The sequence below is a fragment of the Nicotiana tabacum genome, chromosome 14 (genome assembly GCF_000715075.1).
Source record: "Nicotiana tabacum cultivar K326 chromosome 14, ASM71507v2, whole genome shotgun sequence".
In the NCBI taxonomy this organism is placed as follows: domain Eukaryota; kingdom Viridiplantae; phylum Streptophyta; class Magnoliopsida; order Solanales; family Solanaceae; genus Nicotiana; species Nicotiana tabacum.
In genome coordinates this window covers 82,775,000-82,847,088 of record NC_134093.1, presented here as the reverse complement: position 1 = coordinate 82,847,088, position 72,089 = coordinate 82,775,000, and the positions used below count along the sequence as shown (strand labels likewise).

Here is a 72,089-nt window from a genome sequence, read left to right as displayed (position 1 = left end):
ATTCTCATATTTTCTAAAAATAGGAATAATAATCAATAAATTGCATTAAAGCTAAATAATGTGCAAAAAATGACTTTTTTATATTTTTTGATAAGGAAGCCTGCATAAGTTAATTTTTACTTATGGAGGGTCAAAATTGAGTGTCAACAACTGCTCCTCTTTGACCGAAGATGATGTAAGAGTCTTCGAGCAAAATAATTGACACCATACACAATTTTTACCCGACATGATAAAATGGGTAGTTGAGGATGTTTTGAAGATAGTGACCGAATTCTGGTTTCTGAGTTGCCTGCATATATCGTGTTGCACGAGAATCAAGTCATGTAGTTCAGGAAGATTGAGTACATAAATGTTCAAGGACGAACAGTTTCGTGTGATCTCGACATTGCTTTGAAGGTTGCCCTAGTGTTGGACTGTCTGTGTTGAGTTTTCCTACATATCTCATATGAAATGAGAATCAGGCTGGTTGTAGTTCGAGAAGGGGATGAATGATTTGATTTTGATTTTTGATTTAAAATTGCCCCAACATCAAGTTGTGATGACATTGGGTGTTTTATTTTGATGATGGGGGTCAGAATTTCATACACACCCCGTGTCAATGGGACGTAAGTACGATACTTGGGACATGCCGCTGATTGTTGTTGGAAAGCTTCCCTAGTTTATGTAACGACTCAGCCTGTCATTTTGAGAAAATTAGCCTCAAACCCCTATTTATTGCTCCCTTTACTTCTCTTTATGGTTATATGACATTACGGGAGGATTTGTTTTTGGTTTCGGAGGGAAATGAGACACATAGTCCCTGAAATGAAAGTTTAAATCATATGAATCGATCGAAGTTCGAACTGTGTGAACATGACTCCGGAATGGAGTTTCGATGGTTCGAATAGCTTCGTAGGGTGATTTTTGTCTTAGGAGCATGTTTGGATGTCTAATTGGAGGTCTGTAGGTCATTTTAGTGTCAATTGGCGAAAGATAAAAAATGGGATGATTTTTAAAAAGTTTGACCGGGAGTGGACCTATTGATATCGTTGTCGGACTACAATTTCGGAAGTTGGAATAGGTGTGTAATGTCAATTATGACTTGTGTGCAAAATTTGAGGTCAATTAGACTTGATTTGATAGGTTTTGGCATCGGATGTATATGTAGAAGTTTGAAGTTTTAAAGTTCATTAGGCTTGAATCAATGCACAATTCGTATTTTTAGCATTGTTTGATGTGATTTAGAGGCTCGGCTAAGTCTTTATGATGTTTTAGGACTTGTTGGTAAGTTTGGTTGAAGTCTCGGAGACCTCGGGTAGATTCTGGATGGTTAACATATCAAGTTTGGACTTATGAGAATGGCTGAAAGCACCAGTTCTGGTGTAATCACACCTGCGCAAGATTGACCGCAGGTGCGAGCCCGCAGAAGCGAGAAATTGGGTGCAAATGCGAGGATAGGGGACTTATCCAGTGGTCGCAAATGCGACATGAAGACCACATGAGCGGAGTCGCTTCTGCGGAGGATTGAGCACAGAAGCGGAAAGGCCTTGGAGGCCTGTTGGTCGCAGAAGCGGTCTTTGTCCACAGGAGCGAGTGCGCAGAAGCGCTCCTTGGTCGCAGAAGCAAAAGCGTAGGTGCACGTTTGGGTCCACAAAAGAGGACGTGCCTGGACTAAGTTAGAACCACACCTGCGATGGAAATTCCACAGGTGCGGAGCCGCAAATGCGAATGTGGACTCGCATAAGCAATTTCGCTGGGCAGAAAGGGAAATTCTGAGGATTTATTTCATTCTTCATTTAGGACATTTTGAACTCGGTCTAGGTAAATTTTGAGAGCACTTTGGAGGGATTTCTTGAGGTAAGCCACTTGCGAACATTTTTATTCAACAAACCTTTTTCCCCATTGATTTCCCGCCTAGTTAGTGTGTATTTATGGTGAAAATTGGGAGTTTTAGGCTAGGGATTTGGGGAGTTTGATTTGAGGAATTGAGTTGCGATTTGGTGTTGGATTTTGGTAATTTTGGTATGGGTGAATTCGTTCGAGTGGGCGTTCGTAATTTGTGATGTTTACCCGATTTCGAGTCGTGGGCCTCGGGTCGACCTTTTCGGTCAAATTTTCGATTCTTTGCTAAAGCCGTAGATTTATTATTGAAATTAGTTTCTCGTTGTTTTTATATTCATGATATGTGATTGTTGTTGCCTAGATTTGGGCTATTCGAAGTTGGAAAGTCGAGGGAAAGGCATTCTTATCGATTGATTGAGCGATATTTGAGGTAAGTGTCTTGTCTAACTTTGTATAGGGAAAATCCCCTTAGGATTTGGTATTGTTGTAACAATATATGATACGTGAGCACCGTGTACGCGAGGTGATGAGTGCGTACACGGGTTAATTGTGTAAATTTTGGTTCTTGCTGAGTTGTTTTCTTTTAAACTCATTAACTGGTACCGTTGTGGTGTACGCATACTACACTTCTACACATCATTTTGTGCAGATCCAGATTCTTCCTATCAGATTAGAACCAGTGATTTGGACTGCACTTGGAGACTTCTAGGTATATCTGCCAGCGTTCACAGACCTCGGAGTCCCCCTCTACCCTTACTATGTTGTTTTTCCTTATTTTCTTTAGTTTCTGATGTATAGAGATACTTAGTATTGGCTCTTAGAAGCTTGTGACTTGTTTCCACCAGGTTTTGGATGCTATAAATTATAGATTTGCAGCTTTATATTTATATATCATGTGTTGAGATAGAAGTTCAATTTATTATTCATTTATTCCGCATATTGTTAGGCTTACCTAGTCTTAGAGATTAGGTGCCATCACGACATCCTACGGAGGGAAATTGGGGTAATGACAGTTTATTTGCTAGAAGATAGTTTCACGTTGTGTCGCATCAGTAGAGTTGACAAGGTGTGGACTATGCTTCCGTTTGAGAATGATGGATATGTAATTTTTGAATGATAATCGTGTATGCGATGCAAGAATGATGTGATTTTTGAATGAAATAGGGTCCCACCTTGGAACTCCAATTCGAAAGGGATCTGGGATAGATACCGGTACGAAGTGATCAGAGCACTTTGATTTTTGTAGGAAATCTGGACTGTGTACCGGTATGAAATGATCGAAGCACTTTGATTTTAGAAGAAAATTCGGACTTTGTACCGATACGAAGTAATCGGAGCATTTGAATTATTGAAAAAGGAAATCCAATATGTGTACCGGTCCAAAGTGAATGGCGCACTTGAATAAAAAAAAGGAAATCTAGGCTAAGCACCGATCCAAAGTGATTGTAGCACTTGATATCAGAGCATTTAAATCTAAGATGCCAGTATTAAAAGGTGGGCGCTTATAAAGTTGAACATGAAATAAAATGCCTATTGTTCAGGAGGGTTCCTAGAAAATATGGCTTTGAAATAAAATGCCCATTGTTGAGGAGGGCGCACGGAAAAGCAAGAAGTTATGTATTTATTTTTATTTTTTTATGTTAGAAATTTTAAATAAGGAGTTACGTTATTAATGACTCAAGCAGGCAATAGATGCAAAAAGATAAAATTTGAAGTGATATGGCCTGGTCTGGCTACGACTGCCTACGTATCCAATAGGAATTAGGCCAAAACGTAGTTCGATTACAAAAGATGACGGAATCCAATGTTAGGCTTGACACTTACTCGGTACCGTTGTGGTGTACTAATACTACACTTCTACACATCATTTTGTGCAGATACAGGTTCTTCCCACCAGACCAGATACCAGTGAGTTGGACCGCACATGGAGACATCAAGGTATATCTGCCAGCGTCCGCAGACCTCGGAGTCCCCCTCTATCCTTACTATGTTGTTTTTCCTTATTTTCTTTAGACTATGATGTATAGAAACACTTAGTATTTGCTCTTAGAATCTTGTGACTTGTTTCCACTATGTTTTTGGGAGTTGTAAATAATCGATTTGTAGCTTTATATTTATATATCATGTGTTGAGATTGGAGTTTAATTTATTATTCATTTATTCCGCAAATTATTAGGCTTACCTAGTCTTAGAGACTAGATGCTATCACGACATCTTACAGAGGGAAATTGGGGTCTTGATAAGTTGGTATCAGAGCTCTAGTTTCATAGGTGTTATGAGTCACAAGCAGGTTTAGTAGAGTATCATGGATCGGTACGGAGATGTCTGTACTTATCTTCGGGAGGCTATGGAACTGTTAGGAAAAGCTTCACTTCTTTGATTCTTTATCGTACAAGATTTTGACCTCGGATTCTAAAATTTATGACTTTCTATTATCTCACAGATGGTGAGGACACGTACAGCTGGATCAGAAGACCATACACCCGCGCCCCTTGCAAGAGCCGTGAGAGGCCGGGGTAGATCTCGAGGACGTTCGTGTGGTGCAGCCAGAGCACCTGCACGAGCTGCTATAGAGGAGACACTAGTAGCTCTAGTTGGAGTGAAGGAACTTGAGACGCATGTTACTGCACCATCCATCTAAGAGACTCTAGCCCAGTTTCTGAGCATGTTCAGCACCTTAGCTCAGGCAAGATTGATACCGCTTGCTCCTACCACATCTCAAGCCGTGGAGGAGCACAGACTCTCATCACTGGTACCCCAGAGCAGCGCGTTTATGTTGACCAGGTTCTAGAGATCATACCGATGCAGCCGGTAGCTCCAGTTCAGCCCGAGGTTAGGGCAACAACTTCTGAGGCGGAGCAGCTCGGGCTCGAGAGGTACAAGAAGTACCACCCTCCTACTTTCAGTGTCTTGGCATTAGAGGATGCCTAGGATTTTCTTGAGGAGTACTACTGTATCTCCGTACTATGGGTATTGCGGAGACTAGTGGGGTTTCTTTCACTACGTTCCATCTTAGGGGAGCGACCTATCAGTGGTGGCACGCATACGTGTTGGATAGTCCGGCAGAGGCAATTTCCCTCACTTGGACTCAGTTCTCAGATATGTTCTTGAGGCTGTTTGTTCCCCAGAGTCTTAGAGATGCTTGGCACGCAAAGTTTGAGCATTTGTGCCTAGGTGTTATGACTGTGTCATAGTATGCGGTCCGATTCAGTGATTTCGCAAGGCAGGCACCAGTCTTAGTTGCTATTATACGAGAGCGGGTTCGTTGGTTTATTGAGGGGCTCAACCCCAGTATCATATTGAGCATGGCCCGAGAGTTGGAGATAGATATTGTGTACCAGGAGGTAGTAGGGATTGCTAGGAGATTGGAGGGTATGCTGACTAGGGATAGAGAGGAGAGAGACGCCAAGAGGTCTCAAGAGTATAGCACTTACAATGGTACTCGTGCCCCAGCGGCAGTTTGTCATGGCAAGGGTTATATGGGACGCATTGTTCATTCAGCACTTCCCGCTGCCAGTGGTGCTACGGCCACTACTAGGCCCCATGATCCTTATTATGCATTGCCAGTGTCTAGTGTGCCTCCTGTGCGGGGTGCTTCTAGTGGTCAGTCTAGCCGATAAGGCCCGAGCCAGTCGCAACAACTACATCCTCCGAGAGCTTGTTTTGGGTGTGGCGAGACCCATCATTTGGTGAGGGATTACCCAGATTAAGGAGGGGTGCACCTCCACAGATATTTTAGGCACCGCGTGATCCACCGGGTCCTTAAGCTATGGTTATAGCACCAGCTACCACCGCACCTACACAGCCAGCTAGAGGTGGACGACGGACAGGTAGAGGTCTCCCTATAGAGAAAGGCCAAGCTAGATATTATTCCCTTCCTGTTAGGACAAAGGCAGTCGCATCAGATTCTATTATCACATGTATCGTTCCGGTATGTCATAGATATGCATCAGTCTTATTTGATCCAGGCTCCACTTATTCTTTGAGTTCACCTGTTTATGTATCTACACCCGAGGGTGGTTCAATTATTATAGATCGTGTGTATCGGTCGTGTTTGATTATTCTTAGTGGTTTTATGACCATAGACGATTTATTATGGCTCAGTATGGTGGATTTTGATGTTATATTGGGCGTGGACTGGTTGTCTCCCTATCACGCTATCCTTGATTGTCATTCCAATACAGTGACATTGGCTATGCCAGGTCTACCGCGACTTGAGTGGAGAGGTACGTTGGATCATGTTCCTAGCAGGGTTGTTTCATTTCTTAGAGCTGAGTAAATGGTTGAGAAGGTTTGTGATGCGTATCCGGCCTATGTGAGAGATGTTAGTGTTGTTAATCCTACCCTCAAGTTAGTTCCAATAGTGAGGGATTTTTCAGACGTGTTTCTGGCAGATCTTCCGGGCATACCGCCCGACAAAGATATTGCCTTGACATTGATTTGTTACAGGGCACTCATTCGGTTGAAAGAATTAAAGGAGAAGTTGCAAGAATTGCTCGATAAGGGCTTCATTCGGGCTAGTGTGTCGCCTTGGGGCTGCTCCTGTTTTGTTTGTGAAGAAGAGTGATGGTTTTATGCAAATGTGTATTGATTATTTCCAGTTGAACAAGTTTACAGTGAAGAATAGGTATCCATTGCTACGTATTGATGACATATTTGATCAGCTTCAGGGCGCCAGAGTGTTCTCTAAAATCAACTTGCGTTCAAGCAATCATCAGTAGAAGATTCTGGAGCAGGATATCCCAAAGAATGCTTTCAGGACTCGGTATGGTCATTACGAGTTCCTTGTGATGTCTTTTATGCTGACCAATGCCCCAGCAGGCTTCATGCACTTAATGAACATTGTATTTCAGCCTATCTTGACTATTTCGTTATTGTGTTTATTGACGACATTTTGGTGTACTCTCGGAGTTGGGAGGATAATGAGCGGCACCTAAGGACTGTGTTTTAGACCTTGAGAGAGAAGAAGTTATATGCAAAATTTTTGAAGTGTGAGTTCTGGCTAGACTCAGTGGCATTTTTATGTCATGTAGTATCGAGTGAGGAGATCAAGGTAGACTCGAAGAAGATTGAAGCAGTGCAGAGTTGGCCCAGACCATCCTCGGTTACGGAGATTCGGAGTTTTCTTGTCTTTACGGGGTATTACCGTCGAATTGTAGAGGGTTTCTCATCTATTGCATCACCTATGACCAAACTGACCCAACATGGTGCATTGTTCAGGTGGACAGAGGATTGTGAAGAGAGCTTTCAAGAGCTCAAGACTGCTTTGACTACAACCCTAGTTTAGTGTTGCCTACTAGATCGGGGTCCTATACGGTGTATTGTGATACGTCACGCATTGGTCTCGGCGCGGTCTTATGGAGGATGGTAGGGTTATTTTCTACGTGTCTAGACAACTGAAGGTACATGAAAAGAACTATTATGTCCATGACCTCGAGTTAGCAGCTATTGTTCATGCCTTGAATATCTAGCGGCACTATTTGTGTGTTGTCCCTTGTGAAGTTTTCACCGATCACCGAAATCTACAGCATCTGTTTAAACAGAAGGATCTTAACTTGCGGTAGCATAGATGGTTGAAGTTGCTTAAGGATTATGACATTACCATTCTCTATCATCCCGGGAAGGCTAATGTGGTGGCCGATGCCTTGAGTCGCAAGGCGGCAAGTTTGTGCAACTTAGCATATCTACCATTAGAAGAGAGGCCTTTCGCCTTGGATGTTCAGGCCTTGGCCAACCAGGTTTTCAGATTGGATATTTCAGCGGAGTATAGTTTTGGCTTGTGTGATTTCTCAGTCTTCTCTTTATGATCGTATCAGAGAGCGTAAGTATGATGACCCCTATCTGCTTGTGCTCAAGGACACGGTTCAGCACAGTGATGCCAAAGAAGTCACTATTGGAGATGATAGTGTATTATGGATGTAGGGCAGGCTATGTGTTCCTAATGTAGATGGTTTTGCGTGAGTTGATTCTCCAAGAGGCTCACTGTTTGTTGTATTCTATCCATCTAGGTGTCGCGAAGATGTATCATGATTTGAGGCAGCATTATTGGTGGAGGCGGATGAAGAAAGACATAGTGGAGTATGTCGCTCAGTGCCTAAATTATTAGCAGGTGAAGTATGAGCATCAGTGATCGGGTGGATTGCTTCAGAAGATATAGATTCCAGAGTAGAAATGGGAGCGGATCACTATGGATTTTGTTGTTAGGCTCGCACGGACTCAGAGGAAGTTCGATGTAGTTTGGGTGATTGTGGATAGATTGACCAAGTCAGCTCATTGCATGTGGTTACTACTTACTCTTCGGAGCATCTGGCTCAAGTTTACATCCGCGAGATTGTGAGGCTTCATGGCGTACCAGTATCTATCATCACTGATCGAAGTACGAAATTTACATCACGTTTCTGGAGAGCCGTACAACGTGAGTTGGGTACTCATGTGGAGTTGAGTACAACATTTCACCTTCATATGGATGGACAGTCTGAGAGCACTATTAAGATATTGAAGAATATGCTTCGTGCGTATGTGATTGATTTTGGGGGGTTCTTGGGATCAGTTCTTTCCACTTTTAGAGTTTGCCTACAACAACAGTTATTAGGCAAGCATTCAGATGGCGCCGTATGAGGCTTTGTATGATAGACGGTGCCAGTCTCCAGTGGGTTGGTTTGAGCCGGGCGAGACTAGGCTATTGGGTACATACATAGTTCAGGATGCCTTGGAAAAGGTTAAATTGATTCACGATTGACTTCGTACAGCCTAGTCCAGGCAGAAAATTTATGCGGATCTGAAGGTTCACGACGTCACATTCATGATTGGGGAGCGGGTCTTGCTCCGTGTTTCACCCATGAAGGGTGTTATGAGGTTAGTGAAGAAGGGCAAGTTGAGCCCTAGCTATATTTGGCCTTTTGAGATCCTTGAGAGGGTTGGAGAGATGGTTGACAGACTTGCACTACCACCTAGTCTCTCTGCAGTTCATCCAGTATTCCATGTTTCCATGCTCCGGAAGTATCACGGCAATCCATCTTATGTGTAAGACTTCAACTTAGTCCAGTAGGATAAGGACCTTTCTTACGTTGAGAAGCCAGTGACCATTTTGGACAGGCAGGATTGAAAGTTGAGGTCGAAGAACATTGCTTTAGTGAACGTTCTATTCTCGCACCTCAGGTATGCGCAGCAGTTACCCTCATCTTTTCAGCACCTCAGGTATGTCTCTATTCTCATTCGAGGACGAACATTTGTTGTAATAGGGGGGTGATGTAACGACCCGGACGGTCGTTTTGAGAGAATTAGCCCTGAACCCCTATTTATTGATTCCTCTACTTCTTTTTGTGGTTATATAACTTGCTGGGAGGATTTGTTTTTGGTTTCGTAGTGAAATGAGATACATAGTCCCTGAAATGGAAGTTTAAGGTAGTAGGAATTGATCGTAGTTCGAACTATGTGAAGACTACTCCAGAATGGAGTTTTGACAGTTCCAATAGCTTTGTAGGGTGATTTTGGTTTTAGGAGCGTGTTAAGATGTAGAATTGGAGGTCCGTATGTCATTTTAGCGTTAATTGGCAAAAGTTAGAAAATGTGATTATTTTTGAAAAGATTGACGGGGAGTGGACTTTTTGATATCGGGGTCGGATTCCAATTCCGAAAGTTGAAATAAGTCCATAATGTCAATTATGACTTGTGTGCAAAATTTGAGGTCAATCGGTATTGATTTGATAGGTTTCAGCGTCAGATGTAGAAGTTTGAAAATTTAAAATTCATTAGGCTTGAATCGATATGCAATTCGTATTTTTAGCGTTGTTTGATGTGATTTAGAGGCTCGACTAAGTCTGTATGATGTCTTAGGACTTGTTAGAAAGTTTGGTTGAGGTCCTGGAGGCCTCGTGTGGATTATGTATGGTTAACTGATCAAATTTGGACTTGTGAGAATGGTTGAAGGCACCAGTTTTGGTGTAATCGCACCTGCGCAAGAGTGACCGCAGGTGCGAGCCCGCAGAACCGAGAAATTGGGAGCAGATGCAGGGCAGGGGTACTTGGCCAGTAGTTGTAGATGCGATGTGAAGACCGCAAGAGCGGAGTCTTTTCTTAGTCGCAAAAGCGGACTTGGTCCACAGGAGTGGGTGCCCAACACCGCTCCTTGGCCAGAGAAGTGGAAGTGCAGATGCGCGTTTGGGACAATAGAAACAGACATTCCTGGACTAAGTTAGAACCGCACCCACAATATAAATTCCGCAAGTGCGGAGCTGCAAATGCGGTTGTGCACTCGCAAAAGCGATTTTGCTAGGCAGAAAAGGGGCAATTCCGAGGGTTTTTTTCATTCCTCATTTTGGACATTTTGAACTCGGTCTTGGGCGATTAAGATAAGCCACTTGTGAACATTTTTATTCAATAATCTTTTTTCCTCATTGATTTTTCCACTTAGTTAGTATGCATTTAAGGTGGAAATTAGGAGTTTGAGGGTAGGGATTTGGAGAGTTTGATTTGAGGAATTGAGTGGCGATTTAGTGTCGGAGTTTGGTAATTTCGGTATGGGTGAACTCGGTCGAGTGGGCGTTCGTATTTTTTAACTTTTACCCGATTCCTAGATGTGGGCCCGGTTTGACTTTTTGGGCTGAATTTTTGATTCTTTGCTAAAGTTATAGATTTATTTTTTAAATTAGTTTCTCGTAGTTATATTCATGATATGTGATTGCTTTTGGCTAGATTTGGGCCATTCGGAGTTGGAAAGTGAAGAGAAAGGCATTCTTACCAATTGATTGATCGAGATATGAGGTAAGTGACTTGTCTAACTTTGTGTGGGGGAAATCCCCTTAGGATTTGGTACTGTTATAACAATATATGATACGTGAGCGCCGTGTACACGATGTGACGAATGTGTACACATGCTAATTACGGAAATTTCCGTTTTTGCTGAGTTGTCTTCTTTTAAATTCATTAACTGAGTTGCCTTAGCATATGTAGTGATCATGTTTAGCCTAATATCGCATGTCCACATGACTTTACTCATACTTGAAATTTGTGCAACGTGCTTTGTTGAATTACCTCCTTTCCTTTATTTGGATTAAATCTTCAACTGTGAGATTTCTTGCTATAAATTCGTATTTTCTTCGATTATCTGTTGCATATTTACTTTGGGACTACGAGGCGGTTCCTCGGGAGATTCACCTGTACTGCATATTTACCTTGGGACTACGAGGCGGTTCCTCGGGAGATCCTCATGTACTGCATATTTACTTTGGGACTACTAGGTGGTTCCTCGATAGATCCCCGTGTACTTCATATTTACATTGGGACTACGCGGCGTTTACTCGGGAGATCCCTCTATACTACATATTTATTAGGTCTACGAGGCGGTTACTCGAGAGATTCGTAAGATAAGGAAAGACTGTGATTCACTTTTATAATTTGGGACTACAAGACGGTACCTCGGGAGTGCCCCTGTTGTTTACTTCTATTTACTGTGCTGATATTTTCTGAAACTTCTTATTGTTTAAATTCTCAGTCATTTCAAAATATTATTATATCTTCTAATCTAGTTTTCTTTTAAACCAGTAGGGCCCTGACCTGACCTCATCACTACTCTATCGGGATTAGGCTTGGCACTTACTAGGTACCGTTGTGGCGTACTCATACTAAACTTTTGCACATTTTTTTGTACAGATCCAGGTTCTTCCTACCAGACCAGATACCAGTGAGTTGGACAGCACGTGGAGACTTCAAGGTATATCTGCCCGCGTCCGCAGACCTCGAAGTCCCCCTCTATCCTTACTATGTTTTTTTTCCTTATTTTGGGAGTTGTAAATTATGGATTTGCAGCTTTATATTTATATATCATGTGTTGAGATTAGAGTTTAATTTATTATTCATTTATTCCGCAAATTGTTAGGCTTAGCTAGTCTTAGAGATTAGGTGCCATCAAGACATCCTACAGAGGAAAATTGGTGTCGTGATGGTTTATTTGCTAGAAGATAGTTTCACGTTTTGTCGCATCAGTAGAGTTAACGAGGCATGGACTATGCTTCCGTTTGACAAGGATGGATATGTAATTTTTAAATGATGATCGTGTATGCGATGCGAGAATGATGTGATTTTTGAATGAAATAGGGTCCCGACTTGGAACTCTAATTTGAAAGGGATCTAGGATAGATACCGGTACGAAGTGATCAGAGCACTTTGAATTTTGAAGGAAATCTGGACTGTGCATCAGTCCGAAGTGATCGGAGAACTTTGATTTTAGAAGAAAATTCGGGTTGTGTACCAGTCCGAAGTGATCGGAGCATTTGAATTATTATAAAAAGGAAATCCAAAATGTGTACCGGACTGAAGTGAATGGAGTACTTGAATAAAAAAAAGGAAATCTGGACTGAGTACCGATCCAAAGTAATCAGCGCACTTGAATGTTTGAAGAAAATCTGGGCTGAGTACCGGTCCGAAGTGATATCAGAGCATTTAAATCTAAGATGCCCATATTAGAAGGTATGAGCAAGTAAAATTGAACTTGAAATAAAATGCCCATTGTTCAGGAGTGTGCCTGGAAAATATGGCTTTGAAATTAAATGACCATTTCTAAGGAGGGCGCGTGGAAAAGCAAGAAGCTATGTATTTTTTTTTATTTTTTTATGTTAGAAAATTGATGAAAGGAGTTCCGTTATTAATGACTCAGGCAGGCAATAGATGCAAAAAGATAAAATTTGAAATGATATGACCGAGTCTGACTAAGACTGTCTACGTATCCCAATGGAATCAGGCCAAAATATAGTTCGATTACGATTACAAAAGATGACTAAATCCGATGTGGATTGCCTGCGTATTCCTACCAAAGGAAATCAAGTCGCGGTGTAGTTTCGAATGTATAGAAATATTTTTTTGATGATTTTTATTACAAGAGTGAGACCGAACCCTACGTGGGTTGCCTACGCATCCTCCCATGGGAAGTCAAGTCGTAGTTCTGTTACAACAAAATCTAACTACACTGTCAACAAAACTTGACTCTTTTTGATTGTTTTATGTATTTTTGTTGTTTGTAGCTTTTTGTAGAGAATGTTTGAAAATTTGTGAAGTAAAGAAAGACTGCAATTTATTGATCGATCATCTTTTTTACTTGACTTTGGTAGGTACCGGCAATTAATTTTGTGCGTAAGAATTTCCACTATATACTTTCCAACAAACCTAGAGCAGCTTATGAGTAACTCCTATAGCTACGAGTGGTACCTCGTGTTTACATATGTATCGACAAGATTTGTTCATCTTACTTCAATCAAAGGTTTTGAATTCTACCTATCCTTATGTTTCAAGTGACTCACTACAAACAAAGTCCTAGTATGCACACATATTTGAAGTATCTTTTTGTATTTTGACTTTTAGGACATTTTGAGAAGTACACTCACACTCAAAAAGATGTTCAATGCATGCAATTGAGATACCATATGGTTGACCTTTATGTGAGTATCCACTAATATGAGAACACTTGGAATAGGATCATGTAGGGCTTTGTTATTGGATTGTAATGTCGGCTTGGGGACCAGTAGGATATTCATTTGGGATAAAAGTGGTTAATCCTCTTTGAGCACTGCACTATATTAATGTCTTCGGCGTTCAAACTATACTTCGACGTTTGATCTTGTTCGGCTCTATGTCCATTTATTTGTTTTGACTTCTTTTGAGCTTGTAGGAGATTCTTTTTCCTTTTCTAGAGTTTTTCTATTTTTTTTTCTTTTGAGGTTTCTCCTGCTTTGCAGGATTGTTTTTCTTTTTTTGTTGGAGTTCCTCCTCTTTAAGTTTGTGGAGTTTTCCCCTCTCTTTGTTTTTTTATTTTTTCTAGAATTTATGAAAGTTTTCTCCTTCTTATTAGATCCTCCTTTTGAATTTAAGGAATTTCTTTTTTCTTTTCTTGAAGTCATGTCTCTGATTGCCTTAGACTTTGCATCTTTAGCCTTTTCATGATTGTCGCCTTCACTTTGGTCTTCGTTTGAAGTTAGACATATTCAGTGTGCGCAAGAGGTTAGGCCAAGGGAGGGGTAGTGCATCTAGCACAAGAAAGGGTATGGGCTAAGATGTGATTGTCCAAGAAAAGGTTTAAGGCTCAAAGGGGGTTATGCTAGAGATTAATATCATTTGGTACGCTAGAAAGGCTCAATAGGGTCAAAGATGACATACGATCCTTTCCCAAACCAAGCGTTACTCAGAGTTTCGCCTAAATATACATTTGGCCAAGTTCTAGATCTATAATGGAATGCAAAGAATTTTAATCTAGACTCACCACACAATGCACATGAAACGATGAGGTCGGCTTTGTTCTTACCCTAACTGTAAGCATGAAATTTTTCAAGTGTCACTAAGGTATAATTGAGAGGTACCACAAAAGTCTATGGTTTACCCGAAGTTGATCCTTTCCATACCAATTAATATGTTCTTTTCCATGCACACTCCTAATTATGCTAGTACCAACTAAGTCAATATTTGGTGAGTTTTTCTTTTTTTATTTTTTTTGATAAATGGGACTAGAGTCAAAGAAAAAAAGTTTCCCCTCTTCTTTTTTATTTTTTTGATTTTTGACTTAACAATAATTTTTTGTTTATCTGTTTCTTTTTTAAAAAATTAATCAATTTTGTTTTTTTGTGATTTTTTAAAAATTGAGACCGGCCTCGAAGGTTGCCTACGTATCTCGTTAAAATGAGAATCTGGTCAAGCGTAGTTAAGGATGGGAAGAAAGAAAATATTTTAAAATTTTTCATTTCATTTTAATTTTTTGAACTTTTGAAATAAATAATTTTTTTTATTTTTGATAGAGATGACTGAATGTAAAACGAACTTTGTAGTTACCGCTCCGATGCGATATCGGAGCATTAAAATTAGACGGGCTTTGTAGTGTAACAACCCGACCGGTCGTTTTGAGCTTTGGCATTCCATTCGGTGGTTTGAGACTTTGAGTAGCTTCATATTATGTATTATGACTTGCGTGTATGGTTTGTTTCAGTTTTCGAGCGGTTCAAAATTGATTTGGAAGAATGATTCTAGTTTTAGAAGCTTTAAGTTGGAAGAGTTGACCAATATTTGATTTTTGGGTAAACGGACTCGAAATCAGATTTTAATTATTCCAAGAAGTTTGTATAATAATTTTGGACATTTCCACAAAGTTTAGATAAATTCCAATGAGTTTTGGATAAGTTTGGTTTATATGGTGATTATTTTCGGTTTCGACGTTGATTTGAGCATAAATATTACCATATTGAGCAAACGACTTTTGATTCGTGTTTCAATTAAACCATTATATGTGTCGTAATTTTGAAACTATAGCAACTGAAATCATCAAGTTTTGACATCTTATGAGGAATGTATGGTCATTTTACTAAGAATTGAGTTGCTAGATTTTTCAGATTAATTACGCAATTGCCACTGAATTCTTATTTAAAAATCTGCACTATTTGCAAATATTGAAACCAACATATCTCCTTCATTATAAGGTCAAATTGAGTAATTCAAAAGCCTAACGTGACTGGCATTCTACGAGGAATTCATTGGAGGCATCAAAAGTAAGTTTCAGGATCGTTTGGAACAAGAAACGAGGCAGAACAACTGTGCATTTTTTGTTATTAATGTTGTTGGAGTTTTCTCATCTTGAAAGTTTGGGATTGGGAGAATTCAAGGATGTTATTCAAGTTTCTTCAATGCGGTAAGGTCTAAATCATAACCTATGTATTTTCTTTTGATTCATTCCGTTGGTTTAAGCTTTAATCCATGATTTTAATTGTAAACTCATTTACTTCTTTAAATCAAGACTTAGGGTTATATTCTAAATTTTAAAAATTGAGAATGCGTTAGAGGCATTTATTTCCTAATACCTTTTGAAAATTTGTTTTCCTATATCAGGAGAATAACTTACTCGAATTTGGCGAGTTTTGGAGGAGTATTACGAGAGATATGGGACCCAACTAGTGGGGTTGGATTCTTGGGTTATGAACACCCAAGAGCGATATTTTGGAGAATTGTTTGAGCTATTGGACTCCGATTGAGTTGGTTTTAGTTCGTGTGACCTTGTATTGGTTTGGGCTTTGCTCGGGTAAGCTTGGATTCAAAATCCAAGGCGATCAATGATGTTGATTTTTATTGACTTTTTATGAAAAATGTAAAGATCATAGCTTTATTTATTGTAATTGGTTTCTCTTACATTATTTGATGTTATTAAGTCGATTTTGGTTAGATTTGAACCGAGTGGAGGCGCATTTTAAGGGAAAATCTATTTTTGAGTGTTGAATTGGCCTAGTTGAGGTAAGTATCTTGCCTAACTTTGTGTGGGAGAAACTATCCCTTAGGAATTGGTATTGATTTATTCATTTGTGCTATGTGAAAGCCGTGTACGCAAGGTGACGAGTGGGTACACCGGTGGTATTTGACCGATTTAGGCTACTTAGACTATTCACATGCTTAAATTGAAATATCATATCATGTTCTAAATTCTCATAGTCAATCTATTCTTACTTATGTTAGTCTATCCTTATATAAATTAAATGATTTTGTTAACACTTGTTATACATCCTAATTGATAAATTACTGTCATGCCTTAGTTGAACTTGTTACATGTTATCTCTCTCATTGTTGATTATCATTATTTGAAGTCATTTTTCATGTTATCTCTCTCATTGTTGGTTATCATTATTTGAAGTCATTTTTCATGTTATCACTCTCATTAATTATTATATTTTGGAGTTATTGTTCATGTTATCCCTTCCCTTGTTGATTTCCATTATTTGAAGTCATTGCTACACGTTTTCTTTTCCATTGTGAGTTATTCTTATTTAACACTAGTAAATATGTCCGCTTTTCGCGTGGTTAAACTAACGACATGATATTTTTTATGATATCGAAATATTAAAAGGGTTGCCGATAGTAGACACCTAATTTTGTACCTCCGTCTCAATTATTTTCTAAAAATTTCTATGATATGTTTAAGTAAAATACTTCTACTTTCACAATTTAAGAATTTAATAAGTCTATATTCAAGTAATATTTTACTTTTCTTTACCTTTTTAAAAAGAAAAAAAATAGTTCTAATTCTCGAAATACACCCAAAAAAAGAAGCAAAAATAGTTTATCATTTACTACTTCCCATTACCTTGACATTTTGAATTTTGTTTTTGCCGATAGTAGACGCTTAATTTTGTACCTCCGTCTCAATTATTTTCTAAAACTTTCTATGATATGTTTAAGTAAAATACTTCTAATTTCACAATTTAAGAATTTAATAAGTCTATATTCAAGTAATATTTTACTTTTCTTTACCTTTTTAAAAAGAAAAAAATAGTTCTAATTCTCGAAATGCATAAAAAAAAAAAAAAGAAGCAAAAATAGTTTATCATTTACTACTTCTCATTACCTGACATTTTGAATTTGTTTTTTTGCCGATAATAGACGCTTAATTTTGTACCTCCGTCTCAATTATTTTCTAAAAGATTCTAGTTGATATGTTTAAGTAAAATACTTCTACTTTCACAATTTAAGAATTTAATAAGTCTATATCCAAGTAATATTATACTTTTCTTTACCTTTTTAAAAAGAAAAAAAATAGTTCTAATTCTCGAAATACACCCAAAAAAAAGCAAAAATAGTTTATCATTTACTACTTCTCATTACCTTGACATTTTAAATAGATTTTTTCCTGATGACATTATAACTCAAGCAATTAGAGCCTCAACCAAGTTTAGGTAAGATACATAGCTCAAGCAAGCCAAATCCATACTCTAGTAGCGCCATCCTGCACGAATCGACCTCAGAACGGCTAAAAACTAGCCAAAAGCAATTCAAAAACTTTAAATAATTCCAAAGAAATCAAACCCAACCGATAAAGGTTGAATCTTTAATAAAATACTCAGAGTGAACTGAAATTCAATCCGGGACTGCACCTCAGAGCCCGACAAGTCCAACCATGCTAATTTCACTCAAATCCAAGTCCCAATTTCTCTTTTAGATTCACTATGCAAATGCCAAAATCTAAGATTGTATCATGTAAAATAATCAAATACAAGTCAAAAATACTTACCCCAATCTATATCGTGAAAGTCGCCTTAAAAATCGCCCAAATCCGAGCTCCCAATCTCAAAGTGTGATAATATGAACAAAACTCTCAATATAAAATAAGCTACTAGAGATTTCCGCATTTGCAAATAAACAGCCACATCTGCGGCACTGCTTTTGCGGTTCCCATCTCGCATCTGCGAGAATCCTTAAACAAGCCTCTAACTGCTTGTACGATAACCCACCCGCATCTGCGGCTCTGCAGGTGTGGTTGCTCAAGCGCTGAAGCGTAAATCCTCAGCTTGGCCCGAGTTTTGCAGGTGCGCACCTCCACCGCAAATGTAACTTCGCATCTATGGTCAATCCTTCGCAGATGCTACCACACCAGGTCCCTGCCAAAACCAGCAATAACCAACATTGTCATGACCCAAACCAATGGGCCACGACGGGCACACGGTACCTTACTCAACCAAGTACCAACGTAACGTATCTTTCTTATTACATCATCATATACACGTGACATATGGGGCTAATAGGCCAACATCATCATTCATAAATTCAAAACATAGGCCGACAAGGTCGTACAATCTTTCACGTACATGACATATGTCTACAAGCCTCTAAGAGTATATAATTGTCATAAAGGTCGGGATAGAGCCCTGCCATACCAAACCATACACATCTAAATCATACTGACCAAACAAGCAACTCCGGAGCAAATGGAGTGCACCAATATCTTCTGCTGAGCTAATCGCCTACTTGGAGGACTCTCGACCTGTCTATCGAGACCTGCGGGCATGAAATGCAGCGTCCTCAGGCAAAAGGGACATCAGTACAAATAATGTACCGAGTATGTAAGGAATGAAAATCAGTAAGTAATAGACATGAGAGAAACATGGAGTAAAAGACTCGACATGTACGTCTGCATAACTCTATGAATCATTTCATTTTTATAATGTCATGCATATGCGTATAAATGTCATACCATGCATAGGTATATGTGTTCATAATATCATCAAGCCTTTGAGGGCATCCCATCATATTATTTCAGCCACTGTGGGTAAATCATCAACGTATACCAGCTGATCAGATGATGGTGCGTATATAACACCATAACCTTTTCCCATATCCTATATACATATAACATACGCGTATATAACGCCATCTGGTCATGGGTCAATGTACATGTATAAATGCGTAAAATGCATAAGAAATACGTTAATAAGATTTTCTCAGAATGTCATAAAAATAAGATGCCTGTCGGATAAATTTTATCAAATACGTATTTTATTGAGACCCATGAACAGAAGATATAACAATAATTCACATGGGGAATCAAGAATATAGACACCCCTAATATTTCTATGAATAGAGTCATTTGTGAAAATTATGCATTTGTTCATTTCGTTTGTATCGTATTGATCATGCCAAAAAGAAAGAGGGGATAACCTTAAAATACCTGAACCGATTCTCTTTTTGCGAAAACACGTAACGGTGGATCGAATTAGGGGAAAATCCGTATGATATTCTTGAGAAAGATTGCACCGTACTCCGTTATAATTGCAAAATCTCAATTTCATTTTGAATTGTTGAAGCCTGGCATTGCTTTGAAATATGCAGATGCATATGAAATCTCATATTGAATTCTTGAAGATTAATATTTTGGCATTTGACATATGCTTAAAGTTGAGATGCCTCACGTTGAAAGCCTTGGAGTTCAAAATGAATTCTCTGAAATTTCAAAATGAATTACTTTGGAGGTTCCATCCGTATGAAATCTCGTTGCAATCAAGGTTTCAATTCCTAGCAACATAAGTATCTACATAGAAGATGTATTAAAATCTCTTATTTTTGAGATTTGTGGGCTCCACGCTTTAGTGATGACTAGGCCACTAAATCCTCCAAATGTGCCACCTATTTTATGAACTTAAGAGTCATAATTTGGTCCTTTGTTGCTGCCACGTTTTGGCTTATTAAGCTTATCCAAGATCTTGATTTATTATCCACTAATTACTTGATTAACTTGTTAATCTCCCATTAACTAATAATTAACTAATTACCCACATAATTAAGAATTATCTCAAATTACTTAATATACTACCCACTTTTAACATACCTTATACACCTTACTATCATGGTCATGTGGTACCTTATATGGTATTAGTCGATAAATACCGGTATTTTAGCTCGGATCGTACTTTATCCAAAATGTCAAACTTCGACGAAATTCATTTTCTCCGATTTGCTTACCCTGTCACCTTCACGAATTTACTCATCACTTGTTTGAAATAGCATAATGCGTAAAATTTCAAAATAATCCCATTCCCGATCTTACGTCGATTAACTTATGACGAAACTTTAACGTACGAAAATGCGGGATGTAATATCTCATTTTCGAGCTTTCAACAATTTATTTATGGCGTACTTTCACGTATGAAAATATGGGGTGTAATATCATTCCCCCCTTTGGAACATTCGTCCTCGAATGTTGACTGACGCACTTATCATTCTCATAACCCATAGCTCTTGCGAATACTTTAGTACTCATCTTGCCATCTAGGCAACAGTTCTGTGAATGAATCCCAAAGGCCAGGGCATTCCTTCTTTTAGGCCTCTTTCTCACACCTTGACTCGTGGTCGGAATCCTTCCAATCTTGTAACTGTTTCTACCTTTTATCATGCAGCCTATACGACTCTGACTTTGTAAGTGCGTTTATGCGACTCTTCTCTCCCTTTTTCCTCCAGCTTTTAGCAAATATCTAGGCCTCACTTTGTAAACATATATAGAGCTTGATAAAATGTCCCTCTGAGTCTTCAATGTATATCGAGCCATTATGTTGCCTCGTCATTACGAGGATCTGGCCATGATTTTTGTGGTGGAGATAAATGAACCAGCCGTGGAGCCAAGTGCGTTTAAAGAATTTGCACTAGAAAAGGTATTGATGTTGTTCAATCACTTGGAACTTAAAGAAGATGTCGAGGAGATGTTACAAATTCTGGATGCATCTTGTGAATACATAAGATAAAGATCCTAATATAAGCCTCTAATAGGCCAATATAGAAATAACAGTACATAAATGTAGGTATGCTTTCAAGCTCAACAGTTAAACTCAGAACAAGTAAAATAGATAAATTATGCATGATATGAGGAATATGACATCTCTATATCTACATGCCAAAATATATGTTGTGTGTGATGTACCACAATGGAAACCTCGTGTACTCAGACTCTCAGAATACTCAATCACTCAGTACTGTATATGGCCAATCCAGATCCCTAATACATATATATATCAACTGACAGTCATTCACTAAGTACTGTACAAGGCCGATCCGAAGGTGTATGATGGCTATTTTCACCGATATGGTGGAACGGTTTACGGAGGTCTTTATGGATGATTTTTCTGTGTTTGGTTCTTCTTTTGATGAATGCTTGACCAATATTGCTAAAGTGCTTGTTAGGTGTGAGGAGACAAATCTGGTACTGAATTGGAAAAACTACCATTTCATGCTACATGAAGGTATAGTGCAGGGACACAAGGTGTCCAAAGATGGACTGGTAGTTGACAAGGCTAAGGTGGAAGCAATTAAAAAGTTTCCACCACCGATTTCAGTGAAAGGAGTTAGGAGTTTTCTGGGACATGCAGGTTTTTATCGCCGATTTATAAAGGATTTCTCAAAAATTTCCTCTCCTTTGTACAGGTTGTTAGAGAAGGATGTGCCGTTCAAGTTTGACGATGCTTGTCTGAAAGCATTCGAGGAGATGAAAAAGAAGTTAGTGAGTGCACCAATCATAGTGGCTCCTGACTGGAACGAGCCATTTGAGCTGATGTATGACGCTAGTGATGGTGAAATTAGGGCCGTATTGGGCCAGAGGAGGAGAAAATTATTTCACTCAATTTACTATGCAAGTAAGACTCTCACTCCTGCTCAAATAAATTATATTGTGACAGAAAAGGAGTTGCTTGTTGTAGTGTGGGCGTTCGATAAATTTCAGGCCTATTCGGTTGGCACCAAAGTCATCGTCTACACGGACCATGCAGCCATCAGGTATTTGTTCGAAAAGAAAGATGCTAAACCAAGGCTAATTTGTTGGGTTTTACTCTAGCATGAATTTGACTTGGAGATCCGAGACCGTAAAGGAACAGAGAATCAAGTGGCTGATCACTTGTCCAAGTTAGAAACTCGGAATCATATAACTTAGAGAGATGTCATCAAAGAAACCTTAACGGATGAGCAATTGTTGGCCGTTACTGCTGGGGAGGTGCCATGGTATGTAGATTTTGTAAACTATCTGGAAAGTGGAGAAATGCCTCATGATCTTGAACCTCATGCTAAAAAGAAGTTCTTGCGAGATGCGAGATCATATGTGTGGGATGAGCCGTTTCTGTTCAAATCTTGTATTGATCAATTAATGAGAAGATGTGTGCTCGAATCTGAAATAAATGCTGTCTTACATGACTGTCGTGCGTCGCCTTATGGTGGTCATCATGCTGGTGACAAAATGGCAGTTAAGGTGTTGCAATCGGGTTTCTATTGGCCTAGGGTGTTTAAAGACGCCCATGAGTTCGTGAGGAGGTGTGATAGGTGACAGAGAACGGTCAGTATAATCTCGTATATTCGCCTAACAACAAGATATTCCAAAAACAACAACTTTAAATAAAGAACTCAACGGTTAAATAATGAATAAGAAATAAAGGAAACAATACTTCAACTAAACATGTAAAGGCAATTAAAAATTATGAGATAAGACAAGTAGAGCATGTGAAGATAGACTAATGATGATGATTTTAACATATTAAGGTAACTCAATTAAGGCATGAAAGGAATCTACATAGCTAAAACCGGTAAATTTATATATTTAGCCCGTGTACACACACGTCACCTTGCATACATGACTTTCACATATCACAATAAATACAAACGAACACCAATCCTAAGGGGTAATTCCCCTCCACAAAATTAGGCAAGACACTTACCTCAAAACAAGCTAACTCAATCCACTAGTAAGCTTTTTCATCGATTATCCAACTCTGAACGACACGAATCTAGCCAAAATAACTTCATACCATAAATATAAACTATAGAAAACTATATCGAACAATAAAGTTACGATCATTAAAGAGAAATAAAAAGTCAACTCAAAAGTCAACCCCAGGCTCGCGCCTCGGAACCCTACCAAAATTACAAAATCCGAACACACATTCGATAATGAGTCCAACCATATCGATAATGACCTCAAATTGCCTCTCAAAACCCCAAAATTTAGTCTAAGAAGTTTTCACAATTTTCCCCCAAATTTCCAACTCAAATCACTAATTAAATGATGAAAATAACAATGGATTCGTGTAATATAACCAAAACCGAGTTAGAATCTCTTACCCCGATGAATTTCTTGAAAATCTCATGAAATATTGCCACAAACCGAGCTCTCTAGGTCCAAAAATAAATAATAAAATCAAACCCTCGAACTTAGCCCTTTTCTGCCCAGTGATTTCCGCATCTGCGGTCACACAGTAGCATCTGCGACAATGCACCTGCGAAAAAACCATCGCAAGTGCAGTTCCAGCTTATGTCACGAATTTTCGCTTCTGCGGAACAAATGAGCTTTTGTGCATGCGCTTCTGCGAACGTTGTCCGCTTCTGCGATCCCAGGCCTCCCTGGCCATATCCGATTCTGTGATGCATTCCCCGCATCGGCGAGTCTGCTTCTGTGGAACATGGACCGCACTTACGGTCCCAGATAGTCATGACAATATTCTCTATTGCGGCTCGAGGGCCGCTCCTGCGGTGCCGCACTTGCGACCCAAAATGCTCAGGTGCGATTGCACTAGTCACAACAAAACTTCAGCAATCACACAAGTCCAAACTTATTTTGGATTCAATCCGAATCACACCCGGGGCCCACGATATCCTATTCAAATATACCAACAAGTTCTAAAATATATAACGGACATACTCGAGGCCAAAACCTATATCAAACAACATCGATTCTGTGAATTGCAACTCAATTCAAGCCTATTGAAACTATGAACTTTCGAATTCCAAAACTAATGTCGATTCATACCAAAACAACTCTGATTGACTTCAAATTTTGCACACAAGTCATAAATGACATGACGAACCTATTCCAATTTCCAGAATCGGAATCTCCCGATATTAATAAAGTCAACTCCCAGTCAAACCTTCCAAACCTTCAACTTTCAAACTTTCTCCAAATCAAGCCGAAACGATCTACAGACCTTCAAATCAATATCTGGATATGTTCCTATGTTAAAACCAAAACCAAACACCCCCGACAAGTCCCATAACTATAATGCATCATAGATGAGGCAATAAATTGAGGATCAGGACTAAAATACTCAAAATGACCGATCGGGTCGTTACATTCTCCCCTTCGTAAATTAAATGTTCGTCCTCGAACGAGTATAGATACATACCTGAAGTAGTGAAAATATGAGGATAACGTCTACACATATCATGCTCGGTCTCCCAAGTCACCTCCTCGACTGGTTGACCCCTCCACTAAACCATCACTGAAGCAATGTTCTTCGACCTCAACTTTCGGACCTGCTTGTCCAAAATGGCCACCGGCTCCTCAACATAAGACAAATCATTATCCAACTGGACTGAGCTGAAATCCAACACATAAGACGGATCACCGTGATACTTCTGAAGCATAGAAACATGCAATACTTGATGAACTGTAGCTAGACTAGGTGGTAGTGCAAGCTTGTAGGCCACCTCTCCAATCCTCTCCAGAATTTCAAAAGTTCTGATATACCTAGGGCTCAACTTGCCCTTCTTGCTGAACCTCAAAACACCCTTCATGGGCAAAACCCGGAGCACGATCGCTCTCCAACCATGAACACAATATCACGAACCTTCCGATCTGTATAACCTTTCTGTCAATATTGGGCTGTAGGAAGCTGATCTTGAAATAATTTAATCTTTTCCAAAGCATCCTGAACCAAGTCAGTACCCAATAGCCTAGCCTTACCCGGATCAAACCAACCCACCGGAGACCAACACCATCTCCCATACAAGGCCTCATACGGAGCTATCTGAATGCTTGACTTGTAGCTATTGTTGTAGGCAAACTTCGCAAGCAGCTAGAACTGATCCCAAGAACTCCCGAACTCTATCACACAGGCACGAAGCATATCCTCTAATATCTTAATAGTGCGCTCAGTCTGTTCGTTCATCTGAGGGTGAAATGTTGTACTCAACTCAACCCGTGTGCCCACTCTCGATGTACGGCCTTCCAGAATCACAATGTAAACTGCACACCCCGGTCTGAGATGATGGATACCGGCATGCCATGAAGTCGGACAATATCGCGAATAAAGGCTTGAGCCAGCTGCTCTGAAGAATAAGTAGTCACTACTGGAATGAAATAAGCCGACTTGGTCAACCTATCCACAATAACCCATGCTGCATCAAACTCCTTCTGAATCTTTGGGAGCCCAACGACAAAATTCATAGTAACCTGCTCCCATTTCCACTGGAATCTCTAGCCTCTGAAGCAATCCACCTGGTCGCTGATGCTCATACTTCACCTGTTGACAATTTAGGCACCGAGCTACATACTCCACTATTCGTTATTCATTCTCCTCCACCAATAGTGCTGCCTCAAGTCCTGATACATCTTAGCGGCACCTGGATGAATGGAGTACCACGAATTGTCGGCCTCCTGAAGAATAAACTCACGCAAACTATCTACGTTGGGTACACATAGATGGCCTTGTATCCGTACCACACTGTAATCCCTAATAGTGACCTCCTGGCATCACCGTGCTAAATCGTATCCTTGAGGACAAGCAAATGGGGTTCGTCATACTGATGCTATCTGATACGATCATATAGAGAAGACCGAGAAATCACACAAGCCAAAACTCGACTCCGCTCCGAAGCATCCAATCTAACAAACTGATTGGCCAATGCCTGAACATCGAACGCTAATGGCCTCTCCACTGCCGGTAGATATGCTAAACTGCCCAAGCTCTCTGCCTTACAACTCAAGGCATCGGCCACACATTGGCCTTCCCGGGATGATATAGAATGGTTATATCATAGTCCTTAAGCAACTCTAACCATCTCCGTTGATGCAAGTTAAGATCCTTCTGTTTGAACAGATGTTGTAGACTCCGGTGGTCGATGTAGACCTCACAAGGGACACCGTACAAATAGTATCGCCAAATCTTCAAGGCATGAACAATAGCTGCTAACTCAAGGTCGTGGATTGGATAATTCTTCTCATGTACATTCAGATGTCTAGACGCGTAGGCAATCACCCTACTATCTTGCATTAACACAGCGTCGAGGCCAACACGTGACACAACACAGTACATAGTGTAAGACCCTGAACCCGTAGGTAATACCAACACTACGGTTGTAGTCAAAGTAGTCTTGAGCTTTTGAAATCTCTCCTCACACTGCTATTGATTTTCCCGGCTCTGTGAGTACACCAGGATGTCGTCAAGAGACACAATGATGAATGAATCAAGTGAATGAATGTTGTTGGGGTGTTGGTCAGCCCAAATGACATCACAAGGATCTCGTAATGACCATATCGAGTCTTGAAGGCAGTCTTCAAAATATTCGGATCCTGAATCTTTAACGGATGGTAGCTTGACCGTAAATCAATAATTGAGAACACTCTGGCACACTGTAGCTAATCAAATAGGTCATCAATGTGTGGCAATGTATACCTTTTCTTCATTGTAACCTTGTTCAACTGTCTATAATCAATACACATGCGCATAGAACCATCCTTCTTCTTTACAAACAAGACTGGAGCACCCCAAGGTGACACACTAGGCCGAATAAAACCCTTGTCAAGAAACTCTTGCAATTGCTCTTTTGACTCATTCAGCTCCACTAGGGCCATACGATATGGTGGAATTGAAATGGGTTGAGTGCCCAACAATAAATCAATACCAAAATCGATATCCCTATCGGGCGGCATGCTCGAAAGATCCACTGAAAATATATCTGGCTAGTCCCTTATTACTGAAACTGACTCAACGATAGGAGTATAAACACTGACATCTCTCACAAAGGCTAGATATGCCTCACACCCCTTACCAACCATATGTTGTGCCTTAAGGAAGTAACACCGCGTCGAGGCCAACACGTGACACAACACAGTACATAGTGTAAGACCCTGAATCCGTAGGTAATACCAACACTACGGTTGTAGTCAAAGTAGTCTTGAGCTTTTGAAATCTCTCCTCACACTGCTATTGATTTTCCCGGCTCTGTGAGTACACCAGGATGTCGTCAAAAGACACAATGATGAATGAATCAAGTGAATGAATGTTGTTGGGGTGTTGGTCAGCCCAAATGACATCACAAGGATCTCGTAATGACCATATCGAGTCTTGAAGGCAGTCTTCAAAATATTCGGATCCTGAATCTTTAACGGATGGTAGCTTGACCGTAAATCAATAATTGAGAACACTCTGGCACACTGTAGCTAATCAAATAGGTCATCAATGTGTGGCAATGGATACCTTTTCTTCATTGTAACCTTGCTCAACTGTCTATAATCAATACACATGCGCATAGAACCATCCTTCTTCTTTACAAACAAGACTGGAGCACCCCAAGGTGACACACTAGGCCGAATAAAACCCTTGTCGAGAAACTCTTGCAACTGCTCTTTTGACTCATTCAGCTCCACTAGGGCCATACGATATGGTGGAATTGAAATGGGTTGAGTGCCCAACAATAAATCAATACCAAAATCGATATCCCTATCGGGCGGCATGCTCGAAAGATCCACTGGAAATATATCTGGCTAGTCCCTTATTACTGAAACTGACTCAACGATAGGAGTATAAACACTGACATCTCTCACAAAGGCTAGATATGCCTCACACCCCTTACCAACCATATGTTGTGCCTTAAGGAAGTAACACCGCGTCGAGGAACATAGTCCAAAGTACCCCTCTACTCAAACTGCTGCAAACGTGTCATAGAGAACATCACCGTCTTGGTGTGACAATCAAGAATAGCATGATAGGGCGAAAACTAGTCCATGCCCAAAATAACATCAAAATATACCATACTGAGCAACAATAGGTCAGCTCTGGTCTCAAAACCACCAGGAACAACTAAATAATGGAATCCCCCGCTGGTTTGGACACATAGATAAGAGAACTCAAGGAATCACGGGATATACCCAAATATGGAGCAAAGTAAGATGATACATAGGAATATGTGGAGCCTGAATCAAATAAGACTGATGCATCTCTATGACAAACCGGAATAATACCTGTGATAACTGAGTCAGATGCAACCTCCTCTGTCCTAGTCGGAAGAGCATAACATCTGGCCTGGTCTCCATGTCTAGGGCGACCTCTACCTACCCGAGCTCCACCTCTAGCTGGTTGAGCAGTTGGAGTGGAAACTTTTGTGGTAACCATGGCCTGAGAAGCTTGGGGGCCCTATGGAATACGTGGAGCCTGAGTAGTCTGTGGAGGTGAAACCCTCCTGAGTTTGGGACAGTCTCTCAACATATGGCGAGTGTCGCCACACTCAAAACAAGCTCTCGGAGGACGTGGCTGCTAAGACTGGCTTGGGCTTGGTTGGCCGGACTGACCACTGAAAGCACCCCGTGCAGGAGGTACACTAGACAATGGAGGTGCATAATGGCGAACCTGAGACCTGGGAGTAGCCGGAATACCACTGGAAGCTGGAAGTGCCGATTGAAGGGGATGGCTCGCATAACCTCTACCATGATGAGCTGCAACTGGGGCACGAGCACCACTGTATGTTCCAAAATCGGGAGGCCTCTTGGCCTCCCTCTCCTCTATCTCCCAGCCCAACATACCCTCCAATCTCCGAGCGATCTCCACCACCTGCTGGTATAGGGTATCCGTCTCTAACTCTCGAGCCATGTTGAACCTAATACCATGGTTGAGCCCCTCGATAAATCGACGGACTCTCTCACTATGGAAACTAAGGCTAGTGTATGTCTAGACAACTCGCTGAACCTGACAACATACTTTGATACGGTCATAGCACCCTGGCGCAACTTCTCAAACTTTGCGCGCCATGCATCCCGAAGACTCTGGGGAACAACCTCTCTCATGAACATCTCTGAGAACTGAGCCCAGGTGAGTGAAGCTGCCTCGGCCGGGCTGCCCAACTCATACGCTCTCCACCATTTATAAGCCGCTCCCTTAAGCTGGAACGTAGTGAAAGAAACTCCACTTGACTCCACAATACCCATAGTACGGAAGATACGGTGGCACTCCTCAAGAAAACCCTGTGCGTCCTCTGTAGCTAAGCCGCTGAATGTAGGGGTGGTACTTCGTGTACCTCTCGAGCTTGATCTGCTCCTCCTCAGATGTTGCTGTCCTAACCTCGGGTTGAACTAGAAATACCGATTGCACTGGTATGTCCTCTAGGACCTGGTCAACCTGGACCCGCTGCTCTGGGGTATGGGCGGCGAGAGTCTGTGCTCCTCCCCTGAATGGGATGTGACCGGAGCAAGTGGAATAAACCCTACCTGAGCTAGATTTCCAAGCATGCTCAAAAACTGGGCAAGGGTCTCCTAAAATGCAGGGGTAGTAACAGGCATCTCAGGTGCTTGCCCCCCAACTGGACCTAATGGTGGATCCTCTGTACTAGCTTGGGCAGGTGCTCTGGCTATACCACATGCCCGTCCTCGACCTCTGCCCCGGCCCTGCCCTCTCGCATCTCTAGTAGGGGTGCGGGTGTCTGATCGTCAAATCCAGCTATGCGTGTCCTCACCATCTGTGAGAGAATAGAAAGATAGAGATTTAGAATTTCGAACTCAACAAATTTGCACGATAAGGAATCAAAGAAGTTAAGCTTTTCCTAAAAGTTCCATAGCCTCCCGAAGATAAGTACAGACGTCTCCGTACCGATCCATGAGACTCTACTAAACTTGCTTGTGACTCATCACATCTATGAACCTAGAGCTCTGATACCAACTTGTTACGACCCCAATTTTCCTCTGTAGGATGTCGTGATGGTACCTAGTCTCTAAGACTAGGTAATCCTAACATACATGAAATATTAACTGAGAATTTATAAAGAACCTTCTAATAACTCAACCTCTATAATATAAAGAAACCCCATAACTCAACAGAACACAACTTTCGAAAATTCGGAGAATACGAGTCATAAGCTCTATAAGATAGTACTGAATATCCATATACATCAGTGTCAATAAAAGGATAAGAAAATAAAATAGACTAGATAGAGGGTGACTCTGAGGCCTGCGGACGCCGGCAGGTATACCTTGAAGTCTCTGAAACTGGGCTCGAATCAGTGGTGCCTGGACTGGTAGGAGATACCTCGATCTGCACAAAGAGATGTGCATAAGCGTAGCATGAGTACACCATAACAGTACCCAGTAAGTGCCAAGCCTAACCTCGGTAAAGTAGTGACGAGGTCAGGTCAAGGCCCTACAGGAATAAATAAGAAACTGAACAGGTATATAACAGTGTAATAATGATAACAATAAAAATGAAACAATAAAGAAATGTACCGAGAATAGCTACATTGAACTAAGGTAAATAATGCATCACGGAAGAAAACAAGAAATGCTATGACACGAAACAAGCAACAAAACACAAGTGAAGTAATAAAAAAGTATCAACAAAAATCACTACCGAGGTACCGCCTCGTAGTCTCAAATCACAAATCATTTCACAATATTTTCTTATATCACCACAGGAGCCTTACATTTAATTTTGAAAATTAGTTTTTCCAAAATAGCTTCCCGCGTTTTAGCCCACCTTATCACACCGCGTGGCTTCAAGCAGTTTCCCTACTAGCAACACGTGTATCAAGCCCACCTTATCTCACCGTGTGCATTTCAACCCCAAAACCTTATACCACCACATGCATATCAATATCACAAATGTATCACAAATCGCACCTCAAGTGCCCAATATCACAACTTGACAAAGAAATCAACAACAATGGTGTTTTCATAAAAAAATAGCCCATGGCTTAACTACAATATGCACAAGAGTCTCACAATAACAACCGGAGGTGAATAACTGAGCAAGAATAGCATTTCACAATTTTACAACTTCGCCTCAATGTAAATCACGGCCTTTGTAACTCAATACCAATTTCAATAACAAGATATTCCAACAACAACTTTAAGTAAAGAACTCAACGGTTAAATAATGAATAAGGAATAAAGTAAACAATACTTCAACTAAACATGTAAAGGCAATTAACAAGTAAGAGATAACACAAGTAGAGCATGTGAAGATAAACTAATGAAGATGATTTTAACATGTTAAGGTAACTCAATTAAGGCATGAAAGGAATCTACATAGCTAAAACCGGTAAATTTCCATATTTCGCCCGTGTACACACTCGTCACCTTGCGTACACGGCTTTCACATATCACAATTAATGCAAACCAACACCATTTCTAAGGGATAATTTTTCCACACAAAGTTAGGCAAGACACTTACCTGAAAACATGCTAATTAATCCATTAGTAAGCCTTTTCATCGATTATCCAATTCTGAACGGCTCGAATCTAGCCAAAACAACTTCATACCATAAATATAAACTATAGAAAACTATTTCGAATAATAAAGTTACGATCCTTAAAGATAAATAAAAAGTCAACTCAAAAGTCAAATCCAGGGATCGCGACCCGGAACCCGACAAAAATTAAAAAATCCGAACATTCATTTGATAACGAGTCCAACCATACAAGAATTACTCAAATCCAACCTCAAATCGCGTTTCAAAACCCCAAAATTTAGTCCAAGAAGTTTTCACAATTTTTCCCAAAATTTCCAACTCTAATCACTAATTAAATGTTGAAAATAATAATATATTCATGTAATATAACCAAAACCTGATTAGAATCTTTACTCCGATGAATTTCTTGAAAGTTTCTCGAATAAATCACCATAAACCGAGCTCTCTAGGTCCAAAAATGAATAATGAAATCAAAACCTCGAACTTAGCCTTTTTCTGCCCAGTGATTTCCGCATCTGCGGTCACCCAGTCGCATCTGCGATGCTGCACATATGCAAAAACCATCGCAGGTGCGTTCTAGCTTAAGTCATGAATTTCCGCTTTTGCGGACCAAACACGCTTATGCGCATGCGCTTCTACGGACGTTGTTCGCTTCTGCGATTCCAGGCGTCCCCGGCCATATCCGCTTCTGTGATGCATTCCCCGCATCGGCGAGTCCGTTTATGCGGGACATGGACCGCACATATGGTCCTAGTTGGTCATGAAAATATTCGCTTCTACGGCTCGAGTGCCTCACCTGCGGCGCCGCACCTGCGACCCAAAATGTGCATGTGCGATTGCACTAGTAACAACAAAACTTTAGCATACACATAAATCCAAACTTGTTCCGGATTCAATCCGAATCACACCCGGGATCCACGGAAACCCGTCCGAATATATCAACAAGTTCCAAAATATATAACGGACCTACGTGAGGCCAAAACCCATATCAAACAACATCAATTCTACGAATCGCAACCCAATTTAAGCCTATTGAAACTATGAACTTCCGAATTCCAAATATAATATCGATTCATAACAAAACAACTCTGGTTGACTTCAAATTTTTCACACAAGTCATAAATGACGTGATACGACCCCGATATCAATAAAGTCAACTTCCGGTCAAACCTTCCACCTTACAAACCTTCAACTTTCAAAATTTTACCAAATCAAGCCGAAACGACCTACGGACCTCCAAATCAATATCCGAACATGCTCCTAAGTTCTAAATCACCATACAGAGCTATTTGGACCGTCAAAACTCTAATTTGGTGTCATTTACACAAATGTCAAATTACGGTCAACTTTTTCAATTTAAGCCTCCAACTTACAGACTATGTGTCCCATTTTACTCCGAAACTCATCCGAAACCAAAAACAAACACCCCTGGCAAATCCCCTAACCATAATGCATCATAGAGGAGGCAATAAATAGGGGATCAGGAACAAATTACTCAAAACGACCGGTTAGGTCGTTATACATGCCAAATCAGTCTCAAGATTTAAGAAGTTTACTTCCACACAATCAAGCCACTGAAGCTGAATATAAGTCAACCAAGTCACATAAATGGTCAAACCCAAAGATCTTCTCACAAGGTATCTGTAACACCCGATTATATATAAAAATCAATCATTTCTGTCATAATACTAGTCCAAGCTACTGCTATATCAACTCAACTTCTTTTAAACTACTCTTGATCCCTTTCCGAGATATCTTTATCTTTTCAAAATACTATGGTCTTAAACCATAACTCACTCTAAGTTTCCCCATATCCACAGACCCATCTATCTCCATCACATTTATGAAAGTACCTCAAAACGAAATGTTTGCTCTAAAGAGACCTCCAATGAATTTGAAATTGTTACTTTATCTCTACAGTTTTACAAGGTCATATCAATAATGATATAGAAGTACTCTAAGTCCCAAGCACTATCCAATTACTATTACAAAAAAGGTCATATCTGACTAGATTTGTTTAAATCTAACAATTTATTTTAAAACCAAAGAATAAATATTTGATATGACAAAATTTTAGTATGGAAGTTTGAAAATAGAAAAACCGTCGAATTAAGTAGATAAGACGATAGATTTGTCACGATCTAATATACCACCAAAGTTTGTTATGACATCCAACCCCAACTTTCTAGGTAAGCCAATATCCAAATCAGTCAAATCATGATAAATACAAGATAAACTACTATCATGAATAATAAGCATATTAAATCTCAAGAACATCAACCAAAGCGGATGAGTATTGCAATAACTCCCAAAACTTGATAGTACGAAGTCATGAGCTTCTAGGACTACAACCGAGTCTCAAAACATAACAATGCTATCTGAATCAAATAATAGTAGAAATAGATGAGACAGGGACTCCATAAGCTGAGAAACAAGAATAACAGTTCACCACAAAATCTCCATAAAAACTCTAAGCACCCTCCTAAAAGCCCCTAGGTCTAGTACCAATAGTATGCAAATAACAAATCATCTAAATAAACATAAAAATTACTAAGTTTGGCAGAAGAAAGATAAAACAATAAACTCTAGCCTCCACGGTGACTCCTCTCTCTCCCTCGTCGAATTCCTCTAAAAACCTGAGTTTAGGGACTACTTAGCCTATATAATAGAAAGAGTTTCTCACTTGACTTCAAGTTGAGAAAGGCCAGTTCAAGAACTAAAGGTGAGGAAATATTCTCGAAAAGTCAACAAAATTCAATCCTAGGTTCGTCTGGTCAAAACCCGAGTCGAAGGGTAGATGTCGACTACTCATAATCCCACGAGTCCAAATATATGTTTTGCTTTCAAATCCGAGTCCAAATCGACTCTCAAATCTCAAAAAAGAAAATAAAAAACATAGTAAAGAATCTCCAAAGTTCTCTTCAAATCTCATGGTTTAGATGTTAAAATTCATAAATAATCATGTTATAATATCATAAAGGAGTCAAACTTAATTACCCAATATTTTGTATGAAGATCCCTTCTAAAATCGCTTCCCACCAAATCTAGGGCTCAAAATTTAATAAAATGAGACTAAGTCCCAAAATCCCATCTTTTTGTTCAGCTGCAGATGTCACAAATACAACCTGGGGTTCGCAAATGCGACCAAATAATCACAAATGCAATGCCTGCAGAGCCCAGGAAATATCGCAAATACGAAGATAGTCCCCTTTGCAAAAGTGACCCCTTGATCGCAAACGCGGTCATCCGTGCCCAGTTCCCCATCGCAAATGCCATCGAGTAGTCCGCAAAAGCAAAAACCCAGCACCCAACCAACCTCACAAATGCAATACCCACCTCGAAAATGCAGGGTTCGTAAATGCAAATAGGATCTCGCATTTGCGAGACCTGCAGCACCAACAAAGAACCAACAAAATCTGCAACAGTCCAAACCACTCCGAAAAGCGTTCGAAACTCACTCAAGACCTTGCGGATCTACACCAAAAATCCAAACAAATTCAAAAATATCATACGAACTTACTCGCGAGCTTAAAACAATAAAATAATAGCCGGAACCACGAATCGAATATCAAAACACATAGAATTCACAATGAAACTCAAGAATTGCTAAAATCACAACCAATCATCTGATTCCTACCAAACTAACTCCGAATGACACCAAACATTGCAAACAAGTTCCAAATGAGAAAACGGACCTATTCCAAGTCCTTAAACCAATCTGAAACCGATAGCCATAAAGTCAATCCATGGTCAAACTTAAAAAAATTCTAAATCTTAAAATTGCCAACTTTCAGCAAAATGAGCTACTTCAACCTAGGAACCTCCGAATTCAATTCTGGGCATGCGCCTAAGTCCAACATTACCATATGAATCTATTGGAACCATCAATATACTGTTCCGAAGTCGTGTTTACAAAAGTCAAACCTTGGTCAATATTTCTCACCTAAGCTTCCAAACTAAGAACCAAGTGTTCCAAATTAACCCAAAACCTCCCCGAAGCCAAACTAAACATCCCTAAAATTCATGTAACCACAAATACACATACGGGAAGCTTCAAAAGGATACAAGTCTTAAATACACAAAACAATCAGTCGGGTCGTTACATTTTCCCCTCTTAAACAAACATTCGCCCTCGAATGAGTATAAAGACATAGTTAAAGTGCCAAAAAGATGAGAATAACAAGTCTGCATATCATGCTTGGTATCCCAAGTCACCTCCTCGACTGGTTGACCTATTCATTGGACCTTTACCGATGCAATGCTCTTCGACCTCAACTTCCGAACCTGCCTGTCCAAAATAGCCACTGGCTCCTCAACACATGTGATGGATCACCAGAGTACTTCTGTAGCATGGAAACATGGAACGCCCGGTGAACTCCAGATAAGCTGGGTAGCAGTGCAAGTCTGTAGACCACCTCACCCATTCTCTCAAGAATCTCAAACGGACCAATATACTGAGGGCTCAACTTACCCTTCTTCTCGAACCTCATCACACCCTTCATGGGCAAAACCCTGAGTACCCACCATCAATACCACACCACGAGCCCTCCTATCAGCATAACTCTTCTACATGGACTGTGTTATACGAAGTTGCTCCTAAATCAACTTCAATTTCTCCAAGGCATCACGGACCAAATCAGTGCGCAATAACCTAGCCTCCCAAGCTCAAACCAACCAACTGGAGAACGATATCGCTTCCCATATAAAGCCTCGTAAGGAGCCATCTGGATGCTCGACTGATAGAATAAAGTGTGAAGACTTGGTCAGTCTGTCCAGAATGACCCACACAGTGTCGAATCTCCTAAAGGTCTGTGGTAGCCCAACCACAAAATCCATATTGATACACTCCCACTTCCACTACAGAATATCTAGCCTCTGAGGCAAACCACCCGATCTCTAATGCTCATACTTAACCTACTGACAGTTCAAACACCGAGCCATATACTCCATAGTATCTTTCTACATCCTTCTCCACCAGTAGTGCTTCTTCAAATTATGGTACATCTTCGCTGCACCCAGATGAATGAAATACCACGAACTATGGGCCTTTGCAAGAATCAGCTCCACACAACCCATCCATATTGGGCACACAAATTCGTCCATGAAGCCTTAACTCCCCATCATCTCCAATAGTCACCTCCTTGTCATCATCGTGCTTCACCGTGTCCTTAAGGACAAGCAATTAGGGATCATCATACTGACGTGCCTTGATGCGCTCAAACAAAGACGACCTTAAAACCACGCAAGGAAGAACCCTGCTCGGCTACAAAACGTCCAACCTCACAAACCTGTTAGCCAAAGCCTGAACGTCCAACGCTAATAGTCTCTCCCCAATTGTAATAAAAGCAATACTCCCCATGCTCTCGGCCTTCCTACTCAAAGTGTCGGCCACCACATTGGCCTTCCCAGGATGATAAAGAATGGTAATATCATAGTCCTTTAGTAGCTCTAACCACCTCTGTTGACTCAAGTTCAGATCCTTTTGTTTGAATAGGTGTTGAAGACTCTTGTGATCCGTGAACACCTCACAAGACATACCCTAAAGATAGTACCTCCAAATCTTGAGCGCATGAACAATGGCTGCTAACATCAAATTGTGCACTAGGTAGTTCTTCTCATGGGGATTCAACTAACGCGAAGCATAAACAATTACTCTATCCTCCTACATTAACACACTTCCAATGCCAATTCGTGAAGCATCACAATAGACTGTATATGAACCTGATGCTTAAGGCAAAACCAGAACTAGAGCTATAGTCAAGGCAGTCTTGAGCTTCTAAAAGATCTCTTCACACTAGTCAAACGACCTGAATTGGGCACCCTTTAGGAGTCAATCTAGTTAAAAGAGCTGCAATAGATAAAAAAAAACCATCCACGAATCGATGATAATACCCAGCCAAACCTAAAAAACTCTAAATCTCAGTAGCGGTAGAAGGCTTGGGCCAACTCTGAACTGCCTCAATCTTCTTCGGATACACCTTAATCCTCTCAATAGACACCACATAACCCAAAAATGCCACTAAGTCTAGACAAAACTCGCACTTGGAGAATTTAGCATATAGCCCTATCTCCCTCAAATTCTAAAGCACGATCCGTAGGTGCTGCTCATGCTCCTCTCGGCTTCGAGAATACACCAGTATATCATAAATGAACACGATGATGAAGGAATACAGATACGGCTGAAACACATTGTTCATCAAGTGCATGAAAGCTGATAAGGCATTGGTCAACCCAAAAGGCATCACCAAAAACTCATAGTGGCCATAGCGGGTCCTGAAAGTCGTCTTCAGAATATCTGAAGCCCGAATCTTCAATTAATGGTACCTTGATCTCAAGTCAATTTTCGAAAATACCCTAGCACCCTGAATCTGATAAAATAAATCATCAATACATGGTAGTGGGTACCTTTTCTTGACTGTAACCTTGTTCAACTGCATGTAGTCAATACAAATTCTCATATAGGCATCTTTCTTCTTCATAAATAGAACTGGAGCACCCCAAGGTGAAACACTCGGTTTGATGAAACCCTTATCAAGAAACTGCTAAAGTTGTTCCTTCAATTCATTCAACTGTACTGGTGCCATGTGATATGGTAGAATAGAGATGGGCCGAGTGTCCGGCACCAAGTCAATACATAAATCAATATTTCTATCGAGTGGTATACTCGGTAGGTCTGCTATAAACACATCTAAAAAATCACTCACTACCAGAACTGACTCAACGGTAGGAGTATCAACACAAACATCCCTCACAAAGGCTAAGTATGCCAAGAACCCCTTCTCAACCATCTTTTTTGCCTTCAGAAAAGACACCACCCTATTGAGAACATAACCCAACAAACCTCTCCACTCCAACCTCGGTAACCCCCGTATAGCTAATGTCATGATCTTAGTGTGACAATCAATCCATGCCCAAAGTCTCATCAAAATCTATAATATTGAGTACTAGAAGGTCAACCCTAGTCTCATATCCCCCAATAGTGACCAAACAAGAACGATAGACATGGTCTACCATAATAGAAACCCCAACATGTATAGACACATAAATAGGGGTATCCAAAGAATCACGATACATATCCAAATATGAAGAAAAATAGAATGACATATATGAATAAATGGAACCAGATCAAATAAAACTAACTCATCCCAATGACATACCGGAATAATACCTGTAATGATAGCATCTGCTGCAATGGCCTCAGTCCTACTAGGGGAAGCATAACAATGGGCCTAGCCTCCCACTCTAGGATTCCCTGTACTCGCATGTCCTCCACCTCTAGCTGGTTGTGCAGGTGGAGTAGCAATTGGATCAGAAACCATAGCCTGAGTACCTGCAGAGGTTCACCCCTCTAAAGTCTAGGACAATCTTTCACCATGTGGCTTGTATCACCCCACTCGAAACAACCCCTCTACGGGCGTGGATTCTGGTACTGAGTCTTCCCTCGATGGCTAGAATAACCATTGTAGGAACCCTATATAGAAGGTGCACTGGATGATGGCTGTCCAATATGAATACCCTGAGGTCCCTAACTATTTGGAGCACCACGAGTAACCTGAAGTGCAGACTCAACTGTTGACTGATAAAATCTCTTCCATGATGAGTTGTAGCTGAAGAATGGGAACCACTGAATACTCTAAAACCTTGAGGTCTCTTGGCCTCCCTATATCTCGTCTCCTGCCCATGAATACTCTCCAGCCTCCTAGCAATCTCCACAATCTAGTGGAATGGAGCTTCAGTCTCCAACTCCCGTGCCATCCCAAATATGAGACTATAATCGAGTTCCTCAATAAACCTATGGAATCTCTCTCTAACAGTGAAAACCAAAGCAGGTGCATGACGAGATAAATCAATAAACCTCATAGCATACTCAGACATAGTCATACTCCCATATCACAACTGCTCGAACTCGGTGCGCAACATATCCCAGAGGGTCTGCAGAATGAACCTCCTTAAGAAGAGATCAGTGAATTGAGTCCAAGTAAGTGGCGTTGCGCCAACTAGCCTACTCTCTTCATAAGTCTATCACTATCTATATGCCGGCCCTTCCAGCTGGAAAGTAGTAAGGTCGACCCCGCTCAACTCCACTATGCTCATAGTACGCATAATACGGTGACACTAGTCTAAGAAACCACGTGCATCCTCAAAAGCTTCTCCACTGAAATGAAAAGGATGATACTTCTAGAACCTCTCTAACCTCTTATGCTTCTCTGCTGATGCAACGGGCCTGACCTCGGGCTAAACCACAATCACGGGCTGCACCAGCATAGCACCTAGATACTGATCAACATGAGCTCGTTGCTCTAGAGTACGGGCGACGGGAGTCTAAGCTCCTACCCCAGCTTGAGAAGTAGTTCATGCAATTAGGATCAACCCCGCCTGAGCCAAGGTATCAAACATGCTCAAAAAGTGCGCTAAAGTCTCCTGAAGTCCAAGGGTAGAAATAGGTGCCTCGTGTGCCTACTCCCCAATTGGAGCTACTGGTGGCTCCTTAGTCACTGATCTAGCATGACCCCTTGCTACGGCGCGTGCTCCGCCTCTAACTCGGCCTCTGCCCTGGCCTCTTGCAACACCGACATCTGGGGCAACATCATTTGTAACTAAAGCTCATATCCTCACCATCTATGAGAGAATAGAAGCACAAAGGCACAAATTTCAAAATCATAAATAGGAATGAAATAAGTGAAATTTCCTAATAGTTCTGTAGCCTCTCGAAGATAAGTGCATATATCTCTATACCGATCCGCAAGACTCAACTAAACTTGCTTATGATTCGTAGAATCTATGAACCTAGAGCTCTGATACCAACTTGTCACGACCCAAAATCCCACCTTAAGGGTCATGATGGTATCTAGTTTCTAAGACTAGGTAAGACTATCACAAGACAAAATCAAATAGAATATAACAACTTAAATATTAAATAAAACCTGCAAAATGCCATAACATAGCCAAACGGTAAAACTAACAATCATAACTCCCAAAACCCGGTAATACTGAGTCATAATCTCTACATGAATTATATAAAAATTATCAAAAATACATCAGTGTTTGAGATACATAAACAGTAATAAATGGATAAATGAGGGTGACTCCGAGGCCTACGAGCGGACAACATGGATACCTTGAAATCTCCAACCAGCTCTATCATGCAATTCTATCAATCAGCTCGATTCGGAGTAGCTGGATCTGCACAAAGAATGTGCAGAAGCGTAGTATGAGTACATCATAGTCGGTACCTAGTAAGCATTAAGACTAAACTCGGTGGAGTAGTGACGAGGTTCAAGTCAAGACACTCACTAGTCAAATAACATGTGTGGGATATCAATATAAAACTGACAATGGAAGGCATAACAGAATAAATGTCTGCAACCTCGAAGAATGTGTACAATAACTTATTGTAAAATGATACATTTTCGCCAACAAAATATTAATGGGAACGGGACATGTGAAAACATATTGAATTCAACCAAAATTAATAAAGCATAAGGTGGAAGCATTTAAGAAAAAACACATTTGTGTCAAAACATCAACCCTCGGTTCCAACACATGAACAGTAACAAAGAATCACCCAGATATATCTCATAACATTTCCTAACAAGCCACCCTTATGTCGTCGCATGCACATTAACAATGGAATGCCACCCTTATGTCGGTGCATGCATATAAATAGCCACCCTTCTCTTTCCGCATGCACATCATAATGAAATACCTCCCTTATGTCGCCACATGTACATCTCACCCCACACAATAACAATCAACCCGCAAAACACGTACACATGTGCCACAACATCATCAAAACAACAATATCAAGGTTACAACAAGATATAGCCCATGACTCAATAACAATGTGTACAATAATCATAATAATAACATAAAGTGCGGGGAGTATTTCAAAACAAAGCTTGTTACATATATCAAAAAACCCAATTCAAGGCATATTAATATCCTAAGGTCTATTCCGATAATGAACCACACATACGCTCGTGTACACACTCGTCACCTCGTGTACACATCGTTTTACATAGCACAAACAATACAAATTATACCAAATCCTCAAGGGTAATTCCTCCACACAAAGATAGGCAAGATACTTACCTCAAATAGCCCAAATCAATACTCTAAAAATGGTTTTTTTCTTTAAAATTCACCTCCGTTCAGCTCAAATCTAGCCTAAAATGACTTAATAATACCAAATAATGCAAAAACCCCAATTTCAATTAATAAAGTTAAGATCTTTATACAATTCTTGAAAAGTAAACAAAGTCAATCCCAAGCCCATCCGATCAAAACCTGAGTCGAAGGGTAGATCTCGATTATCCATAACCCTACGAGTCCAAATGTGTATTTGGTTTTCAAATCTGAGTCCAAATCGACTCTCAAATCTTAAATATTCATTTTGTTTTCAAAAATATAGCAAAACTCCCCATAATGTCTTTTCAATCTCATGGTTTAGATGTTAAAATCATAAATATTCATGTTATAATATCAAAATAGAATCAAAATCACTTAGCCAATAGCTTTATATGAAAATTTCCTCCTAAAATCGCCTCTCACCGAGTCTATGGCTCAAAATGTGATAAAATGAGACTAAGTCCCGAAATTCCATCTTTTTGTTCAGCTGCAAAAGGCGCAAATATGACATAGGGTGCGCAAATACGATCAAATGATCGCAAATACGATGCTTGCTGATCCTAGGGAACTACACATTGGTATACCATGATTAATGTTGAATCATGGTATTCTCATATTCTTGATATACTACACATTGGTATTACCAAGAATAGTGTTAAATTATTGTATACTTTTTTTAGTATGTTAAATGATATACCTAATATTCTTGGTATACTACACATTGGTATACCATGATTACTTTTGAATCATGGTATTATTACATTCTTGGTATACTATACATTGGTAAACTATGATTAGTGAACTATACCAAATTCTAGGATTCACTGTTTTAACTATAAAGAACAAAAAGGTGTAGAGTGACAAATTCTTTATTTTAAAAAGACTTAAATTTCTTAGAAACTAAAAAAGTCATTTACCAATATAAAATAAAAAAAATTAAAATAAATAAGAGTGATACAATAATTCTTGTTATTGTAACGATTAATAATTGTGAAGAAAGCGTCCCAATACTAATTTTATGAATTGATTATTTATTTACAAAGAAAAAAAATAAAAATAAAGTAGAAGAAAGCGATAAAATTTAAGCTGCAACCGGTAGAAATTTAATTTATTGATAACTTGGTGGTAATAGGTAATTATGAAGAAAGCCTCCCACTGTTACTTTAGTAGAGCAATTTAATAGATTTTCCCTAGTTGGCTTAACTAGTTGGACTGCAATATCTATCAGTAGAAATGGGCCTAAAATTTCTCAAATTTTCTTTACTAATGACCTCACCCTGTTTGCCAAAGCTAACAGGAAGTACTGTAAAACCATCATCAGAACACTAAACTCTTTCAACTCTGTTTCTGGCCAAAAGGTTAACATGATCAAGTCAAAAGTGATCTAGTCCAAAAATACCACCAAGGAAGACATGTACCTCTTTTACAACATACTAGGCATTAAGTCCGGTACCAACTTAGGTAAATACCTAGGCTTCCCATCTTTCACAAAAGACGCACTCATGGGGATTTTCAGTTCGACAGCATGAACTCCATGTTGGTTGGCTGGAAAATAAGGTTCCTAAACATGGCAGGGCGTACAACCTTAGAACAAGCTAGCATCGCTAGTATTCCCAGCCATGTCATGCATTTCATCAAGCTCCCCATCTCCACATATAAAAGGAATAATAAAATTCAAAGGGACTTTATTTGGAGGACGACAGCTGAAAAAAGGAAAGTGCACATGCTCAGCTGGGATGTCATTACTAGACCCAAGCCCCAAGGGAGGCTGGGTATCCAAAAAACTGAGCTAAAAAATAAGACTCGTCACTCAGGCCTTGCATGGAGGCTTTTCCATAAGCCTGATACATTATGGGCCAAAACACTTATTGTCAAGCACTGCAACTCAAATACCAATAGAAGGAAGCCTTCTTCTATAACTTGCCAGTGCATCCTTGAGGGCTGAAAATTCTTCAACAAAGCCTCTAGGTGGGTTGCCAACAAAGGTAATAAGTGAACTTCCTCACTGACAATTGAATCCCAAACATGGGGCCTATTGATACCTTTATCAGTGGGTCAAAGTTGAATTGAGAAGATAACTTAAAGATATCCTCCATATATATCAATGGGATCTGGAACTTAGAATACCTCTCATTTCCCATTACTGAGTCCCTGTCTCTCACCATCAGTAAACCCTCCTTAATCATACCTCAAAGAGAGGACAAACTCATCTGGGGCTCACTAATAATGACATATTCTCTTCTAAGTCAGCTTACTCCCTCCTAAACTCACAGTGGAATACACACTCTGACCAGGAGCCCACCTTCAGCTGGATCTAAAAACTAGAAGCTCCTAATAAGATTAGATTTTTTACATGGTTACTAGCCCAAACAGACTGCCCACCAATAAGTATCTCCACAATATTGGCCTTCAACTGAGTCCTTCCTGTTCAGTGTGTAACAGTCCAGAGGAATCCATAAATCACATCTTCTTCCTATGTGCCAATGCCAAAATAATTTGAAATAACCTTTGCCAATATTCTACAAGTCAATCACTGCCATGACCGCTGCACTTCATGCCTGATTCTTGGAATACCACATGGAGCATGCTAAAAGACAAAGCCTTCAATGACTGCATCCAATGACACTTCCTTTTAACCTTCTGCTTCTGGAATATTTGGTTCACCAGATACAATAATATGTTTAACAATAAAAATGAGCATGTTAAAACTATTATTGTTATTGTTAAAGCTATGGAATGCCACCTAATGACCAGGAACAAACCTCAGAAGAAATAGGTTAATATAAGTGTCAAATGAAAACTACCTGACAGAGGCTCCTACAAGCTAAACATTAATGGCTCCTACTTTGGCAACCCAGGGGTAAGGGGTATAGGGGGGTCTTTAGAAACCACTCGGGCGATTGGATCATTGGTTACATGAAAGGTTTCCCTTCCACTAGTAACAATCTAGCTGAGCTCAATGCCCTCTTCGAAAGGCTAAAGCTAATTGTTCATCAGAACCTCACCCTCTTGATCATAAACATAGACTCATACAAAATCATTAGAATGCTAAATGATGGCCACTTGCCTTATGACCCCCATTATTTGTGAATGCAGGTCCTTGATGACACAGTTGGGGTATCCAGTCATCAGGCATAATTTCAGGGAGCAGAACCAGGTGGCAGCCATCCCAGCAAAGGAAGGAGCAAGAAAAAGCTTTTTGATAGAATTAGGTTTTTGGCCGTTCCTCCGATGTTTGCTAATGATGCACTTTGGGCAGTCATTCTAGGAACTACATTCAGTAAAAAAAATATTGGTATGTAATATTACTAACACTGTCGCACACAATGCTGGCCACCTGGGCAGCCACTCTAAACATGCTAGCTCTGTAATTATTTTTATTAATAAAGTATTTGGTTAATTAAAAAAAAAACTTTTCCCTCTGTTCATCGCCGCAACCGGTAGAAAACGAGGCAACTTGCCTTTCTTCTTCTCCCAATGAGATTCACGTTTGTTATTGACCTTTTGCAACAAGTTTTAGCACTTAAATATTCACAAAGGCCATATTCAATATAAGCAATGTCGGCAGGTCCACTAAATATATCAATTTAGTGAGAATGAAACAAATAGGATATATTTATGACCCCATTAATTTTTTAATCTCGATAATAAAAGTTTCGGGGAAAAATATTGTATGCTAAAATTTTAAAACATGCTGAATAGGATTTTTATTAACTGCTTGCACCAATTATGGTGATCTTAAGGATTTTACCAAAACATACTGACAGAGCATTATGGACGAAATTCTGGTGATAGTCACAATTTTATGATAGAATCTTGACTATCACCATAATTGCTACGTGTGGCCTAGAAAACTTTTGCCCAGCATGCTTTAAACATCTGGCGCGGGGTTATGTTTAAAAAGGCCCATTCAACGTCATTTTAGGCCCAATATAATATCTTTTCCCTCTTAAAACAACTTCATGTTACTGCAAAATAAAGTAATTCGCAGATGTTGTGATTAGATAGATAAGATAACTTCTCCCTTAATCAGAGGAGATGTTGTGATTATGTTCATAACTTTTAGTTGTGCTCCATAACTAAAAAAAATACTTTTTTTTTGGTTGAAAAAGAAAGTACTCTTTCTACTACATAAAAATAAAGTACTCATTTTATTTAAATAAAAGAAAATATTTTTTCTATATCATGAAAAGAAATTCTCATTTTGTTGAAATAAAAAAATATATACTTTTTTTATTTATTGAAATGAAAGAAAATATTTTTTCTATGAAAAGAAAGTACTTTTTTTATTGAAATAAAAAAAAAACTTTTTATATCATGTAAAAAAATACTTATTTGTTGAAATGCAAAGAAAAAAAAATCTAGCTATAACATGAAAATATACTACTAATAATATTTTTATTTAGAGTAGGGATGGGTCGGGGGTGGAGTTGAGATGGGGTTGGGGTGGGTGGGTGTGGGGGTTGGGTTGGTTGGGGTTGGTGGGGATGAGGAATAGAGGTGGGGAAGGTTGAAAAGGAATTTTGGAAAATGTTTTCTCTTCTCTTGATAAGGAAAATATTTTCCTCCAATTAGAAAAAAATAAGTTCAAGAAAAATATTTTTCAAAACAGTTAAGCAACCAAACATTAAAAAATTGAAAAACATTTTCTTTCCTTGGTACCAAACACACCCAGAATTTTCGTTTATTTGATCCATTACTTATCATGGTACAATAACACTGGAGATGAAACAGAAAAGATAAATAAAATATTGTACCTGTATTTAACTTATTCAATGCTTGTGCACACTAAAACAAGTGAAGCAAGCAAGCAGCATTAAAGCAAAATTTCAGAGTTAATCAAGAGGTGATACATAAGGAGTAGCAATCAAGTAAAGATCTTTTTCTCTTCTAGCAGATATCCCATTTGCCTCTGTCATGTCCAAATCCCTTGCATTAATTCCTTCGGGAAGTTTCCAATCAAAATTGTGAAGCAAATGAGCCAATGGCAGAGTAACAAGAGCCAAACCAAATTGCATTCCTGGACAAATTCGTCTTCCAGCGCCAAACGGAAGAAGTTGAAAATGATTTCCAGTAAACTCAATAGAACTATTTTCGAATCTCTCTGGTATAAAACATTCAGGATTTTTCCAATTCTCGGGATCTCTTCCAATTGCCCATACGTTAACCAAGACTTTGCTTTTCAATGGTATAGTGAATCCTTCTATCTCTGTTTCCTCCCTGCATTCTCGCGGGACAAGTAGAGGAGTTGGAGGGTGTAATCGGAGTGTCTCTTTGATCACTAAATTTAGGTAATGAAGCTTTTCAAGATCAGTATCCTCATCACATGCTTTCTTTCCTTTAAAAGCTTCTCTCACTTCAGCTTGTGCTTTAGCCATGACTTTTGGATTCTTCATCATTTCTGTTAATGCCCAAATAACGGTTGAAGATGATGTGTCAGATCCTGCTACGAACATGTCCTGCACCATGTATGGTCATCAAATTTTTAGCGTATACTCGACTGGTTCAATAATTTTGCGGAATAAAAATTTATTAAAATTATAAAAATAATAAATATAAACCCATAATGAGTTCAATGTTAAAATATTTAATAGCTGAACCCATAGGGTTTAAATCATAATCTGCCTCTAATGTAAATATACATCACTTTACATAAATTAAATATTCTAAAACAGAATGTCCGAAACACTTAAAAATATTGCCTGAAGTTTGGAAACGACACAGTCAGACTTTGGTTTCATTAAAACTAAAAAGACCATAAGCTAAGAAGATACAAAAAAAAAAAGATATGGTGTTAGTGTAGTTAACAAAGTGTAGCAAGCAAATCCTAGAAAAGTAGTTTGTGGCAGTGAAGTCTAAGCAGTTTGAGTAGTAAAAACTCCAAGTTTTGATATTTTGTAAAAATAAAAAAAGAAATACACAGCACTTACAAGAATAACTGCTTTGATGTTGTCATTTTCTATCGGAAATGGTAATTCGCCACTCTCCATGACCCTTAGAAAAACATCGATGAAATCTACAGTTCCAGACTCACCATTACAACTATTTCCATTTGCCCGATTCTCTCTGTGCACATTGATAATGTTGTCCAAGACTGCGTCTATCTTGTTACGAGCTTCCATTAGTTTAGATCGCATCCCACTAATACCATGTAGAAACTTCTTCGAAGGGAACAAATCAGCCAGCTCGAATCCACCAGATAATGATTCTGCTCGTTGAATCAATGTTATCAACTCTTTTTGATCTTTACACACTTTCCCAAATGCTGACCTACATGTCGCGGCATTCATAAACCATAAAAGTTTTTCTACTAAGTTGATTGGCAAATTTCCCATTGATTCAATGGATGATAGGAGACTTGAGAGCTCATCTTGACGAATTGGACTGAAGGACTTGACCATCTTGGCACTAAGTAGTTCCAAGGTGCTCAATTTACGCATATGTCTCCAATAATCACCATACGGGGAAAAGGCAATGTCCTTACAATCGTAGCAAATAATTTTTCCCATCATGATTTCTGGCCTAGATGCAAAAGCGAGGTCATGAGTTTTTAAAATTTGTTTGGCCATGTGTGGGGAGGATACAACTACTGTGGGAACTTCCCCGAGCTGCAAGTACATGATCGGGCCAAATTTTTGTGATAAATTTCTGAGAACTCGATGTGGTACTCCACTTGTCAAGTGATGCACACTTCCAATAATAGGTAGCCTCCACGGACCAGGTGGCAGCTTTTTCGATTTCCTCCATTTTTGAATTAGAAGAAAGATGAAGGAGATGAATAGCAAGAACGAAACCAAGTGTTGAAACTCCATCTCGGTACAAGAAAGAAAGGTAATTCGACTTGATGGGTTTTCTGTTTTGAGATATCGTTTACTTATATAGAGGGTCGACACATACTTCCGAAAGCCAAAAAATGTAGTTGAGTTTCCAGGTTTGACCAAAAACGAAAATAGAGCATCAGCAGCCCACCATTTATTATTTTGTAACGATGTTGTTTCATCTTCTCGGTCATCTGATAGTGTATCATGTAGTTCATTATAAAAATAATAATTTTGTATCAAATTTATTTATGTTCAGGATTATGGTTTGCGATAATATAATTAATATTATTGATGATGGTACTGTTGGGTATTTATGATAGTTTTTAGAACTTATGGGTATAAGTCATGTTTCATGTTTTTCCAAACCAAACTTCACCCAAAACAGATATCCAAACATATTTTCATCTTCAAACCAAATTTCACCAAATTAAATTTTTCAAAATAAATTTGGGAATTTATGGATAAACAGTAACTTGGTTAAATTGAACCACTTGGGACAAATAGCCACCTCCTATTTTGTGGTGTTTATGTGTCTGCGTAATCCTAGTCGTCATGGTGGATTATTCCTTTATAAAGAAAAATCAAGAACCACTGGAGATGTTGAATTTTCTCGTGAAGGGAGATGCATAATTTATTGTTCTTGATCTTGGTCCACAAGTTTATCGTCACCTTTTAGATGGAAATTATATATGTACACATTGGGTGTGTTCATAAAAAAAATCAAAAAATCAAATCAAATCGAAAATCGAACCAAACCAATTAAAAAAACCGATACGTTTTAGATTTGGTTTGATTTTGGTTTTGAATTTTAAAAACCGATCATATTTGGTTTGGTTTTGGTTTGTTAATAAAAAAATAATCGAAAAAACCGAACTAAATTCACTATAAAAGTAGCTATTTAAATTTATTAACACACACACACACACACACACACACACATATATATATATATATATATATATATATATATATATATATATATATATATATATATATATATATATATATATATATATAAAGTTTCTAAAATTTTATGGTACATATTAGTCATTTGTATTTTTAGTCTAGTTCTTTGCTATTATATTAATCTAATTCTATGCCTTTACATTCTAGTTTGATTGGTAGTTTTCTTTTGCATGTTAAAAATAATCGATTTTTAATTGAGTATTTAAATTATTCATCACTATTTGATTCAATTATCATCAATATATCTTGGTAAATGATAGATTTCTCAAAAAGCAATTGATTTGATAGTGTTACATTAAAAATGTGGTCGTCGGAATATGCATTTGGTAGTATGTCTCATATTTAAGAAAAAAACCCGATAAATAACAGAAAAAACTGAAAAATAGACAAAAACCGACAAAAACCGAATCGATAAAAAATGACTTAATTGGTTTGCTTTGGTTTCAATATTTAAAGAACTGACTTACTTGGTTTGGTTTTTTTTAGGGAAAAACCGACCCAAACCGAATCATGTATTTTAATTTGATGTAGTAGGTAATCGATCAGTCTTATTTCTCAAGTTACTAATCTCACTTTTTAAGTACGATTAGGTGTAATTATCTTTCAAATAATTAACATGATAAAATTCCTTTACGTGCATTGATGTTAGGCTAAAAATTCATATTTTCACATGTAATTTGCCTTGCATTATACCTCAATCTTGTTAATTTTAGTGTAAATATTTTTGACTCGAGCTTAATAACGGTGTTTATATGTGTAGGAGTCAATTGAAGTGATTTGGGAAACTTGCATGCAAAGTGAAGTAAAAACAAAACTATTTGGAGGGAGTATGAGTTTGGTGCCCGGTTTGGTGCCAGGCACCAACCAAAACGCCAAAGGCAGAATGTAAAAAGTTTTGGTGTCCTAGTTGGCGCTAGGCGCCAAGTGAGACGGCTATGGACGGGTTTCACCCTATACGCCCCCAACATGTATAAAAAGGGTTCTAAACCTATTTTTTAAGGCAGAAAGGATTAGAGAGGAAAATAGAGCCGCCACTCTTGAGGCAAGAACACTTTGGGGAGGCAAGAACACCATAGGAGCAAGGAAAAGGATTCAACTTTAAGTTTTTCCCTCTTTCTTCTTCTATTTCCATTATCGGTTATGAATTCTAGTATTGTAGTTACGCATACTATTATGAATAACTAGTTTGTTATTTAGAGTTTTGATAGAACCTTTTGTAGGATAAATTCGTGTTATGTTTTTATATAATTGAGTCGTTGGATTCCTCTACTTGTTCAATTACATATTTATTATTGTTGATTGAATGGCCATCAATTAACTGTGCCTATTTAGTTTGTATATTGCTCGAGAGAGAATATGCATTTAGGTAGTTGTTGAACATCATCACTCCTAACGTATGTGAGAGATTAATACGGAGGGTTTAAAGGTGGGTGATGTTTGGCATATTTCGATATGTGTTGATGTTACTTTACCCATGTTTTAACCGCTTCTTGATGTTATTTGATCTTTAAAATGCCCAACATGGTTTAATTATTGGTTTTATGACTAATTGAGTTGTGTGTGGTGAATTAGGGTGTTTGGAGTGCAAAAATATGAAGAAAAGGTGCTCTAGGTAGAGGAAGAGAGATTGGATGCGTCGCATCCATCTAGAAAAAGATCAGTTCGCGCACCCTTAGCAGTGAAGTCAGCCCATAGCATCCGCCATAGCATCCGCACCTTCGCATGCAAAGCTGAGAAATAGAGGACAAGGTGGATGCGTCGCATCCACCTTCGCAGGCAAAATTGAAATGGAGGACGAGGTGGATGCGTCGCATCCACCTTAGCATCAATCCCTGAAGCCGATTTGGACTAGGAATAGGAGAGCTTTGGCCCACGACTTTTGTACGCAATATATAAGCCAAAAATGCCTCCTTTAGGTTATCTAACATATTGGGAAGAGGGAAAAAGGCACGACAAAGCTGTGGAGGCCGGAATTCATCAAGTTTCATCTTTCTCCCACCAAACTTAGTAATTTTTATGTTTCTTTATATGATTTGTTGTTTGGCTACCATGTCTATGTGGAGCTAAACTTCACGTTCTAGGGTTGTGGTTCTTTCATGACTGTTGTTATTCGGATATTGATTTTGACTTCTTGATTTATCATATTAGTTTATTTATTCAATCTTGCACTTAATTATTTAATTGCTTGATCACCAATTGAATATTATCTACGAATCTAGAATTGAACTCGAAAGTGGGAATTCTATATTGCATATAGGATTGAGTAGGGCAAGTTCTTGAACTCGGGCATCGGGGAACGGATTCGTGGTTAGGATAGACATATACCTAATTGCCTTGCTTGGTTGATTTACAGGAATTATAAATGCGTTCTTGTTGATTCTCACTCCATAGACATATAGGCGTTAAGTTAGCTGGAATAGGCGAGTAAGAACTCGACAGATTCTTATGAGCAATATTAACCCTGTCAACCAATAAGCTAGATAAATTAGTCGGTCAATTCAATTGAAGAATACAATAGGATTGTTAGATAGACCATAACCCTAGATCGTTTTCATTACATTGATATCATTAAAATCTGCTCTTTCTCTGTTCAAAGTTTATTATTTATATTTTTCTTATTTAATTAGTTGGAATAAAATATTTTTAGATTTAATTCTTGTTTAGATAATTAGGATAGTCTAATTTAGTTAATAGTTAATCATAAGTCCTCGTGGGTTCGACATCCGACTTTTAGTCATTTTATTACTCGACGACCGCGTATACTTGCGTGAGTGTGTTTGGTCGCAACAAGTTTTTGGCGCCGTTGCCGGGGGCTTAGAAATTAACTATTTTTCTACATTAGGCTTTTACTTTTATCTTTACAAGTTTTTTTTTCTTCTCTTTTTGTAAATATTTTATTTTTATAACTATTTGATTTTTCTCTTAGTGTGTTTCTAGTTCTTTCACCATGACATCTGGGGATGAAATATATAGAGGTAAGGTTATTGATGAAGACTCTTGGTTGACAGAAGACTTATATGGCCCGTCATTTTGGGCTTGTCATGACCTGAACTCTTGGAAAGCTGAATTTGAATATGGGAGTAAGGGTTGGTATTGGGACGAATATTCTCGATTAAGGGAATATGCGGAACGACGTTGTCTTCTGACAACGTTGGTGAATGATTGGTCTAAGGAGAGAGATGATCTTGCACATAAAATTGATAATTTTGGCTTGGCTGTGCATAACTTGGATGCAAATTTGAATGAAAAGGTTGATGCGTGTAATGGCCAACAATTTAATGATGAGTTGTGTGAAGCTGAAAAAAATCTTCTAGACCAAATTGAGAAGCTAAAATGAGAATACCAATCATTAGACCATGTTTTTCTTGAGGAATCCAATGTTGAGAAGAATGCTCTAGAGTCATATGAGGGAATAGATAACATTACTTTGGGAGACTTGAGTGTGTGTATATATGGGGATGTAAATAGTAGTACAATTCATGAGTTAAGGCGTATTAGACCTCATTCCAATCATTTTTCCACATTGTGTTTATATAGTAAGATAGCAATCGAGCCATCTGAGCCAATGAGGGGGTCAAAGGGTGAGGATGAGAGTGCCTATATTTTTGAATTTGTTGTGCCAAAAAGCAAAAATTACATTCCTCATCTAAAGGCCGAGAAGTGTAGAGTGAAAAATTTATTACTTGGCCTGGTTATCTTTGTAGCCCCACCACTGGAGCATAGCCGCAGACTGGATGCCATGTTAGGGGCTCAATTCATAAGTTCGAGGTGGAGGCAAAAAGTGGTTCACGTCGTGCCGCTACGTTAAATCAGGCGCTTATTGGGAGGCAACCCAGCTTTACTGCTTTCTTTTATTTTTGTTTACATTTTATTTTATTTTATTTTTATTATTTTGTAGTATTTATTTTTGTTTTGTAGGATTATGAGCATAGGAAGCAAAGCCATTAGAAGAGTGCAAAAGCGAGCTAGATGGTGAGGACTAAGTGTGGGGTGCCCACACAAAGGACGATGCCTGGGGGAAGTCTGAGTACCTCGTGAGCCGCTATTGCTTCGGCCTTTGGCCTACCAGGGAGTCTCGTTTACCCTCTTATTATTTATAATGTGCATTGAGGACATTGCAAAATTTTAAGTGTGGGGTGAGAAGATCGTTTGGATGAGTTTCTGTGCTATTTTAGCTTAGTTGTAGTACTCATTCTTAAGTGTAGTAGCTTTTGTGAAAAAAAAGAAAAAAAAAAGAAATTAAAAAAAAAAACGAAAAAGTAGAAAAATTGGACTTTTCCCGACGATTGATCTCCTAGACAGTTTTCTTGAGGGATTAAAGTCTAAACAAAAATTCAAAATATATCTTTTAGCTTTCTTTTCCATGGGATGTAGTTTGAACCGGGTAGCTTTTTTTTTTCTGAGTAGATTAGGAATTTAGGAAATAAAAGGAGCAAGAATGATGAACCTAGGCGCCCTTGACTTGTTTGATAGTAACATATTTATACTTTCGCATGTGGTATCTTCTGTATGATTTGAATTTATTGATGATGCCTTGTTAAAATGGATAGCATGTTTTGTGGCGCCTATTTCTCATTTTCTTGACTTGTGTTCACTTTGCGCTTAATGCTTAATATCTCGTTGCTCCGTGAATACTTGCATTGTTTGAGAGTCGGAATGTGACCGTCCTTAATGAGTCATGTGCCATGTGTGGTAAGGTTTTTGTGTAGTCCATGTAGTGTACTTGTGTCTAGAACTTGCCCGGTATGTGAGTTGAAGCGAAATTTTAGGTGATGCTCGGTTTGAAAAATGATTTTAGGCTTTCTTTGATCTTTTTGAGCTTATTGCTTATCACAAATAAAATCTATCTCTAGTTAACCCTTTTGAGCCTGTAGACCTTTTATTTGGTACCCACATTACAAGCCTATACCCTTTTTATTCTTAATTGATATTATTTTAATCCTTTTACCTCTTAAAGCACTTTAATTGTTAGATGAGCGCTAAAAGAAGTAAGAAGGGACTAAGTGTGGGGTGACTTTTGAGTGGAACCAATGAAAGAAAGAAGGGTACACTTATTTTGTAAAATAATACACCACTAGCGGAAATTGAAAAAAAAGAAGAAGAGGAAAATCTAAAAAAAAAAAAGAAAGAAAAATATAGAGGAATAAATTGTTGTCTTGTTCTTGCTAGTGGGTATGAATTAAAGTAGTGCTTAAAGAAAGAGGAAATATTGTTGGGGTGATATTATTTGTGAAATTGAAGTGGTATTGAAGAATTTGCGCTTAAGTTATTTGATGATGTGTTAAAGTGCTTAGGAGGTTGAGTCACTATTCCTAAAATATATCCTACCCGTCCCTTAGCCCACATTACAACCATGAAAAAGTCCTAATTGATTTTAGATCGAGCGAGCTTACATTAGTAGAGATTTACATTAAGGGCAAGCCTATGGTACCAATTACATGCATGTGACTTCTTTTGTGAGAGTGAGCAATTTTCTTTGTGAGCATGAGATTCGAATGTGTGGATTGAACTCGCTCTCTTGTTCTTGTTGTGAGGGCACATGGTTTCACGAGGGATAGGTAACGTTATTAGACTTCTCTATGATGTTGGGTGTTCAAGCCATGAGTGCATTGTGACATTGAGTCGGTTTTTGAGGTTAGGATTGTTGTGAGCATGTTGTCTTTGTTTGAATATTTTTAAAAGAATGACACAAGTAAAGGTAAGTGCATATGATGCATATTCTAGAGCCTAGTTGTGGAAAATGACCATGGTCATAGGTGTTGTATGCTTTGAATGATAAGAGCTTAATTTTGTTTCGTCTACTATAGTGATGGTTTGTTCGAGGACGAACAAAGGTTTAAGTGTGGGGTAGTGATGTTTGGCATATTTCGATATGTGTTGATGTTACTTTACCCATGTTTTAACCGCTTCTTGATGTTATTTGATCTTTAAAATGCCCAACATGGTTTAATTATTGGTTTTATGACTAATTGAGTTGTGTGTGGTGAATTAGGGTGTTTGGAGTGCAAAAATATGAAGAAAAGGTGCTCTAGGTAGAGGAAGAGAGATTGGATGCATCGCATCCATCTAGAAAAAGATCAGTTCGCGCACCCTTAGCAGTGAAGTCAGCCCATAGCATCCGCCATAGCATCCGCACCTTCACATGCAAAGCTGAGAAATAGAGGACAAGGTGGATGCGTCGCATCCACCTTCGCAGGAAAAATTGAAATGAAGGACGAGGTGGATGCGTCGCATCCACCTTAGCATCAATTCCTGAAGCCGATTTGGACTAGGAATAGGAGAGCTTTGGCCCACGACTTTTGTACGCAATATATAAGCCAAAAACGCCTCCTTTAGGTTATCTAACATATTGGGAAGAGGGAAAAAGGCATGACAAAGCTGTGGAGGCCGGAATTCATCAAGTTTCATCTTTCTCCCACCAAACTTAGTAATTTTTATGTTTCTTTATATGATTTGTTGTTTGGCTACCATGTCTATGTGGAGCTAAACTTCACGTTCTAGGGTTGTGGTTCTTTCATGACTGTTGTTATTCGGATATTGATTTTGACTTCTTGATTTATCATATTAGTTTATTTATTCAATCTTGCACTTAATTATTTAATTGCTTGATCACCAATTGAATATTATCTACGAATCTAGAATTGAACTCGAAAGTGGGAATTCTATATTGCATATAGGATTGAGTAGGGCAAGTTCTTGAACTCGGGCATCGGGGAACGGATTCGTGGTTAGGATAGACATATACCTAATTGCCTTGCTTGGTTGATTTACAGGAATTATAAATGCGTTCTTGTTGATTCTCACTCCATAGACATATAGGCGTTAAGTTAGCTGGAATAGGCGAGTAAGAACTCGACAGATTCTTATGAGAAATATTAACCCTGTCAACCAATAAGCTAGATAAATTAGTCGGTCAATTCAATTGAAGAATACAATAGGATTGTTAGATAGACCATAACCCTAGATCGTTTTCATTACATTGATATCATTAAAATCTGCTCTTTCTCTGTTCAAAGTTTATTATTTATATTTTTCTTATTTAATTAATTGGAATAAAATATTTTTAGATTTAATTCTTGTTTAGATAATTAGGATAGTCTAATTTAGTTAATAGTTAATCATAAGTCCTCGTGGGTTCGACATCCGACTTTTAGTCACTTTATTACTCGACGACCGCGTATACTTGCGTGAGTGTGTTTGGTCGCAACAGTGGGGTTAGAGATAACGAAGCGTTGGTGCAATCGTAGTGAGCTGTAAATTAGTGCCTGCTAGAGTAGTTTGAGAGAATACGTCTAGTAAATTATGGTAGTTGCTCGAGAGAGAGCTACGACAACTAAAGTACTCACGATTGGTAGAGAATACTTAGGCGAATTTATATAAAGCGTAGCGGGAAGGATTCCGACAATTGAGAAAATAATAACTCTAGACCTCCTTAGGCTTGTCTCTAATTTTATCCTTGTTAGTTGATAATTTTACTGCTTTATAATATTTGTTATTTAATTAGTAGAAATAAAAATTAAATCTTTATAACTAGAAAATTATTTGGACTTGTGTTTCTTAGCAATATTGAACAACTGTAGCTAAGCCTTAGTTTTTTGTGGGATTCGACTACGAACTTGTAAACCAGATTATATTTACAACGAGCGCTTAGTCCTTTTTATAAGGCATAGTTGGGAGTGATTAAATTTTGGCGTCGTTGCCGGAGAACTAACGGTATAGCTGTAGGTGTACATATTGCTAGGTTGCAAGTTTGAACTTTTATTTTTGTTTTCTCGTATTTGATTTTTTTAATTATTTTTGTTTTACTTATTGATTTTAGAAACATGGAATCTTGGAATTATGAGAGTTTTGATGGTTTTAATTGTACTTTTGATCCTCCTTATGCATATTGTGGAGGAAATCACCAATGGCATAATTATCAAAATATTTCCGAGAGCGAGTTGTGTGCACCAACTCAATCTTATGTGTGGAATGTGTGTGATATGTGTGGTGGTTAAGATGATCACTTTAATGGTTGTGCTTATATTTCTTATCTTCCCCCAACCCCTTACTTTGATGGTTTTTCATTTTCTTGTGAAGGTAATACGAACAAAGAACCCAAGGATGAGGACTTGAAAGAGATCAAGGATATGCTAAGGTGTCTTGTGGAACAAAATAATGAGCAACAATTTCACATACAAAGGCAAGATGCTATAATTCGCAACTTGGAGGCACAAGCGAGTCAACTAGTTGAAACATTTAATGCTCAACAAGCCAATATTGTGGATAGTAGCCAAGAAGAACATGAATTAGATACCAAAATTGAGGTTCTAATGGAGGAAGTCAGAGTAAAACAACAACAATCAACCAAACTAGTATTTGAGGATGTCGATATTGTAGAAGAGATACTATAGTCAACCAAGGATATTGAGGATACATATTTAGTTGACTCTAGTGTCATTGGTGTTGAGAATGTAGACAGTCCCAATGTTCATATAGTTGAGCGCATTGGTCCACACTCCAAGCATTTTTCTACATTATGTTTGGATGATGATATAAAAATATAGTCATCTGAGCCACTTGAGGAGTCAAGGAATGAGGAATAAGGTGACTGCATTCTGGAATTCATCTTGCTAGAAAATCGGGATTTCACACCTCATCTAAAGGCCAAGAAGTACAGAATACTATATTGTTTTATTGGGCCAGTTAGATTCATTCCACCACCCCAGGAGCATAATCATAATCTTGAAGTAAAACTTGGGTTCTAATTCATAAGTTCGAAGTTGAGGCAAAAAGTGATTCATGTGGTGCCGTGACGTTAAATCAAGCGCTTGTTGGGAGGCAGCCCAATTTTCTTGTTTTCGTCTAGTTGTCATTTAGTTTTTTAAAAAAAAAAAATTAGAAGTAGTTCAGCGCCCAGCTAGGCATCGGGCGCCAATCAAAACAGCAAAGGCAGAAACAAAAATGCACAGCTGTCTTCTTCAGTGCCAAGCGCGGATAAAAATGCACATGTAAGTCCCCTACCCATTTTACCCCAAACCCGTCACCCCACCCAATAATAATAAAACATTACCCCAACCCGACCCATCTCACCCCAAATCCCTAACCCCTACACGCCTAGTTCCCCCCTCTCTCTCTCTTCTGAATCCCTTTTGCCCCTGCTCCCTGCTTCTTCTATCTCTCAAGCACCAGGTGAGTTTATTTTCTTCTCTTATTTTCGTTATTTTCTTGTTGTCTTCTCTTCTCTTTTTGTTTTAATTACTTCTTGATTGTGTATTATAGTTGTTTTCTCATCTCTCACACTTATTTCCCCACCCAACTTCGCATAGCATAGAGTGTTGGCAAGTGTGTAGTGAATAATATGTTGTTTTGGCGTTGTTAATTGACTACGAGGTGGGAAACTCAAAGTCCCACCACCTCGTTTAATTTGGGAGGGTATGGCACTTGTCCAATGGTTTGAAAGGCTTGAATGAAATTGTTGTGCACCAAGTGTTCGATGAAATTATTGAAAGAAAATAGTTGATGGCCAGCGAAGTCTGAGTAGGCAAGCATTATTGTTGGCACTAAGGTGTGAGTGTGGGATATTAGAGAATAATGTCGTGCACGAAGGTTGTATGTGTGAGTCTATCTGTGTGCACTTGTCGTGTATTGTATTATTTTTTTCTCTCTTTTGGTGTTTCATTAAATTGTAGTGTATCATAATTGTGTGGGTAGTGACTCGGGGCAAAGAATTCTCTGATCATTCTACTTTAAAGGCCCGAGTGCAGTGCGATACATTGTATTGTATGTGCTGTCATTTTTAGTTTTTATTATTTATTTTTTATTATTGTATTATTCTTGTAGTGTTGTTTTTTATTTCTCTAGGAGTATAGGAACTAAGACCATCGAAAGAAAGCAAAAGCAAGTGAGATGGTTAGAACTAAGTGTGGGGTGCCCACACAAAGAACCAAGTATGGGAGAAGTCTAAGTACCCCATGAGATGCTAATGCTTCGGCCTTTGGCCTACTAAGAAATTTCTTTTACCTTCTTGTATTTATGGGTGTACATTGGGGACAATGCACAATTTTAAATGTGAGGTGAGGAGATTGTATGGGTGACTTTCTATACTATGTTAGTTGTGTTCGTTTAACTTTAAAAACAAAAAGGGACCTTTCTTGACGATGGATCTTTTGGATAATTTTCTTGAAGGATTAAGGTCCAATGAAAAAACTCAATTTTTTTAGTCGTAGGTAAATAATAACGCTCTTGGTTTTTCTTTTGGCATCAGTTCTTTTTCAGGGGATATAACTTGAACTAGGTAATTTTTATTTTTAAGAAATTGAGGAAAGAAAATTTGAGTGCTATTATGTGCCTTTTGATCTGTTTGATGCTAGCATAGTTAGGCCTTAGCATGCAAATTACCTTCCTAACATGTTTTAATAAAAATTGATACCGTGAAAGATTAAATAGCATGTCTGTGACACTTTCTCTCAGTTATTTGAATCATTGTTCATGTAGTACTTTATTGCTTAATACTTCTTGACTTTATGATTACTTGCTTAAACTTGAGAGTTGGAATGAAACCGTCCCGACTGGGGTCATGTGCATTGTGTGATGTGAGGTTTCGATCACATTTCTGTGCTATCATGTGTTTGTCTAGAACGTGCCCCGTGTGTTAGTCGAAGCGAAATAAGTAAGTTTTGTGAGTCTAGGAGATGATGTAGGCGTTTCTTTGATTGTCCATTGAGCTATTATGCCACCATAAATAAAATTATCCTTAGATATCTCATTTGAGCCTATAAGCTTTTTTTTTAGCACTCACATTACAAGTCGATTCCCGTTTTGTTCTTAATTAGATCGTTTCGAACCTTTACCTCTGAAATTACTTAAGTCGCAAGAAAAGTAAGATGAGAGTTGGGGTAGCTTTTGAGTGGAATCATAGAAAAGCCAAAAAGGTGCTTGTATGTTTTGGAAAATCATTAGCCGGGCAGCCTAAATTTATGGAGAGTGTTGAAAAAAAAGAAAAAAAAGCAAGGAAAATACAAAAAAGGAGAAAAATAAGTATATAGAAAATGCACCTCCTATTCATCGTGATTCGGGCTAGTGAGTATATAGATGTGCTTAAATAAGGAGGGCCAAGTTGTATATGGTTTTGTGGCATTGCTTGAATTAGTCATAAAGAGTGTGTATTTGAAAGTTAAGTATAGTGTATTAAAGTGATTAGGAGGGTTAGTCGCTATACCCAAAATATATCCTACCCGTCCCTTATCCTACATTACAACCAGTAAAGACATAATTGATATTAGACTGTGCGAGCTTAGATTAGTGGAGATATACACTACGCGCAAGCCTATGGTACAACCACAGAGTGCACATGAAATTCTTTGTGAGAGTGAGTGGTTCTTTGTTCATATATGTGATGTCCTTAAATTATATTTGAATGCATATTTGAATGTGTGGACGAAATATACTCTTATTCTTTGGTGAGGCACATGATTCCATGACAGATATGTGACGTTATTAAACATCTCTTGTTGGGTGAGTGCACGAGTTAAGAGTGCTTATTGGCGATGAGTCGGTCTTTGAGGTTGGGTGGTTATGGGTAGGTAGTTTGAGTGTTTTTAATTGGTCACTAATATTCTAGAACGTGAAAGTTGGGAAAGGTATGAATGTGTATGCAAGGGCTTAATTGTTGATATCAACCATGGTCATGAGCATAGTGTGTTGAATTTCCAAAGGTTCCTCTATTGTATGACGTCTTGCGTGCATTGTTTGGTTAGCAAGATTTTAGGTTGCTTGAGGAAGAGCAAGAGCTTAAGTGTGGGGTGGTGATGTTAGGCTAAAAATTCATGTTTTTGCATGTAATTTGCCTTGCATTATACCTCAATCTTGTTAACTTTGGTGTAAATATTTGTGACTCGAGCTTAATAATGGTGTTTATATGTGTAGGCGTCAATTTGAAGTGATTTGGCGAACTTGCATGCAAAGTGAAGTAAAAATAGAAATATTTGGAGGGAATATGAGTTTGGTGCCCGGGTTGGTGCCATGCGAAAAGCGAGACCGCTAAGGACGGGTTTCACCCTACACGCCCCCAACATGTATAAAAGGGGTTCTAAACCTAGTTTTTAGAGTAGAGACGATTAGAGAGGCAAAGGGATCCGCCACTCTTGAGGCAAGAACACTTTGGGAGGCAAGAACACCATAGGAGCAAGGAAAGGGATTCGACTTCAAGTTTTTCCCTCTTTCTTCTTCTATTTCCTTTATCGGTTATGAATTCTAGTATTGTAGTTATGCATACTATTATGAATAGCTAATTTGTTATCTAGAGTTTTGATAGACCCTTTTGTAGGATAAATTCGTCTTATGTTTTTAGATAATTGAGCCGTTGGATTCCTCTACTTGTTCAACTACATGTTTATTGTTGTTGATAGAATGGCCATCAATTAATTGTGCCTATTTAGTTTGTATATTGCTCGAGAAAAAGTATGCATTTAGCTAGTTGTTGAACAATGTCACTCCTAACGTATGTGAGATCAATACAGAGGGGTTAAAGGTGGGATTAGTGATAACAAGCCTTGGTGCGATCGTAGTGAGCGGTAAATTAGTGTCAGCTAGCATAGTTCGAGAGAATACGTCTAGTAAATTGTAGTAGTTACTCGAGAAAGAGCTATGACAACCAAAGTACTCACGATTGGTAGAGAATACTTAGGCGAAATTATATAAGACGTAGCGGGAAGGATTCTGACAATTGGAAAAATATAACTCTAGACCTCCTTAGGCTTGTCTCCAATTTCATCCTTGTTAGTTGATAATTTTACTGCTTTATAATTTTTTTTTGGCAAATATTCTACTAGGTTATCACCTAGTAGCTGTTATATATAACAAATTCCAAATTGGGTAAAAATAACAAATTGTTCAACAAATAAACAATACGACATAGAGATCCAATGGCTATTGCTATCATGTAGCAGAAGCATAATGAAAATTGAAAAGTACACAAATGTTAATTTAAAACATCCAATTGTTACCGATGACAATGAATTCACATTCCAGTTGCAAACAATTCCTTTTAGAACCTCTAAAACTCTCACCCGGTGCCTTTTGTTGCAATCCAAATGAATAGGTATGTATAATCCATTAGTTGTGAGGCAGATCAGCTTGGACATCTCAAGTTTGGGCCTGCATTACTTCAGCAGCATTGTTGCTTCACTGTATCTTCAAATGGTTTTCCAGTGAGGACTGTGCATGCAGTTGATGAATGCAGCAAAGTCATAGTATTGCGAGCTTGAACTATTAGGACAATGTAGTGTTCTCTCATCTCCAGATTGAGCATGCGCGCATACTAATACCACTGGACAATGATAAAGCACTATATTATAGAAATATTCAAACAACAGTTTGTAGCATGCCATGTAAAACCACAAGGCTGACCATATGTGCAGCCTTATACTTATGTTGCAGCAGATCATTCCTCTTGTTGAACATAAGCAGCTGGCAGTTGTTGTACAGAAGCTGTGAGTCTGTTTTTTCCTCTTTTGTAGTTATAGGTCTTCCCTGTTGGTAACTCCATGTTGTAAAGAGTAATGGCAGTACGTTTTTCCCCTTTGATGCATACCGAATACAGTACTGCATGCTTTGTGATATAAGGTCAATATAGTGTTCTCACATCTCCAGACTGAGCATGCATGCACACTAATACCATTGGACAAGGATAAAACACTATACTATATTAATACCAACATGAAGCATCAGTTTTGTAGCATTTGGTGAGAGGTGATGTACTCCAGTTGTCATTTCGATCTTTTGTATACTGAGAGCTGCCTTGTTTAGTAGCAGTTTACAGTTTTTGTGTAGATACAGTTGAACCATTGCTCTAGTTCCAGAAGTCCAGTATCCATGTTGTTGCGCACTATTGTGTATTGAGAGCTGCCTTGTTGTTAGTAGTTGATAGTTATACAGAAAGTGTGATGATATCTTCTAGCTCTGTTGATGTTATATGTTGCAGAGGCAGTGCTGAAATATTGCTACAGAATCTGCTTCTTACTGAATTTGAATTGTAGACAAGTATTGATGTGCTTATCTGCTCGAGTGGCCACACTATTCTATGTTGTTCTCTGTTTGGTACTTGTACAAGGAAGCAACCAAAATTAAGAATGGGGTTGTGTGCTCCCAGGTATGTGTCTTTTGGGAGCACTGAAGAGGCTTGGCTTTACACTTTCTCCACTGATGTAACTTCTTCTAATATCTGATTCAGGGTAGCATATTGCTGATTGATTCTGGCTGCTTGAGACTTAGCAGAATTGCAGAACTGCTTCCAGTTTACAGGTCCTGAGGTATTGCTATATGTGTTGATGATGTGCTATTTTAATTAGTTGTCATGTTATATGTTGTAGCAGTAGTACTGATCTATACTGCTGTGATTTTGGTGAGTGTTCAGAAATTTCTCCAGTATTGACTCATTTCCAGCTCCTGCAACATATAACAGCCAAATAAGAGGGAGAATTCTCCAATATGATGTGTGTTTTGGTAATTAGCTCCATTTCATGCCTATGTCTGGCTCCTTGCTGTGTGATGATGTTGTAGTGAGTGTTTGTACTGTTAGCACCCCTTAGTATAATTGCCTATTGGCACTCTCTGATGCCTACACACTGAAGCATACACATTAAGGATTAATATAGTGCTCCCAGATTCCTGTGTGTGTTGGGATCTGTGAAACTTATTGGTTGGTGAGTGATGGAGATTATCTGTTGTTAGTGATCTTTTGTTGATCTCTTGGTGGATATCTTCAAGTCATTCCCACACTGGTTATGTTTCTTTGTTAATAACAGACTTGTTGCCTTGTGTATTTATAACAACCAATATATATCCCTGTAATGTGGCACTGATTATCTTAATCGGTGTGGTAGACCCTTTTTGCTACCTTTACCCTAATTTTAGGGATTTGTGATTTGTCCATGTTGATGAGTGTCTTTGCTACTAGAGGCAGGCTTTCGAACGAGTGAAAAATGGAGTTACTTGCAGAAGAAAAAACCAAGTTAGCTAATAGGTCAGCAACAACATTTCCTTCTCTGAACACATGTTGAAACTTGACATTGTAGTTGTTCTTGATATCTTATTGTCCATGGGCAGTCCCATTCTTCTTCAATGACCTTTTTCATTAGTAGAGAGTCAATTTCCATGATTAGAGGATGAAGCTGTTTATTCACACAGTATAACAAGCCATGTAAAATTCATTTTGCTTCAGCAACTATGTTGGTTGAATGACCTATGTCTATAGTTTTAGCATATAGCAAATCTCCAGCACTATCTCTTATGCAGTAGCCATATGAACTAGGGCCTGGGTTTCCTTTAGATGCTCCATCAGAGTTGCATTTGAACCAGCCTACATTGGGCAACTGCCAGATAATTCTTCTACTAATTACATAAGGCTTGTAGCTCTCAAAATATTTGATCATATCTGTCCATAATACTGAAATGTTTGTCAGCCAAGGATATCTAACTCTTGCCAGGAAGTACAATGTCTTGTTTACTTCATGTATTACACTCTTTTCTGAGATAGCTCCCCCATGTTTCATCTTGTTTCTCCTTTTCCAAAGTTCCCAAGTTATAATGGCAGGAGTTGCTTGGAAGAGTGGCTTTAACTTTAGGCAGCATGGTTCATTCCACCATGCTCTGATGACTTGGTGCACTTGTACCATGTTTATTATAATTCCAACTGGTTATAAGAAGGTTTTCCACACTCTGTCTGCTGTTTCACTCTTCAGGAAGAGGTGTTGGTAGGAGTCTTCATTTGGAGATGAGTAACACCAGCATTTAGAGACTATAATGTATCCATTTCTTCTCCATAAATCATCAGTGGGGATCTTCATTTTTCATAGTCTCCACAGAAAGAAAGATATTTTGAAAGGTAAACCTTTTGTCCACAAGTTGCAAAATTCTGTGTTATTTGCTACTCTATGTCTCATAATCCTCCATGCACTGTTAACAGAGAACTTGCCAGATGTTGTTTGCATCCATTGAGGAGTGTCCCATTTTTCGCTAGTCTGATCAAATGGCACATTGTGCCTGATGTGGTCTGAGATATCTTCTGGAAAGTTTTGATCCAGTGCTAGATGATCCCAGGTATTACCATTCCTTAATTCTGCTACATCTTGTATTTCTTCATTTATGTTGAAGTTTTGAGGGAGTACATGATATAGAGGTCCAATGCCTATCCAGTTCTCATGCCAAACACTTGTGTTACCACTATTTAGTTCCAAGAGAATTTCATGTTCAATCTCTTCTCTTGCTTCTAACATTTTTCTCCACACATGGGATCCTTTTCTGAACTGTACCACAGCAGGCATTTCTTTTTTGTAATATTTGTTCCACATGAAATTAGACCATAATGATTTGTTGGTTCTGAATCTCCATCATAGTTTTGCAAATAGTGCTTTGGATACATCAAATAGTGACTTTAACCCTATTCCTCCATCCTCCTTAGGTAGACACGTGTTCAACCACTTGCTCCAATGTCTGCTTCTTCCTTCTTCCTTTGTGCTCCAAAAGAATCTGGCAAAAGTCTTATGCAAGTGCACCAGGAAATTTTTAGGAGGATCCATAACTGAAAGAATGTGAGTAGTTAGGCTTTGTAGCACATTTGATATAAGAGTTGTATTTCCTCCAAAAGAAAGTAGTTTCCCTTTTTAAAACTTGTAACACAACCAACTGAATGAGCTAGATTCCTTGCCACTTTGTCATGTGTGTAATAAGAGCTCTTGGATTTGTTTATCGACTGACCGGATACGTGTTCATACTGCTTTAGTACCTCAACAACTTTCATTAAGGAGTATGGATCAGAGGATGAGAATATCATTGTATCATCAGCATATGCTAGGTGATTCAAAGGATCTGTCCACTTAGGCATTCCACATTCTATAAACTTCTTATCTTTAAACAATTTTGTTCAGTGAGCTTGATAAGACCTCTGCTGATAATATAAACACTGATGGGAACAAAGGGTCTCCTTGCTTGACTCCTTTGCTGGACTTAAAGAATCCTGAAGCTTGACCATTGATTAAGACTGAGTACCAGTTGTTAGCAATTAAGTTCCATATCAGTTTGAGGAAGTGTTCAATAAATCCTATTTTCCTCAACACATGGATCAAGTAATTCCAAGACACCCTGTCATATTCTTTTGCCATAGCAAGCTTGATAACCACATTAGCTGGCTTGCCTCTCAGTATGATATCAGTGACTATCTCGTGAGTGAGTAAAATATTTTCAAATATGCTCCTTCCTTTCACAAAGCCAGATTGGTTGGGAGATATTAGTGATGGTAGAATCTTCTCCGGTTTGTCATGTACCACTCTTGAAATCACCTTATTGATGAAATTGCTAAGACTTATAGGTCTTAGGTCTGAGAATGTTTGTGCTTGCTGAACCTCTGATGAAATTGCTTTATAATATTTGTTAGTTAATTAGTAGCAATAAAAATCAAATCTTTTTAACTAGGAAATTATTTGGACTTGTGTTTCTTAGCAATATTGAACAATTGTAGCTAAGCCTTAGTTCTCTATGGGATTCGACTCCGGACTTGTAAACCGGATTATATTTGTAACGACCGCTTAGTCCTTTTTATAAGGCATAGTTGGGCGTGATCATGCACGCTTAGTGCGAGAAAGTTAAAATCTTTTTCTTTTTCATTTGGAAAGTGAGGCTAATATAATAATTTTTTGAAGGTCGTTATAATCCTTTTTTCAATTTAGTACTACTAATTTTGAATCAAAAAGAAGTTTATATGCAGTGTTTGCAAATGAGAGAACACAACTACCGGTTGAACTAATAAATACAACTCTTCTTCGATTTAGATCCCGTTTGCTTTTAATATCAAACATATTCAAAAAGTAAATTTCTCATGTTACTCTAGAATTTCCAGTCACAACAAAGAAGGAGCTCGAAATGTGATTAAATGAAACGTTAACGAATAAATCATAAGATACATGGAAAAAATGTTACCGATCTTAATTGTGAGAGATGCTTTCATCTAGACTAGAGTATTATTCAAAGTTGCAACAATTCCAGAAAGCAACTCGTAACCAATTCAAGTGAAAACTAAAGATGAGATCCTTGTTGTCGTCACCTTCATTAATTTTTCAAATAAAAATTTTGTAAATGAGATGACTGGTCATTCAATATACCAACAAGTTAGGTGGGAATATATGTCCCTGGAAAACTTGCTAACTACATATTTCTGGCTGGAATAATTTCACGAGGCAACCAATTTCAAACCTTTGAAAGATTGTCATCTGCAAGATCAAGGTTAGAAAAACAGTACCAGCATTTACTGTAGACGGGCTTCCATCAGTTTCTCCCCTAGAAAAAACAGTGTTTTTAGTAGTGGCACGGTGCCTCAAGAACGAGCGGCTGCGAAAGTTGTAATAGCCATTACTTTCTTGTGTCCGAAACCTAATTGTGGCTTTTTTGGACTCAAGTGACCATAATAGGTAAAAAAACAAAAAAACTGGGCACTATTTTATATATAGTGCGGTTATTCATTGCGCTATACCTTAACGTCACGTTTGTCCGTTAAGGTATAGCGCGGTGAATAACCACGTTATATATAAAAGTTGTTCCCACCAATAACTTATCTGCTCAAAACTGACATATTAATAATTCATAGGGGTATAGCGCGCATATTTAAGGTGCTATACATCAAATAATTGTACCTCCCGTACTGATTTTTTTCCTTATTTAAGGAGTTTCAAGATTTTGTAAAAATCCATTCAGGATCATTCAAGTCTTTCAAAATATTTGTTTGTTAAGTTATTTTGCATTTTATCATAATGTCCGAAGAGCAAAAAATTAGGGTTTCATTATATTTAGGGGATGAGGTTGTGGCGAAGAATAACTCAGTACGCTGTAGTTGTTCTCCATAGTGTCATGTTAAGTTGCCACTTACAATGGAGTACGATACATTGGTATCGTTGTTATGTAAAACAATGACTGTGAGCAAACGTTCGGTGAATATTAAAGTAACCGGAAGATATCTGTATTCTGTTACTCCGCAAGGAGTTTCTTATTATGCTGAGTTTAACATCGAAGACGATGAAACTCTGAAATATTTTTTGAGGACTCCGGATGAACACCGAGAACTTCTTATGATAAAAATATTGGAAATGTATGTCAAGGCTGAAGACGTTCGCAATAATGAGGTTCCGCAAAGTAGAGATATCCCTCAATTATCGGGTGGTTATTTTGGAGTAATTTTAGCTGAAGAGGTTCCGGGTGAAAGAGTTTGGCCTGATCTAAACTTATCTCCACGGGTGAATGAGGAGCGAGGAAATAATTTCTCCCTTTGTTTACATAATCCACAAGTCGAGTGGTAAACTTCAATTGTCTTGTGTTACGATGATTATTTTTATGTATTAAATTTGTATTAACACTCATATATTCCACAAGGGGTACCGGCCAGATACGAATTTTACAAGTTATGAACCAACGGCCAGTTGAAATATGCCTAGTTGTGGTATGTTGGATCATAGTGGTTCATCCGTGAGTCATCATCAACAGGATAATGTGCATCATGGGATATCAACACATTATGATTTATAAGTGAAGTGATAAAGTTTATATGTAAAGTTTGGATGAATTTGAGAAACTCATTATTTTATTGGTTGTGCAACGAAAACGAGCAACTTAAAGGTCATGTCCTTACTCAATTACCCGAAGATGGCATATTTAATCGGGATTTGGTAGATGCGTAGAGTCAGGAGGAGAATAGTGATTATGACAACAATGTTAATAAGTCTGGAGATGACACACCCTTCCCTAATGAGGGTGATGATGATGAGGACGAGAATGCTGAATTTGATATGATGCTCCACCTCCAGTTAGACCAAAAGTGTACGATTTCCATGTGCCATTTTATTCAAGGGAGATTCCCTACCTTGATCATTTTCTAAGTATGACGGATGTGGATGACCTCACAGGGGATCTTGACAAAATTCGGACAGCAATGTGGGATGAATCTACAGGAACGGTGTTGTCAAAGGGCATGCTTTTTGCTGATAAAGCGCACCTAAGCAGGGCGGTGTGAACGTATAACATAAAAGAGTGTCATGAGATCGTGGTTAATAAGTCATCTCCGTAAGTATACAAGGTTATATGTCGTAGATGGTTTCAAGGTTGTAATTGGATGCTGCGTGCGAGGAAGCTGAAAACAAATATGTGAGTTGTGGGTAAATACGTTGGCACCCACAATTGTGAAATGGACTCATTCAGTGAGAATCATTTTAACTTGAATGTTGACTTGATTTCTCTTGTCTTGATTCCACACACTGAAGCGTCCATAAGGTACAAGATCAAAGAGTGTATAACATCTATCCACCAAGTATATGGATGTACCATTACCAAAAGAAAAGTATTTCTCGGTCCCCAAACGTGAGTTTGAAATTGTTTATGGTAACTGGGATAAGTCATTTGCCTCTCTACCCAGGTACATGGACGCATTGCATTGCAACACTTTAACTCCAGAACTGTTGTTGAATGGAAGCTTGAGCAGATTCTGGGAATACCAGAACACATATTCAAGCATTTAAACCAGCCATTGATGGTTTTGTGCATTGTTGGCAGGTAATATCCATAGACGACATTAATGTCTATGGAAAGTATGAATCTAAGTTGTTGATCGTCGTTGCAGTAGATGCTAATGGAAGTATATTTCCCCTAGCATTTTCTATTTGTACCAATGAAAGACAAGAGACGTGGACATTATTTTTGAACCACTTGAAGGGGCATGTTGTCATACAGCGTTCAGGTATTTGTCTAATATCTGATCGGCATGGCGGTATTTTAAAATCTGTACAGAATTTGAGTGCATGGCAGGAACCGTATGCCTATATCGTTACTGTGTAAGGCATCTGAAGGCCAACTTCCAGAGGGCTTATCCGAACAAGGACTTGCATGATTTAATGTGGATGGCTACAACAGATCACCAAGAGTGTAAATTCAGGAGGCAAATGGAATTGATTAGGCAGGAGGACCAAAGAGCCTATAGTTGGTTGATGCGACATGACCTTGACAAGTGGACTTTGCATGCGGATTATGGCAGAATATGGGGAATTCTGACTATAAATGCGTCAGCGTCTTTCAACGGGTTATTGGAGTTTGCACGTGGATTGACTTCCATGGTACGAATATCATTCAAGCATAAAGCAGAGAGGTTTGTAGAAAGATCTAGAGGTGCATTGTCATTGATGGAAAGGGGTGTTGAATTTATGCCAATACCAATGAAAAGATTCAAGAAATACAGGAAGCGAGCACAATGGCATTCATTTTGCAGTATGGCAACGAGCGAAATATTTTTGAAGTTCGCACTGCTATTCATGTAACACCATGGACCATGCTTACGTGTTTGAGGCTCAGACTTTTTGGGTTGAACAATACACTAAAAAGTAAATGAAAATTTTTGGCGGAAGAGTGCATTTCTGCGGTCCATTATGCAACCTCAGAACCACTCTGCGGACCGCATAATGGCCGCAGAGTGAGGCAGTTAATTGGGTCGGTTGGAAGCAACTATGCGGTCGACTATGCGACCGCATAGTGACCGCATACACAGACAGTTCTTTTGGCTATTTTGTAACCAATTATGCGACCATTATGCGGTCCGTATAATCACTATACAGTCGCATATGCGACCGCGGAACCGTTTTGGAGCTCTATTTTTGGGTTTTTAAAACCCGACCCTATTTCGTTAAATATACTCTTTGGGGTATTTTTGAGCCATAATCTGATATTTTAGAGTGAGAGAGAGTTCCCTAGAGTGAGAGGGTGTTCTTCAATAATTGTTCTTCAATTCTTGCTCAAGTTTTGGAAGATTAAGAAGGGAAGCTCACTAGGTCTTCATCCTAGAGGTAAGATTCTACACCCTAAACCCTAATTTCGAAATCTTCTAAAAATGGGTAACTAGCAAGATAATTTTTGGGCATGAGAGTTATTTATATTACATGCATGTGTTATCAAAGAGTGTAGGGAGATTGTTGAGCTAAAAATGGTAAAGATTGGGTTGTGGGATGATGGAATCCTTCATAAAAAGGACATTGAAACCTTATGCATACTTAGTGTTTGATAAAATGCTCAAGTGAGCTAGAACCATGATCATCTTCCAAATTTTGATTCAATTTGTTATATTTCTATAATAGATTCAAGTTGCTAAGAATTTTGGAACGTTTTAGAGTTTAAGGAAGCTCAAGTGAGGTATGTTGGCTAAACTCTTCTCTTAGAATTGAATCCCACGATATTCATGTAAATTATGTAAGTCCCGAGTGATTCATTATGAAACTGGCTATTACGAGTAAGATTGAGTTGAAAGATATATGTTCAACAAGCATCCCAAATGCTTTATTCATGTTATGTTACCAATTAAGGATGCGTTAAAATATGGGTTGTGCATTAATAATATTTCAACTTTAAGTCAAGTTCAAATGAAGGTTATTATGCCAAATTTTGTGAAATATCTCTATGTGCCTTAGACTCTAAATTGCTCACATGTGTATCACACACCTTGATTTAAATTGTATTTATTGTTGATGATGATAATGATATTTGAAATTGATAAGGTGAGCATGAACAATTGAATATGGCCAACGTGCCAAGAATGATCTTATAATTATGGCCATTAGTGCCAATTAAATGAAAAGATGTGAAAGTAATACGAAATGCGATGTTTGATATAAAAAGGTTGATGTCTCAAATAAGACAACCTAGCCGGTCGGATCGTGATCGGACACCATGCCGCACACATGGTGGTGATTGTGTTAGAAATTATAATTGAAATTGTGATTGTGGTCGATGTCCCTAATGGATAGATTAGCCGATCGGGTCGTGGTCGGACTCCGTATTAAAGACAGTGGTATTGATATT

At 38.7% G+C, this 72,089-nt stretch overlaps 1 protein-coding gene across 1 annotated transcript; it reads right to left on the bottom strand.

Moving 5' to 3' along the window:
* Positions 1 to 46,087: 46,087 nt before the first annotated feature.
* On the bottom strand, positions 46,088 to 48,382 carry LOC142168757 (premnaspirodiene oxygenase-like). Its single transcript, XM_075229711.1, has 2 exons — positions 47,373 to 48,382; positions 46,088 to 46,901 (listed from the first exon to the last, which is right to left on the bottom strand). The coding sequence occupies exons 1-2, from the start codon at positions 48,252 to 48,254 to the stop codon at positions 46,278 to 46,280; spliced, it is 1,506 nt and encodes a 501-aa protein (XP_075085812.1). The 5' UTR covers positions 48,255 to 48,382; the 3' UTR covers positions 46,088 to 46,277.
* Between the last annotated feature and the right edge of the window lie 23,707 nt (positions 48,383 to 72,089).

What these genes read in the sequence shown, in the direction of transcription:
- LOC142168757 (XM_075229711.1), bottom strand. Translation starts at nt 48,254, where the DNA reads ATGGAGTTTCAACACTTGGTTTCGTTCTTGCTATTCATCTCCTTCATC. An exon ending in ACATCAAAGCAGTTATTCTT is followed by an intron (nt 46,902 to 47,372) that starts GTAAGTGCTGTG and finishes TACATGGTGCAG; the next exon opens with GACATGTTCGTAGCAGGATC.